Consider the following 72,089-nt stretch of genomic DNA (forward strand, 5'->3'; position numbering starts at 1 on the left):
CCACATCAGAGATCCTCCATATGAGTCTTACGTTGATTACTTCATTATCTTTGTGATCATGTTTCCGCTCTGCTAGGCAAGTAGCTAACAGAAATGGCTAGAACCTGTTTTTCTCTGAGATTGTCACAAGAAGCCTGTAATCTGACAGGATTCCACGCGTCATTAGTACATTCAGGAATACCAAGGTCCAAGCACATGGACATACAGGTCTTGTACTTATTGAACATAAGCACCCTGGGTGTTGAAGCTCAGTCACATAAGTCTCTTTCATCTCTTAAGTATAGACCTGCTCTCCAGTCCAGCCAGTTTTAAGGGCAGTCTCAGAGAACCTTACTAATTAGAGACTATTCTGAACTGCAGCCCAGATACGAAATCCAGGTCATCTTTATACTCCTGTGACAATGGAAGAATCTTGTGTCTCCATCCTCCACTGGGAACTCAGTTGAGGAAGCATAATACGATAATATACTATGGTAAGTACCAACACGTTAACAACAAAAAGAAGTCCTGGTAAGCAGGACCAAACAACTATCCATTTCACTCTTCAATAACATTTTCAGCAACCTGTGGTGACCTGAGACAAGAGCATCGGAGATGGGCAGCCTCAGGCCGACTTTCTATAGAGTCCAAAACAATTGCCCACCAGGGGCAAATGATGACTCAGGCTAACTAGGGCCTGCAACACTCAGCTTGATAAGGACTGTGCCTCAGACCTCAAAGTGATGTTATTTATTCAATAAATAGTCCAACTGAAGAACAGATGCACTGCAAGTTTGTGCAGGTAGGGTAGGCCTACTGCCATACCCTTTGGGAGAATACTGTAGTGATGCCAGTTGAAGAGGCAAAACAAAAATAATCTTGCCATTTCCCAATATTTGGGAAACTACTTTAAAGTACAGCAGAATTCAGACGAGAATTAGTTAAGTATAGATGGCAATATGAATCTAAAGATGATTGATTCTGGGATGATAGAGAAAACAAAAAAAAGCTTGCATATCTGGAACAACAACGACACCCAATCTGCTGCAGAGGAAGAAAAGCTACTTTTGAGTAGAAGGAAGATTTTGTGCACCTTTTCCTGTTGCCTTCCTATCGCTCAGCAGGCATGACAACATCATAATGCTTCCCTGCTCCTGCATCCTATACTATTCCCAGCAACACATATTGAAGGACAAAGGGTTTTTACCTCCATTCTGTGGTAATAGGCAAGTGGGCCCACTTTCGCAGAATTTTGACATGTTGTGAATGCAAGTGTCCAGGACTTATACACTACAGGACTTATGGTCTCTCTGTGGTCAGGTGCCAAGACATCAAAAATACTCCAAGTCACTCAGACACTGACTATGGTGCTGAGGCTGACAGGGTTCAGAGCCATCTGTGTGGAGCCTCAAAATGTTGATGCATCGAACATCAAAATACCAACGTTTTCACCTATAAGATGTCAAGGTTCCAGATGCCAAAACTCTCCACAAGATACAAATGTCTCCAGGCTGAAATGGATTCTAGGATACAGATCCCCACTGTCTGATAGAAGCCTAATATAGCATCGGAGTCTGGAGATCCAGTCTTCAGTGGACACACTTTCTACCAGGAACCCAAATAATTAGACCTGGTCAGAAAACAGGGATTCTTCTCTCCAGAAAATTTTAACTTCCTGGCTAAATGTTTTGGCCAAACCCCAAAATATTTGGATTCAAACTCAAGCTGCAGAGCTTCTTGGGAGTTGTAGTACTAGTGCCTTATGCTCCCATTCTTCTCTGTGGTCCTACCTCTCTGACCAAACCATATTTCCTATGAGGCACCAATTTCTCCACTCTTGGTGAGTAGAGGGGGTGCACCATAGGAGTCCCTGGCCATGGGGCATCATGGGAGCCTTGCCAGAGAGCGCTGTCCATGGAGGAGAATGGGAGCGCTCTTTTGAATCAAAATATTTTCATTGTTGGTCAACATATTTCAGTTTTTCAATGAAATATTGACATTTTCACTGAAAATTTATTTAGATAAAAATTCTTGTTTAGTTGAAAACCCAATGTCCATTAAACAAACAGTTTTGATGGAAAATTTTAATCCAGCTCTGCAAATAATGATACATGAACACAGTCTCCCAATGGGTTTCTGCTGGGAGCTCAAGTTATATCCAGGCAATCTTTGGCTACGGTGATGACACCTCAAGTGGACCTGCAGAGGAAACAGAAGAGAACATAAAAAAGTAAGTGTAGAAAAAAGCCAGGTTACCAGGCTCAGTGAACTAGAACACTGGCTAGAAATTGGAAAGTAAAACCCCAACCCCTTTAGCTGCTAAGGCAGATAGAACCAAAGCTACAAAAGTCAGCATCTGTGGGAAACGCCTGTGCTGACTGCAGTCTGAAAAAAAAGTACCTAGAATTTTCTTGGGATTTAGTAGTGCATACTCAAAAAGGCAGAACCCCTCACACAGGGCTACGGATGTGTCAGAGCCAAAAACCTTACAACCTAGGGGAGATTCCTGCATGATTTGCAGCGGAGACACCCAAGAATGAGAATCCTGCACAGATGGCATCTTTAGAGAATATAAATTACAGCCTCAGAGAAAAGAGCTTGGCTGCGCATAGCTCTTTACTGTACTGCTCATAAGAAGTTTTCATTTTACATTACGTGAAGCACAGCAGGAATTAGTCACTGAACAGCCATTGAGATGTCTTCTGATTCACAATCCTCCTTTCATCTGCCAGAAAGATGTTCTACCGCCATTCTGAGTGCACAATGAATTGATCCCTCTACAGATTTGGGTGATCAGGAAGCATTAACAATGTTAAAAGCAAAATTACAGTGCAAACTGTGACATCATTAATATCAATACTGTTTGGTAGGAAAAGTTCCTCCCTCCCCACACCCACTCATAAAAATGAGCTTTTGAAAATTCTGGTATCATGCACTTTGACTGGCTGTCATATAAAAGTACTGAAGAACCTTCTAGAAAGATTTACTATGCCTGCATCACCACTGATCATACTGCATTGGGTTCAATGTACTTCTTTTTTGAGAGCACAGAACGGACACATGAATAGTTCCTCAAAGATGTTTGTTCTAATTATAGACTAGAAAGTCACATTCTAATGTGCAGTTCTGCTCTGAAAAATGGTTATGTAAATATGGCACCTTCTTACTGAGATCTGTTCCATGTGTGCAATAAGTCATACCCGTTCAATAATTAAAATATATTTTTGTTACAAAGCAAATACAGCTATAGGAGAGAACTGGATTCTGTTCTGACTCAAGCATCAACAGATTAATATTAATTAAGCCCCAACTGCAGAATCTTTATTGCTGTTGAAGTGCAAGGTAGAAAGAATCCAGAATGACCTGTGGATTCCAGGTTGATTTTATAGGCCAACTAAACTAAACTTTTTTACTTGTAAACTAAAACAGATTTGATGTGCAAGGCACAGACAAAGGAACCAAAATGTCATTTTTAAGAACACTTTACAGCATTGAGCTGCAATTCATTCATCTGAGAAAACAGAGACTGTCCCCTGAACTCCCTTAAGGGCAACTCAATTAAACACTTGGGCTGTTCCTGTCACTCACAGCACTTTGGCTTTTGCCCAACTTTACTCCACCAATGCTGCCTTAAAAAGTCACAAATGACCTATTCCTGGCCAAATCAAAGGATTCTTCATGGTCATCCTCTGATTTTTCTGCTACATTTGACACCACCATTCTCTCTCTTGTGCTGAACCCCATCCCCTCTGTTGGATTCCTGGACTCAATACTCTATTACCTTCTCCACTGCCTTTTTCGGTGTCTCTACCACTTAACATCTCCCACTCTCTGTGTGTCTCACTGATCTATCCATCTTTTCTCCTTCTACACTCTCCCCCGGGGGCCCACTCTCACTTCTATGAATCTTTAAGATCAGTATCCCAAATCTATCTTGGCACCCCAACCTCTCCCCAGTCTAGTCATGCACTGCTGATTGAGACATCTTCCTGCATGTCCTGCCACCAACTCTCACAACATAGTTAAAAAACTGCTCTTTCCTATGAGCCCTCCACCTCTTTGGTGTAGCTGAAAACACCATTCTCTCGGTTACCCAGAACTCATAAGCTCAGTATTCTACTGCAACCCCTCTCCCCCGTTCATCAAGGCCATTGTCACATCTTCTTTCCATTGCTGACCCTTCCCTTGCCCAACAGGAATTTCAAGGGTCAACTATATCAGAGCAAGGTCAGCAAAAAAATACAACTATTTTCATTATGAAGTTTGTTGAAAAAAAAAAAACTGGAGCTATTAAACATGTGTTATCACACCCTGTTATGTAGCACATATCACATCTTGTTACGTAGCACAAAGGAATGCAGTAAACGCCAAGTCAAAAGAAAAAAATAGTGTTTTATTAACTACCACACTGTTATAATACACTTTAAACGTACAATAAGGTAGCCTTTAAATTTGAGGTGGTTTTAAGGATAATGAACAGATTTCCACATGTTTGTAAATAGGTGAACTGCTGTAATTATTGTTGTACATTTTTGGAAAATGGTATAGAACTTACAGACTGGCTATGTAACTTTATTTTGTACATTTTTTCTATAATTGAAAATATAAACAGTAATTAAAAATAAAAAGAAAATTCAGCATAATAAAAAACATATATGTTTATCAGTTAAATGTACTGGATACATACAATTTAAGGGAAGAAGCGAAAAAGGAAAGATGGTTGATATTTAAATGCAGATTGACTAACCAAAAGCTAAACAACAAATTTAAAAAAAAAAACCTTGTAAAACCCCTACTTCACTATGACTAATATCCATATGGTTGGGAGTATTGTCACTATGGAAGTGATTTTCTGTTATATTTGCATATGTTATATTTTTACTGGTAAATTACATGATGGCTTTCAAGGCCCTGGCAGACAGATGTTTTTGGAAACAAGATTTGATAAAAATCACTGCTGAGACGCAATACACCTAATTTTTGGTCCTCCAGTGTTCAAGAAAAGGGATATATTTCACTATAACATTTGCCTTACCACCCAAATGCCTCAACCTATACATTTTTTTAAACATTTTAAACTTTTTTTAACATTGGTTATATTGCCGAACTTGGTTATTGAAAGAATATTAACAAGACATCATTTTGGCAAATTAAATCTTAAACATGGCTTTTCAACAGGATTTAAAAGGTGAGTATCCCTAGAGTTCCATGTTAAAATGTAGTTTTCAAAATCTTACAAGAGTAATGCTTAAAATATTGTACATAGTTAACCTAATTAAAATAATTAGCTTCAAAATGACAAGCTGATGAGCTAAGTAAAGCCTACACTATGTAACATTTGCTTGGAAACTTGATTTGTCAGTTATGCATAATAAAAATTCCAGTCATCAAGAAAATTACAAAATTTCTTTTATCATAACATGATTTCTTTTCACCCATCAACTTCTTTTTATCTTACAATAGATAAATACCAACATGTTCTCATTTTTACACTAAACCACACAGGATTGATGCATTTGGTTAGACTACCATTCCCATCATTAAATTCATTTTTTAATATAACTTGGTAAAATTTCATCTCTTCTAGATTCCAAAAGTACCTACAAAACCCATGCAATTTTACCATTTTAATATACTATGGAATATCATACAAAGTAAGGCATTTCAGTGTCATGTATAACCAAGTTACTGTCAATCCAAAAATTTTTGCACATCAATAAAAAGATATCTAAGAACTTAGGAACAATATTTTTCTCACTACTGTATAAAAATAACCACAATTAATAGGTATCTTGTGTAATATTTACTCCATTGTCTCATTTCCAGAAACTGTGACAAGCTGTAAAGGTATTTCAGTGTTGGTGAGAATATCTTGATTGCTGGTGCCAGATGTATTAACAGTCCCTATTCCTGAAACAGAACCTTGTTGAATATTTGCAAGGATAAGTGTTGTTCCTCCTGCAGTAATCAAAGTATCATCAGGTGTTGCTTCTACTGATGCCAACACTGTACTGCTAGAGTGAATACCTTTTTTATTCTGATGTGTTTTAATGTGTTTGGCAAGGTGGTCACTCCTCATAAAGCGTTTTGAACATTCCGGACAGACAAACTTCTTCTCTCCTGTCACACAAGATAATAAAGAGAAATTATCTTCATGTACAATAAACCATATAGCCATAAATCATGTTGATGAGAAAGGCACTGGCGGGACACTGTCAACTTCACATCCTTTTAAAAAAAAAGGTTCTCTCTCTCACTCACACACACACCCCCGTATCCCCCACACACTTTAAAAAGATTTTTAAAGCGTTTTCTGTTCCTTTGGTGAGGTTACAAAGGGTTTTTTTTGGCATCAACCAACATGCTTGGACCCATTTGCTCCCTCTTCAGTTTCATTGCTACTGTAACCTCTTGCCAGGTACGGAGAACAGAGTGCAGATGCATTCCCCCAGAGCAGGGCTTGAGGCTGATGCACATGACTAGTAGGTACATTAATTATACAAAAAAACACTGTCAAAAGCATAAAATATGCTATTTAAAAATTTTATTTTTTTAAATTGCTTTCAGTTATCGTAATCCATGGGTTACTTGTAACAATAGTATGTGCAAAATTTTCAAATGGTACTGTGATTTTCACATTCACAGTGTCCCTTTAAGCTCTAAGAGTTCTGAAGCCCTTATCAGTTCATGATGTACTCGATATTGTAGAAAACAAGTTATTTTTAATAGAAACAGATTTCAAAATTAAATATTTGGTAATTAATGGGGGAGGGGGACATCTAATTATTATTAGAAAATAAACAGATCACATAGCAACTTTGCTCTCAGATACACTAGCACAACTTTCATGAAGTCAGTGGAAGAGTAATCAGTGGCAAAAATTTGGCCGATTTTAAGAGATTTTTATCCTTTACATTCCTCCAATCAAATCTGCCAAAATCAAATATTGATAACCTGTATGTGTTCTTCTGTGTCGCTGTAACTCATCACTGCGAGTGAACCTTTTACCACAGAACATCCAAGTACAAACAAATGGGCGCTCTCCAGAATGCCAGCGGAGATGAGCTCTCAAATGTGAAGTCTTCCCATAAACTTTCCCACACCCTGGGATGTGACAGATGTGTTGTTTCTTTTTTCCCAAATTAGAGCCTCTGTTTAAAAAAAAAAAAAAACATACTAAAATTATTCAGCAAATCTAAGTTATTTCTCCTGAACAATATATATTTTGTATGATTTAGAAAAATGTATCCAAATAGTTCTGTATGTTAATCTGAATGGATTTTCAGAGTAACTCCACATATAATGAAAGCTCTGTGAACTCCACAGGAAGATGGACCTAAATTCTGTAGCACAGTTCCTGGATTCTGCAGCACTTTGATGCAGTAGACTGGAAATTCAGCAGCAACTTCATTGAAATGACAAAGTGCAGGCTTTTAAAGAAACATGAAATTGAAAAATACAATCATTACAGTAGTCCAATATCAAAACAGATAGCAGAAAGTCCATTTAATTTATAATCTCCATATTTTCAGGATTTTAATATTGCAAAGACTTGTGTATTTGCAAAGAACAACTGCACTGCTGAAGTTGTGAAAGGGGAAGCTGGAGATTTTGGCAGCGAGGAAGGGGACAAAAAGGGCTTTTGGCACCTTGGGGAGGCACAGAACGCTATTTCAGATTGTAAAATAAAGAAATTAGCTGAATGTTTCGCTAAAATGAGCAGAAGTGAAATAGTTAATGATTTTGACATTTATATTGTCAGACTTAAAGCCAGATGAGATGAATGGATCAATCTATCTATACCTAAGTTATCATTTCCAGCTGTCCGCTGACTCAGGAGGAAAAAAAAACTGAAATGTTTTATACTTTGTTAGTGTTTTCAAGATTTCCTCACAAAAATGAAGGCGGAATTGCCCCTCCCACCTATCCCCGTTTTTTTAAATGAAAGCTTCAATTCCAGAGAACAATTCTGTAGAAGTGGTTTGACTCCACAAAAAACCGAATAGCCGTAAAACTACGGAATACACAGGGCTCAGAATATAATGCACTGTAGCAATTCAGTCGAAGAGGAAGTGGCATAACTATGTTCCTGAATCAATTCCATAGTCATATGGGCCTATCTGGTTCCCAGTCATATGTCTGCTCCCATCCATCAAATCTCTCTTGCTCTAACCCTTACAGCATCATACAAAGTTCAGTTATCTGCCTTGTACTTTTTTTCTTCCTTGTCCCTCTTAGATCAACTTACTTATTACTTTTATGCTTATGATACCCAGTTGCACATATCTTTAGACAGAACTGACTCTTCCATCTTCACCAGTCTTGACCAAGAACACTTTTCACTTGGGATATTTAACTGAAAAATGAAGATGAAGTGAGATGTACTTTTTCTGGCCGACAGGAACATCTCAAACATCTCTCTCTTCTACTTCAAATCTCAACTGAGTCCTTCCATTTGCCCCTAACTTTAGTTTTAACTTTGGCTGCTAGGATAAGTCTACACAGCAAAAAAGACTGGCAGCAGCAAGTCTCAGGGTGCGGGTCACCTACTTGGGTTCACAATGAGGGGCTAAAAACATCAGGGTAGACGTTCAAGTTCGGGCTGGAGTCCAGGCTCAGACTCCACTGCCTCCTGTGCAGTCTGAGCCGGAACATCTACACTACTATTTTTAGCCCTGCAGCGTGAAGTCCCACGAGCCCAAGTCAGTTAACCCAGGCTCTGAGACTTGCTGCCATGGGGTGATGGTGCTCTGTAGATATATCCTTAGCTCACCACCTTCTCCTGCATCTCTGCTGGTTAAGATTTTTTTAAAAGAGTCTAAAGTTAGGCTTCTAAACCCTATTAAGTCACCCAAATAAACAGACTAATTTAAATAGTGCCGAGTACTCAGCTGATTCCAAAGGGATTTAGAAACCTAACTTTAGGGAAAAAAACATTTTAATTGCTGAGATCCTGAAGATGGCTGGGAACCACAGTCGCTCATAGTGTAAGTAACTTATGCTGCCTGCAACAATTCCATATTGACTCACCCATCAGCTGAGAGTAGCCTGACTCCAAGAAAGAGACCTAATTTATTCCTCATCATCTTTTAATGTGACCATGCTCTCCCAATCCTCAACTCAACGGATTCTGTCTTCATTTCAGAATGCAGTTCAAGACCATCTTTGTTTTGAAAACCACTTATTCTGTACTTGTTCCAGTCTCTCTTTTCTCCCCTAAGTGCTGGTTCGCTGAGTGTCTAGCACTTGCCTTTTGTATATATTCCTCCTCCTTCTCCTCTCCCCACCCAAGTATAGTCATGGCAGGTGGAAGTATTCTCCGAAAGCTCTTGCCATCTCTGATCATTATCCTTATTTCATATAATCAGAAAACATGTTCATCCCTTGCTTATGCCTTCCACACTACTTACTGATTTATAATCCAATAGTTTGATATGTTCTGTATACTTTATCTTTACACCACTGTTCAGCAACATATGCCATATTCCATCTCCCTATCTTGTAATTAACACTAAAACATTTTGGGAGAGTGTCTGTGTAAGACATACAAAATTACATCCAAAAAGATTTCATTAGAAGAATTGTTAGGTTGTTAAGAGAGTTAAGGTTGCAAAGTCAAACACTCAGAAGTATCTGAGGAAGGATGGTCCAGTGGTTAGAGCACTAGCCTGGACTGTGGAAAACATGGGTTCAGTTCCTGCTCTGCCAAACATCGTGTGTGACCCATGGTAAGTCACATAGGCCCAGAGCCTCACAGGTATTTAGGCATGTAACTCCTATTTGATTTCAATGAAATTGATTTGAAATCAAATAGGAGTTAGATGCCTACATACCTGTGAGAATCTGGACCTTTTTCTCTCTGTGCCTCAGTTCCCCAATTGTTAAATGGGGATAACTAGCGTTTAATGGGGATAAACAGATTGTAAGACAATCAGATACTATGTGATGGGGACCAGATAAGTACCTAACGTAGAAAAGTTAGAAAATGCCAGCATCAAAGTTGCCTATATGACCTTAATGAATATGACAAGAATCTGGATGACACAGTCTGTAATTACAGAGTCACATTCTACCTTTTCCACAGTATCCCTGTCTCATTCAGTATACAGGAAGGACAGCACTCACTGAATGGGAAGCTATTCAATACTTTTTCTTCATATTTACCATTCAAGGTATGGTTCCACACCTTATTTAGTGCATAACCATTTAAAACCTATATTAAATATAGAATTATTAATTTCCTAATGGGCTTTGCTCATCATGCACATTCATCACTGTATTATCTGAGCTCTTCAAACAAGTAAATTGATATTAATGTCCCCATTGTACAGACAGGGAGATTAAAGCCAAAACTGTCAAGCATCCAATGATTCTGAATGCCTAGCTTGAGCTACCAAAGACCTTCCTGTTCAGAGTACTTTATAAGTTCAAAGCACAGCTCCAATTGACTTCAGTTGCAAGTTTGAGTGCTCTGCATTTGTGAAAAGTAGGCCTCAGATGTCTCAAACTGGACAGAGACAATCAGTGGCTACCTGTGAAAAGTCTGGTTTTAGTGGCTTGCCCAGCATCACAGAGGAACTTTGTGGCAGAGGCAGGGACAGAATCCAATTCTAAGGCATTCAATTGCCTTAACCATGACACCATCTCTTCTCTTCCTTCAATATCCTGTCTCATTCACTAGATGCTTTCCAACTTCTGCTACAAATGAAGCAGGGGTCCCAGAGACAATAACCTCATTCACTACACAACCCCAATTAATTCCCTGAGCATAGGCCATCCTGTCCTCTGAAAAGTAGGCCTCAGATGTCTCAAACTAGACAGAGACAATCAATGGCTACCTGTGAAAAGTCTGGTTTTAGTGGCTTGCCCAGCATCACAGAGGAACTTTGTTGCAGAGGCAGGGTCTTGAGGCAAAAATAGTATGTGATCATGTATTGAACATTGTATGATAGTGCATGCCCATAAGGAGCCAAATTAAGGTTGCACAGACAACCTTAATTCTGGCATTTCTAACTTTTGAGCACTTGACTTTGCAACCCTAACATTCTTTTAAAAATGTATTTTCTTAAGTTTTTACAAAAGCAAACTCCATAATGTAGAACTAAGCTGGCCCCTCAGGAGTCATTGCCAAGGCTGGGACCTTAGACCAGTGGTCTCCAAAGTGGAGTGTGCGCACCCCAGGGGGTGCGCCAGAGGATCCCAAAGGGGGCGCAGCAGGAGGAGTGCCGCCGGACGGCACTCCGCTGTTTTTTTTCTTTGGCGGCAGGTCTTCCCGCCTTCTTTCTTCGGCGGCACCATAGGGGTGCGTGATCCAAAAACTTTGGAGACCATTGCCTTAGAACATCAGTACAGACTTCAACCACTGGAGCTAACTGAGGAATTGGTAGCAATAGTAGGCAGTTTTAAATGGTCACCAGTCATTAGAGGAGGAAAAGACATACATTTTATCCGTAGGTATACAGTTATTTACTAGACAGCATATGAATACCGAAACTCAAAAATCCTGTGTTCAAATCCAGGCTCTGGAGGAGAATGCACTCTATTGGTTAGACAGTTTCACCCTCAAACCACTCCTCCTCACACCCCTAGTTCCTGTCCCAGTGTCCCTCTTATCTACCCTTTCCTCCCCCTTTCCCTCCCCCACAAACCAGCACCACTTGTTTACTCTCATCTCTTCCCGAGCTCCCATCTCGGGCTCTCCCAACCACCACCCTCTGAAGTCCAGCCAGGCTACTTTTTCCATGCTGACTGGGCACCAGCAGATTGCAGAAGAAACCCTGAAAGCACAGGAGAGATGCTATTCCTGCTCTCAGTTTTGATGCCTGGTGTTATAGCAACCCCTCACTACTGGGAGGAGCATTTGCAGGGAAAGTCCTTCTTAGCCCCTGCAGCCCTCAGATGAAGCAAGTTCAGTCACTCTGTGAGGATGGTGCATGCAATATCTAGCTGGCATACAGGAGCATGACTGTTGCAGAAGAAATCTTCAGAGAATTTAACTCCCAGCCTATAGCAAACCTTTACTGAGCATGTGCTAATTCTGATTTTTCAGAAGTGTATTTGTCCAAATCTGAGATTTTCATGGGGGCGGGGGGACTCAAAAAGGCACGTCACTGGCAACAAGGCAACCCCCTTAGCAAATTTCAAGTCCCAATTCCAAAGCATGGAGATGCTAAAGCTTCTCAATGAAACAGATATAAGTTTAAGGTGGGAAAAATCAACATATTTTAACTTAATTATGTTCTCAGAAACTACTGAACCAGTTTTACTGAAACTTAAAAAAAAAAAAAAAAAAAAAGTCAGCCTGAGGCAGACACCAGGGATAGGAAACTTCAGCCCAAATGGTAAGAGTCCAGTGAAGTTATAAGCACCTGAAAATAGGGTTTTATAATACAAAGAGTTGAAGCTACTTTAACTATAAACACTGCTAACAGCTCTGCCCATAATTAAGTTGTATTGTATCATTTTGCCAGGAAATACTTTGGCTGTCTAATCTAGGTACTTTCCTTGCAAGCACATCAACAAACCAACAGAGAAGATGTGGAAGCAACAGGGCAGCCAGACTTAGCTAGCCTCTCACAATCCTTAGACAGTAACAGGTTTGTAGAACCTTAGGATGTCAATATGTCCTCAAAACAGAACCAAAAAGTTTATATTTGATTTTCAAATAAATTAGGTGCCCATTTAAAATGGTTACCGACATGGTTGCCAAAATGGACATGAAAATTCCAGTACAAAGGCTATTTTCCAATATACAATAGTTTCAAATACAATAATGCTATCCTAGATATTTCCATTTCAGAAAGGCAACAACTTCTTCCCTCCCCCTCCAGTTTCCGACACCCACAACAAGATCCTTTACTGAAAATATGTCAAAACACAATAGGTCTCTAAAGAGTAAAAATGTTGCAAGTAAAAAAAAAAAATCCAGGCTTGTCTCAGCTTTTCATACCATTCCCTTCACTATAGGAGACAAAGCTGTTGAAGCCTTTGTTTAATCAATCAGGAAATACACAAACACAGGACTTAATCAAATGCTTGAAAATTGAGATATGGTAGGAAGCCAATCTCAGATCTGCATATATAGAAAACTCAACACACTTTCGTATTATTCAGGGCCATGTTCTGCCACCCTTACTCATGCTGAGTAGTCCCATTCATTTCAGTGCGACAACTCAACAAGCATGGAGTAAAACTTGACTCACTAGAGTGTAGAATCAGACCCTTCCCCTGTAAACACAAAATAAGAGCTGGAGATGTTTTATTGCATAAACTCAGTGCCCAAAGATCTCCCATAGCTACAGTCAAGAAGTTTATAACTGAGTTTCTTGTCTTTTCTCATTATTTGTTTTCCGCATAACAAGTATTATATGGACCTAAATAGTTGCATACCTCCCACCACCTTCTTTACAGTTGGGACAGGTGCAAGCAACTCGTCGCAATCTTTTTCCTTCTTGATGTGTTTGGTCCCCTTCCTCATCTACTACCTGTACTCTCAAATGCGACAGATCATTGGTATTCAGTGTAGAATCGCCACTGAGCTGCCACTCTTCTGGATCAGGTTCCTCTTCTTTAATCCTAATATCTAAGGGAAAGAACAAAACACAAATCCATAAGTAGCCCATTGAACAGAGAGAAGCAAACCATAATGATGAAATCTCTACTGCAAAGAGCACTGTGTGTCATTCTAAAGTCAACAGTTTTTAGTGTGCTGACATTGCTGCTGTGCCTTTGTAGCCTATTCCATATTTAAAATGTGTATATAACTTTAAATTTCAAAGAGCAAGCCAAAACTAGAATACATCTAAAACTTAAAGTCTGAACTGTTCTTGGTAGAGAAGGCCACCAAGACCATGTCTTTTGGTTGTGGCTCAAAGAGTAGAGTCCTTACAGGGGTTTGCACAGCCTTTAACTAGATCAGTTTAAAAAACAGATTTAAGTTAAACTGGTGCAACTTTCCCATGCAGACAAAACCTAAAGTTAAAAAACGTTAATACTATACTTATTCAGAAACTTAGTGAGTGGTAAAAGGTAAATTAAAATGCTTGAAAAATAAATACAAAACTATTCAAAATGTTACATTATCTGAATGCATGTATTTGTAATTTTAAATACAAACTGAAAGATTCAGTGTTTGTTTTATAAACCTGTGAGACCCAAGTTCAGAGCTTCTGCAAGATAGAACACCACCCTGAACAAGTACATCAGAAAATGGAGTTACATTCCTAGTACTGCTTTAGTTTGTAATTTTGATGTGTGCAAGAAAAAACTGCACAAACCTGAACCTGAGTAGCGGTGGGTGACTGAGGAACAGGGGAAACTTTTTCAGAATAACAATTTTCTGCATTTGAAGACCTTTTCAGTTAGTTTTATTAAAAAACACAGCAAAGTTCTAGTTTCTTTAAATTAACAGCTATATTTAAGCAGTGTCTTGCAATATCTTTTTTATTTGCAGAACTCCCACCAAAGGGCAATTCTGAAACGCTAAGGACGCAGGGAAAAAAAAAGAATTACTATGAACCTTCAGTAATTTACTGTATCATCTTGGGGTTTAAATTTACACAAGCAGCTAAATCAAGCCCCCCTAGAAATTAAAGTCAAAACAAGTATTTCAGTATTGTTTGCATTTTTGTATTGTTTCTAAATTATAACCATTTCTTTAGATATTTTTAAGAATGAGACCATCCTACGTTCTAAGCACATACACAAACACAATAAAAAGTATAATTTACAAATAGGACTACGCAAAAAACTCCACAGCTCAAAATAAACGGGTTTTCAAAAAGAAACTCCCTGCCACATAAACTGATAATCATTCTCCTCCTCAAATGCTTGTGAGAAGAGCCACGGGAAAGGACTAAAACTTAGGAATATAACCCCTCATTCAGTTTTTTGTGCAGGTAATTGTGCTTCAAGGACTAAGGGAAAACCATGCAGGGAACAGTCAGACATATAAAAAATAATCAAAATGCCCTCACTTGCATTTTAGTATGCCACAACACTGAATGTTGGTATTGCATTTCCATAGTTGCCTTTTGGTGCCTCGATGAACTACAGTGCTCTGAGGCCTGACTGATGAACAAGGCCCTCCTCCCTGTACTCTGACACACAATGGACCTAAATTCTGTTGCAAGGTCCCTAGAACCTATGGCAAACTGATGGAAATTCTGTGGCAGCTTCAGATACACTTTTTTTAATATACAGGTTTTTATTAAGTATGAAACAAGTAGTGCCAGCAATCTTATCCACTGCATTTTTATGCTTCTATTTCACACTGTTCCTTGCTTTCAATTTCAACATGCCATATATATTTTATTAAGATGAAATGAACAGTTCACAAACTCAAAAGCTAATTGTTTCCAGTTTCTAAAAGTGCATGAAGACCCACTGCAATGGCTTCCATTCTGTTCACCTTTTCAAATTTTTCTTGGCATCTGTGGGGCTAGATATAGGTGTGGGTTTGTTTGTTAATGGGTTTTTCGTAAGATGAAAGCTGAGCTTCTAGTCTACAATTCTGCAGCAAGGAGTGAATTCTGCAGTTGCAAAATACAAAGAGCCCTGACTAAAACCTGCAATCTGAGTTTACAAATATCTGATGGACAAAACAGTAAGTAAGAAACTGCTTCAGAGAGCTGAGCTTAGGAAAGGAATACCCTAGTAGTAATCATAGAATCCTAGGACTGGAAGGGTCCTTGAGAGTTCATCTAGTCCAATAATGGGGTGAAACTGAGCAGATGTCAATGCCATGTATGAAAACTGTCCTTAAGTATGGTTTGCTATTGCAGCTACCATGACTAGGTAATCTAATATGGAAAGGATTTTTCTAAAGTTTCTGATATATCAGTCTGGTACCGCTCGGCCATTTGCTTCTCATATGACATGACAAAAGCATCAGTCAAACCGGACCAGAATTAAGGCAAAAGGCTCTGGCCCTTCCCTCTTAAATTCCCATTCCTGTTCTGCCTCAACTGGATTTAAAGTAGTATACTCCTGCATTATTTTTTTAATGAGAAATTAAGAGTTTCATTCCACTAATTTTTGGCTTATCTGCCTCTCCTGCCTGCAGGATTGTCAGCTGATACTATCTCAAAGATATCTGTGGTTTTCAAACTCTGTTGAACCTGTACAGCGGTACAGAAAAATATAGAAGTGAAATTCTGCTCACTTACTAATTTCTTGGTAAATCTTTCTAAAAGCAGTTTGTCTCAGAACCAAGGCTTTTATAAAAGCATGGGTACAAGCTAGCTCCTCAAACCAGCCATTGTTAGGATGACCAAACCAGCGATCTACTTTCCAGAGTGCAGCTACATTAGACCTTTTAACTCAACCATCAAGATCCGGTCTTTAAGCTCAACTGAAAGGTTAAAAATGATAATCTGTCTGTAGAACCCTATGAAGAGCTGTTAAACATTTGAATTCTAATCAAACTCTCTATCATTCAGTCCATTAAGAAGACAGTTGCTGTTTCCGATCCTGTCGATATCTGGGACACTGCGACAGGGGCATGCTCCATTCCTGCTTCTTTCCAGACAAAAACTTTTTAGAGACCTTCTTCAGCTAAAGCATCCAGTGATTTATTTAAAAACTTTGCTCCTACCACCTTTACAGATTGTGCAGCACCTTTAACAGTATCCTGGGGCTTTAAGGCTCCTGAGCCCAGCAAGGGAGAGCCTTCTTGTGGGCCTGGCTCTACCAGCCCAAAGTTCTTTCACTTTCTCTCTCCTCCCTTCATTTTCTTCCTATGCCCTTGTACCTTCCGAGTTAAAGAAGTGATAGCTTTTAACTCTCTCCAGCCTATCAAAATTGGCACAGTTCCCATATTTAAGTGTGCATGGGGCATTTACCTGAAATTGCTGTGATCAAAGTGCTGGATCTGCTGCTTTTCCCCAGTACTTTGTCACGGACACAATCTTAAACCCCAGAAAGTACTGAGAGGAAGAACCTGTCTACTTTATGGTTTCTGCTTGAGTACTTCTATTTATGCAGAATTATTATTAAACTACTTAAGAATTAATCTGGTCACTTTAGACCTCACTTCAGGTGAGCTCCCCATTACTGTAGGGAAAGGGGGGTACCCCCACACAGTTGATGCAATTCATCCATCCACAAATGCTTTTAGTAAGCATCACTGGATTTGATGAACTGTATAATTGCAATTAACACAAATGCAGCCTCTTCCCCTGGACACCAAAATCATCCAGTCTGCCTGCTCAGTTAAGCTTTACAAGTCTCCCAACAGAGAGTTAGAATTATTGTTCTCAGACACCACCCCAAGTCAACTTCCTCATGGGTATCACAGTTAAGTCAGAGAAAGGTCTTAAGAGTGCAGACATTCAACTTGCATTTCCAGTTAATTAATTCTATATAGCTGGGTCCCTTTGAAAGTCTGAGAACTTTTTAAATAAACGAGACAAAAGGTCACCACTTTGTCCTCTTATAGGATGTCAGGCCTCTGTGATTCAGTCTCTCTCTTTTCCTTCAATGTAGCAATGTCCTCCACATCTCTGTGTGTAATACAGCTCTCAGCGTCATAGCTTTCCTTGCTTATACTTCTGGATGGGAAGAAACTTTGCTGAATCATATTAGGCAAGAGTCAGATTTCTTGGGTGAGATTTTTGTTTGTGCTAATCTAAACTAACTTCCTCCTCTAAGTCTCCCAATAGCAGTAGTCTTCTGTGTCTCAGACTAAACTCTTCAGAACAGGAACTCCTTATGGGTGTGGCAGTTACATCATTAGTACTTAATATGGGTCATCTTTCAGGAATCCTTGCTGAAAACTACATCAACTTGCTGATGATCAGGAAAGCCTATCATCAGTTTCAAGCAGAATATTTGCCTTTTATAAAAGTTAGGCAAAACCCCTTGTTGGGTAAACCGATCCTTTTGCTTCAACTCCACCCAAATTTGAAGCTGAAGCATCCAGCGAAATAAAGGAGCTCTAGAAGCTCCAAATATAACTGGTGGAACATTCCCCCAACTATGGAACCTGGCTGTCTTCTTAAGACCCTGTTGCAAATACCAGCATAGTCAGTCTTACAGGAGTTGGTGGAACCAAATTCCTGGAAGCACTGCTGCCCACTGGAAGCTGATGCCATACTGCCATAACTCAAAAGGCCTTCTAGAGCTGCTTAAATTACACCATATGCTATGCAGGCCTCTGGAGCAGCCCATCATCAGAAGGGTGCAAAGGTGGCCTAAAATCACCTTAGCACCCCACTTCCTTGACTCAGAGTCACAGCACAGATTCTTTTAAACAAAGCAGGTTTAAGTCATTCCCACGTTGATTTTTCCTGCCAAGACCTCTGTTCAAGGTTCTGTATTTCTCCTACAACACTAAATCCTAAACCAATGGAAGGAATTTCAGGGTATATCACTCCTGCAATACTTTGGGCCCACCGAACTCCATGGAAAGTCTACCATTGTCTTTAACTGGCTTTAAATCAGGTCTTAATTTATTAAAATAATCAGTTGTTGCATGGAGACTAGAAACCCCAAAGGCTAAACTCAGGTCTTGGTAGGCAGTCTTTCATTTCACAATTAAAGTAATGAGTTTTAAAGTACTGTATCAATAATCAAGATCAGCAAAAGTGCATTTAAAACCATTCTTGCAAAGCATGCCACAAAATACCTGTTTTAAAGGACCACATGTATTGCTTCATCAGTCAGTCATTTAAAAATAGTCTTAATAGAGCTTAAGTCAGTATCACAATACATATTATGTGACAAAGAATACTTACCATATAGTAATTATGGTTCTTCGAGATTGGAATCTGCATGGATAACCTCTCTTGGTGTGCATGCGAGATCAGATTTTATTTTTTGAATAGCAGTGTCCACTGAGCCCTACCTGTGCCATGAATGCACACTCAAGCCCCAAAATTGAAGGCATAAAAAGCGGGATGGCCACAACTCTCACTCAGTTTGTTCCCCACAAAAATTCCACAGGAGAAGGGCTCTGATCAGCAGGGACGGAGGACACATCTTAGAATCTGTATGGACAGCGCATCTCCAAGAACCAGTTACTGTAAGGTACGTAGCCACTCTCTCATCCTCAAGTGATTGTCTTGGTGACAATCAAACAGTGCTACCGGTGCTAGGATGTGAGTGAATGGAGGCCTCCTTGAAAAGTATTGTACGACTGCCCTACCAAAACGAACATCCAACCTGGAGGCTTGCACTAAGGAATAAGTGAGTGGTAAAGGTGAGGATCAAGCTCCACATCGCTGTTCTAAATATCTCTGATGTGGGGAAGTTACCCAAGACAACCAGAGGCCCCTGGAACAAGCTCTAACTTGTCAAAGTGGCTCTTAGTAATAGCAGCAGCAAAGCTGAAAGTAAAACTTAATAGGCAGCAAGCAGGAGCATAAACGGAAAGGACTAAGCATGTTTGGCGTTGCTGATCTGAGGCCCATACACAAAACATTTCTAAATAATATGGGAGCAGAAAACTGCTGTTGTGAAATGTGTCAAGTTTAAAAATTCATACTGACAGTTCCTTTATAAACAATGGTTCACAGTGTTCCACCAGAAATACTGAAGTTTTCTGAGAACTAACCTGAGAGCTACAAATGTGTGTATTCTGTTTTTTAGTCATTACCAAGATGTTAAAATTTTTGGTTTTTTTAGAGCTACAAATGTGTGTATTCTGTTTTTTAGTCTTTACCAAGATGTTAAAATTTTTGGTTTTTTTAAAGCCACATTTCATATGTTAGCCCTCAACCTCTTATTTGTTTCAGTCAGCGTACGCAAGAAAGATGCCAGAAAAGTTTTATATTAATAATGTGGTGTAGTTATCTTGGAGGTGAAAGATACCTGGCAAGATATTAAAGTTTGTCACTTGAGCAAGTATTTATCCAGAAAACTATTTGGCCCTTTTAAGGCCAAATTTAAAATTACTAGTTTATGCTACTTTTATGTCAGTGTGATAAGGACCTCAGGCTCTGGCATGGATAGGATTAAATCTCCTTCATGAGCAGACCACCTCTCCTGCTCTCTAATATCCAGCATGAGTTGATTAGCACAGGGGTTCTCAAACTGGGGATTGGGACCCTTCAGGGGATCACGAGGTTATTACATGGGGGTCTTGAGCTGTCAATCTCCATCCCAAACCCTGCTTTGCCTCCAGAATTTATAATGGTGTTAAATATATAAAAAAGTGTTTTTAATTTATAAGGGGGGGGGTCTGCATTCAGAGACTTGCTATGTGAAAGGGGTCACCAGTAAAAAAGTTTGAGAGCCACTGGATTAGCAGGTATGAATGATGATGAGCTTCACTGGCAGCAGGTACCTAATTCTCTGAGTAGCTGTCTTCCTGCAGATCTATATACACACTGTCGGGAGAAAAAGGACTGGGACTGAGAGGACAACTCCTTCCTCAACAGATCTTAAATTAAACAAGCTTTACATTATACCATTTACTTTGGAATTATAGCTGGAATTATATTTGGATAAAGTCAGCAAAATGTTTATAGACCTTCAGGTATAAGTATAAGCCCTTCTGGGGTTTTTTTAAATATAAGGTGAACCTGACGGATGTGCAATATCAGCCCAGCTGTGTACATTCCCTTGGCAAAAGCTACTACTATTCCAACTGCTTTATCAGTTTTCTTCACATTACTTTTGAGAACCAAAAGTACCATCATAAAACTAAATCCAGCTTTTAATGAAGAAATCCTGATCAGAACTGATCAAGTTGTATTTTCTTAAGGGAGTAACCACTCTAAAGTGGGACTCAATAGTTTACAATAACTAATTTGAGAAGCCTTTAAAATTAGATTCCATTCAACTCATCAATTATCTAGAGAAATGTCTTCAGAGGAGCTAACGTACATGGTCTTTTTTTTTTTTTTTTAAGTTTAAGTTTTAAGGGTCTCCAAAAGCAACGCAACAACTTAAAGTCTACATTTGGAGAAGGAGAAATTATATTATGTGACTGAAACGGAATATTTTTGGGGGACAGGTAAGCAGTAATTTGTAGCCTTCAAATACAAATCATGTGCACCTAGCCTCTCGTTTTTACAGCGGGCATGCAATAGGTCATTGATAAGTGCAGGTAAAAGGAGAAAGCTGCGAGAGATCTTTCCTTATGGTTAATTTCTAGTAAGACCATCAGGAACTGAACCAAGAATCTAGGGGAGCAAAATACCTTTTTGACAGTACTTGACATTTTGGAAATTTGCTGTACTTTGTTCTGCACTCCTCAGATCTAGATAGCTTCAGACCCGACTGTCTACTACTTGCTTTTCCCACTCTGGACAATAACAAGCTTAACAGGAGGTAACATGAGCTCTTGTAAACATCCCAAAACAGGATGTTAACTAATTTAAGATGAAGATTTTCCTTCAGAACTGATTCAGTATAATGGAAGGTTCTGTATATATGTAAGGTATTGTACACACTGTTAGAACTCAAAGCAGTAACAACCTATTTTTCAAGTAAAGAGACAAACTGTCCCTTTCTCACTAGACTTAACTTATTTTGCAGTATCTGACTGTTTTTCCTTTTGATTCTCCGCTTTGTTTACTCATGAGGCATTTTGTCTGATGCTGACTAAATCTCTCAGCAGTAAAGATGTCCTCTTCAGAGTCCCTTGAAACCAAGGTAGAGAAGAGCATCTCTTAACAGTAAATCAAGGTTGAAGGGACCAAACTCTAATTGGACCTACATAGTTCACAACTGCATAACAGCTCACATGATTTTATTGAAACTTCACACACACCAATCAGTTCCGGCCTGAGATAAAGCATAAGCAGATGTTATTTTTCCTAGGGCTACAAACCCCAAAAGGAAAACTTTAAAGAGTATAAGCGGAATACAACTTAATTATGCCTTCTGTGAAAGGAGGAGCTTTAGTGCTTCAGTTTGCCTAGTAAAATGAAGAAATGCAATGAAAACCCTTCCCCTCACCTTAAAATTTTGCAATCCTCCTCATATGTGGTAAAGATGGATTCTTTCAACAGCCCAAAATAAAATAACCTGTCACATGTATCTTATTGATTTACCTTCTCTTGTTCTATTACTCACTCCTCATCTCTTCCCCTTTCATTGAAGAGAAAGCAAAAAACCAAACCAAACAAACAAAAAACCAAAAAACAAAACAAAACAAACCTAAGCTTTTTTCGGCCAGAAAAGCATAATTTCTTCTCCAACCCCAGTGATTATTCCCCATACCTATTTTATATGCATATCCTCTAAGATAGAGAAAAATCTATGGTATTGCAAAAGCTACAGAGAGTTATGAATAAAAAGGTAGGAATGGAACACTATACTACAGCAGTAGAAGGTTGTGGTGAATGGAGACTGAGTTTAGCCATTTTAATAGAGAATATCAGATATGTGCAGGAAATCTGAAATACTGGAGGTGAATATTCAATCTGATTCTATTGGTTTGAAGAAACTATGTTGAAAGTTTCTGCGGAGACATGCACCAAATAATATGGATTTAAATTTTTTTATTTGTGATTTTGGGGGAAAGGAGTGGTCTGATATGTGAAGGAAGGACAGATTAAGTTCTCAAAAAGTTTAGGGAAGGGACTTGAAAAACAAAAACTACTAACCCATTTACCATTATCAGAAAGAGAGCAAAAACCTTAACTATAATCTCCACTCAGTCTCAATTATAATCAAATTTTGCTGATCCACTGGTTTACATACAATTTCCTTCTCCTGTAATCCATTATTTCTGTGAACTTTGTCCACATTGCCCCCCTTTACTTACCTTCCTTCCCTAGCCATATCAGAAATACTCCGTCAGGGAAGGCTTGATGGATTGTCCCTGCAGCCATTCAGAAGGCATTCAAACTTTGTGATGTAAGCCATTCCCCTCTTGAAACGGCCCAGAAAGCAAGGGGCCAAACTAACTGACAGTGGCACTATACCATGACAGTCTTCATTTTTCACTCCTTGTGTGCATACTTTTCTCTTTTGGTTTCTGTATGCTTTCCCTTCTCGTCTCTTCTCTCTCACCCTGGATCATGTTTCTAGTACTATATAAGATAATGGATGAGGGCTATATTTTACTTTGTTATTGTTGGTCTAGACAATTTTCCTTAATAACTTAATGGTGCAACAGCACATGGATCTGAGGCCATCTTCACAAGGAAAAGAATTAGAAGAAAGCATTATGGTTTATTATTTTAGAATGAAATTTTGGATTCTGAATGGAAAGCAAAATTGCTGGATACACAATAGTAATAACCATTCAAGCCCAAAACTACCAAGTCTTTGACACTTGGGCCCTGATCCAGCATAGTACTTAAGCACACATTTACCTTTAAGCCCATGAGAAGTCCAATTGATTTAATTGGACCTACTCATGTACTTAAAGTTAAACATGTGTGCTTAAGTACCATGATGAATCAGAGCCTTAATTAACATGATTATCTTAAATCACATAGGCGAAGAGTAAACGGTCTTCAATTTTGGATTTTTAATTCACTGTTGGAAAGACTTTTTCTGAAATAATTACAATTCTTATCTTACCTATGAAGATAAATGTCAAACATTCTAACTTTTGATATCTACAAGCATTATCTTACAAGCGGTTAGCAGTTTATAACTTACAAGCGGTAAGTTATAATAAACTTTAAGCAGTATGTATAATAAACATTGCGCAAACAAGTTGTACTAGACAGTAAAAGTCACTCGTTCTTAAACACAGATACCATGTAGATGTTTGTGCATTTGTTTCACTACTACTTGTAAAAGTTCTGTAACCACAGTTTTGTTCAAATTAAATTGGTAGGAAACAAGATTAACAAAATGCTAGATCAATAATGACAGAGGTTCTCAACCTCTGATACATGACACCTAGGGGTCCATGAACGTTTTCAGAGAAGGGTGGTATCCTGAGAAGCGTTTGGATTTTTCCTATAAAACTTGATAGACTATATGATGAGGGTCCCTGCTAGAAGGGAGGTAAGGTAATGGCACTGCTGCCCTGTAAATCTGATGGTCAGAGTCCCCTCAATTTAGAAGAGAGGTCTCCTGCTTCAGAAAACTTAGAAGCATCTAGAGACACCATTTTAGAAGGTGCTAATGTTGACTACTTCAATTTGAAAAGTCAAAGTAACTTACACTTTAGAGAGTGTATTTGACTACGTTCTGTGAATCAGTTGTTCAAAGTACTAGTATAACTTGATCAGCTAACTGTATTTTGTATGCATCCTCAGCAAATCAATGTAGTTATGATTATCACTGTTCAAACAAAGTACATACAGGAAAAAAAGAAAAAAAAAGAAGCCATTTTTCACAAAGAGTTAGAGTAAGATAAATACCTGCAGGACTGTCAGCATTTTCTCCTGGGTGCAGCTGAATGCCAGCAGAATCTATAGAGTTTACTGTAACTGTCTGTAGATTTGGCAATTGAGCAGTACTCAGACTAACTGGAGTGGAAGTCAAGGCCCCACCTGCTGCAACTTGACCAAGAGTAAGAGTCTGCACAGGTGTTAGAGTTATCTGTTGTCCAGGTGCATTCTGAATCTGCAAGTTTTGCAAGTTTTGCACACCTTGCACTTGAAATGTCTGCCAAGTGATCTGCCCAGAAGGGGTCACTGTTTGTGCCTGAATTAAAAAAGTTCCAGGATTGAGCTGCAGCTGAAGATTTTGTAGAGCCTGTTGTGATATACCTTGACTTGCTTGCACACCATGGATTGTCTGTTGCGCAATACCTTGTACAATTTGGGCTTGACTGGTTGGTTGCTGAGACTCCTGAAGTTGTATGTGTTGTACAATAGGCTGTGCTGTGGAGACCTGAATATTCTGAGCCTGTGTGTCATCAGAGACTGATGTCTGGATGTAATTTCCCTGAAGGTCAGAACTGTGTACTTGCCCACTAGTTGTGGTCAAGCTGTTTGCATTTTGTTCCAATATACTTGTACTGTCTATGGTAACAGGCAGTTGTGATGAAGATGATGTTGGCACAAATAAGTCATTATCATTGGTAGTTTCTGTAATTTCAGGAGAAACTTGTTCACCAGTCCTTTCAGAAGTGTCTGAACTATCCATGGCCTGTCCAGTATTTATCAAATGTCCATCTGCATTAATGCCTGCAGTCATGGTTTGAGAACCACTGTTGAGTCCCAGAGAATCTAGATCAACACTATTGATGGGTACAAAAGTAATATTTCCTGGTAGTCCCAGAGGGACATTAGCAACTACTTGTGCTTGGCCAGGAAAGGAAGAACCACCAATTGCAACTCCCTGAACCTGAACTTGACCAGTCTGTGATAAGAGATTCTGAATATTAGCTGAAGGTGTTCCAGAGGCAATTATGGTTTGATTAGAGCCAGGAATGATCTGAATTTGACCAGTTTCTTGATTTATACCACCATTATCAGAAGAGGTTGCAAAGCCAAGCTGAACCTGCTGACCATCGGCCGTCTGGATCTGGGGTATTACTTGATATTGTACGTTAGACACTGTACCATTTGATGAATCTGATCCTGGTGCAACAGAAAATATTTGTTGATTTTGCAAACTCTGAATGGGAAGGACATACTGTCCACTTGAAGTTACTGTGGCAGCACCTGGAATCTGTACTATATTACCAGCTTCATCCTTTATAGTGGTAGGAGCTGCAGACAGAACCTCCCATCTGTTTGGAGTTCCTGCTAATTGTACAGAAGACAAATCCCCTGTCTGAGCAAAAACAAAAAAGGAAAAACATTTGAAATATAATATACAGATCATATATGCTAAAACAAGCATGCATTACATTCAATATGATATTGTACCAGAGGATGGTATGCTACTGACATACATGCAACGTAACCCACATGAACAGCAGTAGCTGATTCAGAACTTCAAAATATAGCCTTGTAGTCAGCGAGTGCCTAAATATACCACAAAATCAAGTCCCACAAATGAAAAGACTACATAAATTACTCTATCATTAGAAACAAAAAATAGAGCTTTTTCAAAACGCAATATTAAGAATTCAGGTTAACATTCCTAATGCTTACATGTGTGTATTCATTTGAATTCCTGATAGTTAAAACATACCTTATCAGTTTAAAAATCAAATTCCTCCTTACCTGTGCTATTACCACTACAGTACATTAACGTAATTACTTAAATGCTAGTTTACTTTTCATTATTTATGCTATTGATGTTTTCCAGCTTGCTCATCTTGAATAAAGAAACTATTCTGATCTCCTTTAGACAGTTTCACTTTCTGATTCCCATACCAGCAGCAATGACCGACTGTTCGGATGCAAGCACTACAGGGCAATGTTAATCTTTCACATATATGTATGAAAATAGGGCTGTCAAATGATTAAAAAAATTAATTGCACTGTTGAATACCACTTATTTAAATATTTTTTATGTTTTCTACATTTTCAGATACATTGATTTCAATTACAACACAAAATACAAAGTATACAGTGCTCACTTATATTATTTTTATTACAAATATTTACTTTAAAAATATAAACAAAAGAAATAGTATTTTTCAATTCACCTCATACAAGCACTGTAGTGCAATCTCTTTGTCGTGAAAGTGCAAGTTACAAATATAGATTTTTTTTTCATAATTGCACTCAAAAAATAAAACAATGTAAAACTTCAGAGCCTACAAGTCCACTCAGTCCTACTTCTTGTTCAGCAAATCGCCAAGACAAATAAATGTGTTTAAATTTACCGGTGATAATGCCGCCTACTTCTTATTTACAATGTCACCTGAAAGTGAGAACGGCTGTTTGCATGGCACTGTTATACCGGCATTGCAAGGTATTTACATGCCAGATATGCTAAACATTTGTATGCCACTTCATGCTTCGACCACCTTTCCAGAGGACGTGTCCATGCTGAAGATGGATTCCGCTCGATAACATCCAAAGCAGTGCAGGCTGACGTGCTCATTTTCATCATCTGAGTCAGATGCCACCAACAGAAGCTTGATTTTCTTTTTTGGTGGTTCAAGTTCTGTAGTTTCTGAATTGGAGTGTTGCTCTTTTAAAACTTCTGACACATTCCACATTTCATCCCTCTCAGATTTTGGAAAGCACTTCAGATTCTTAAACCTTGGGTTGAGTGCTATAGCTATCTTTAGACATCTCATATTGGTACCTTCTTTGTGTTTTGTCAAATCTGCAATGAAAGTGTTCTTAAATTGAAGAACACAGGCTGGGTCATCTTCCAAGACTGCCTTAATATGAAATATATGGCAGAATGAGGGTAAAACCATAGTGCAGGAGACAAACAATTCTCCCCAAGGAGTTCAGTCACAAATTTAATTAACACATTTTTTAATGAGCATCATTAGCATGGAAGCATGTCCTCTGGAACGGTGGCTGAAACATGAAGAGGTGTATGAATATTTAGCCTATCTGGCACGTAAATACCTTGCAATACCAGCTACAAAAGTGCCATGTGAATGCCTGTTTTCACTTTCAGATGACATTGTTAATAACAAGAGGGCAGCATTATATCCCGTAAATATCTACAAACTTGTTTTTCTTAGCAATTGTCTGAACAAGAAATAGGTCTGAATGGACTTGCAGGCTCTAAAGTTTTACATTGTTTTATTTTTGAGTACAGTTATGTAACAAAAACATTTCTACATTTGTAAGTTTCACTTTCACAATAAAGAGATCGCACTATAGTACTTGTATGAAGCGAATTGAAAAATGTTATTTCTTTTATTTTTTACAGTGCAAATATTTGTAATAAAAATAATATAAAGTGAGCACCGTACATTTTGTATTGCGTTGTAATGGAAATCAACATTTGAAAACATAGAAAAATATCCAAAATATTTATAATAAATTTAATTTGGTATTCTCTTAACAGTGTGATTAAAACTAAGATTAATAGAGATTTTCTAATCGCGTTAATTTGTTTTGAGTTAATCGCTATTAATTGAAAGCCCTAGTAGAAATAGTTTTATTTGATTTTGTAAGCCTCCTTCCCAATAATGAAATCTATATTTTTGACCTAAACTGTCACGCAATGTCAATTTTACAGAATAATTTTTTACATACAAATCAAAACTTGTATTTTTGTCCTTAGTAAAAATAAACTACTTGGAAGTTTCCACGAAAAAGCATATCTACTATTCCCAGAAGCAAACCCTCTGATTTTTTGGCTTTAGGGAGCAGGGAGAAAAAAAGGCAGATCCAATTTGAGGACTCCCCCACCCAGCTTTAACCTTTTACTGTTTTTCCTGCAATAGATACAATCCTTTCTGCAAAAAGGACAAGATTTAAGCTCTTTCAGTCTTTCAGCATCACTACTTAAGAGACGAGAAGAATTTCTGCCAAGCAACACAATGCACGACCCTCCCTTACCAGCCATATCACACGCAGCTTTCCTTTGCTATCTAGTTAGCTCCATAATTTTCAATTACTGTATCATTTTAAGAGAATCCTTGGTTGCTGAAATGCTATGAAAAATATATAGATGATTATCTAAAAACAGACAAAACTATCAAGATGTAGAGACAGTATCTATTCCAAAGTTACTGCCAAAGGTGCAGTAAACAATATAAAAAGAACTGAAAAAAATTGTGGGTAAATATATGGAGCAAGAGAAGCTAACTGATCTCCTGTTCTGCATTAATTAAAAAATAATCATTCTATTATTCACTTTTATTATCTGTTGGAAGAGCAAGGCAAAGAACAACAACAAAAAAATGACTGAGGCTGCAGCAAACCCTAGCTTAGCAGCCTAAATAAGTCAATGAGAAAGTTGCATACGGAATAGCACTACAGTACAACCTCAGAGTTACAAACAGTTCGGGAATGGAGGTTGTTCGTAATTTCTAACTCCGAACAAAACGTTATGGTTGTTCTTTCAAAAGCTAAGAACTGAACAATGACTTACTACAGCTTTGAAACCTTACTATGCAGAAGAAAAAATGCTACTTTTAACCATCTTAATTTAAATGAAACAAACAGAAAGTTTCCTTACCCTGTCAAATCATTTTTTAAAAAACTTTCCCTTTATTTTCTAGCAATTTACGTTTAACACAGTATTGTACTGTATTTGCTTTTGTTGTTGTTGTCTCTGCTACTGCCTGATTACATACTTCCGGTTCCCAAAGAGGTGTGTGGTTGATCGGTCAGTTCATAATTCTGGTGTTCATAACTCTGAGGTTCTACTATACTTGCCAAGGCTACAAACAGGGCTTAGCTTAGTAAGCAGCAGTGTACCTATACACGAAAACCTCCCCTCCGGCACTAATTCAAACCAGACCCACCTCCTATGCAATATAGGAGTGCCATGACCCAAACACCTATCTTTTCTCCTCACCAGGTCCAGTGGCTTTTGTCCTTTTCCTCATGCTGGGAGCTCCCCCCCTTTCTGCAGTCCCCTGAAATCCTTTCCCTCTCTTCAAGTGTTTTGGCTCTCCAACACTCCCCCTCTCCAATAACAAGGTCTACTAGTCACACTACAGAGCAAATGAGGATCTCCAGGCAGGGAGCTTTGAAGCAACCCTGCCATATATGGTATGTGGTTGGCTAGCAGATGCTTCCTGGAAACATCTGCTAGCCAAGCGTGTTGCTCCTGCAGCTGGCTCTTTCACCAACTACAACATGAACCATGAGCAGGGAGGGGCAGAAAAAAGAGCTTCTGGCTACTATCCCAATTTGGTAATATCAGAACAGCAGACTGAGCTACCATGGTGGAGACGGATGTTTGACAGCTTTCCCCACCCTTGACTGGTCCTCTACTATTCCTGTCACAATAAACTTTACTATTTTGCCCTTTTTTTACAGACCACAGAGTTGGTACAGCAGTTCTTGGAACTGTACCTTGCCATCTCTTCTGGAGGTAACAGATCCTATTGTGCTCCCAAGCTGGGCAGGGGCTAAGTTATGTTAATAACTATAAATCCTACCACTAACCTAAAGAAGCAATGTCTAATTTAGACTAAGACTACTATTGAGCTCAAAGGTTCAATCCTAAATAACACACTGTTTGCCTTCAAAGACTTAACGACATCTGGGCTATATTGAACAAGGTGCAGAGAGTGATGGTCCCTTCGCAATCAACAGCGACTCAGCAAGCAGAATGCTTTGAGGGTTGCCCTTTCAGAAGAGAAGGTGCAGAATTTCAGCATCAAAAGATTCCACGCCAGTTGAGAGAGAGGGAGGGACAACGGTCTGAGAAAAGTGCAGTGTCTGCAGCAGAACCCACTTCCGCCAAGAAGGGAACAGGACATGAGGGAAGTTAATAGGAAGCTGGCAAAAGTCTTTAAGTTGAGCATCAGGAAGTGAAGCACAGAAATGAGAGGGAGCAAAATCAGCAGCCAGGGACAAAGTGACGGAGGAGGAAGAACCATATGGTAAATCCACCTGAAAAGGTCAGTGTCCTTTGGGAGTTATCAATGTTTCATGTGCTGCAGGAGGGAGACATGTTATGACTGCTGCCTGCTCTGTCTTTTGATTACTTATTTTATCTACTGGGAATTGCAACAAGCTTGTTACAGAAAGGCGCTCTCCACCAAGGTGAGGTTCTCCTTACTGAAGTCCCTTCTTATAAGAATGATGGTCAGGATGACTAACTTTGTTTTTTTAAAAAAAGAGAGGCTGCAGCAACCCTAAGTCAAATGGTGGGGGAGTGGAGGTGCACAAGTTTAAAGGATGACCTCTATCCCCAAGAGGTAACCTAGAACAATTTGTGGGGGAAGGGTTGATGGACTAACACCCTTCCTCCAATATGAAAGCTACAATAATAGGGGTGCACACATGCATCCACTTCGAGAAACACAGTGGGGCTAGGTAGCAAGCACGGCCCTAAGTACTCTGCTGGTAGCTCTGTCCAGAAGCAGTCCCACTACACCAGGGGTTCTCAAACTGTGGTTTGGGACCCCAAAGTGGTTCATGACCCCATTTTAACAGGGTCACCAAGGCTGGTGTTGACCTGGGCCCCAGCAAGTCTGAAGCTCAAGCCCCACCGCCCAAGGCTGAAGCCCAAATCTCACCACCCAAGACTAAGGTTACATGTCCCCTGCCCAGGGCAGAAGCCCTTGGGCTTCAGCTTTGCCCTGCCCCCTCATCTGGGGTGGCAGGGCTCAGTCTTCATTCCCCCCCTCCTGGGGTCATGTAGTAATTTTTGTTGTCAGAAGGTGGTCACAATGCAATGACGTTTGAGAACCTCTGCACTACACTATCAGTGGCCCTTTGACAGGGCGTGGGGTTTAGCACAGTGGGGCCACTAGCAGATCTCAGCCAAGCGGTGGCAGCAGCAGCAGAGCACTCAGGGCCAATAAACAACACTGTTTTCCCTCCTAATTCCAAGGTTGCTCCAGCTTCCAGTGGAGGAGGGAAACGGGCATCATATACCGACTCTAGACTCACCCAACTGTCTTGGGCAGTTCTGTATGGTGGAGAGGTTGACAAGTTTCATCCTCATCCCCTTAACTGCTCTGAGTTCCTTGGTGGAAATCTCCTCTCCCTACTCTATGTATCTCCCATCCACGCCCTTATGTGGGCTGCCCAGAGGAGCATTCCTCACTAAAGCTATGGAGTCTCTCCTTGGATGGGGGATCCTTTCTCTGCTCTAGCGCCCACCCCAGCCAGGTCAGTCTTCTGCTGCAGCTTCTTCAGACAGCCACATTTTTCCCACACTGGCCCTGCTCCCTGTAGTGTTGTAACTGTCTGGGCAGGAAAATGAGGGAGAGGAAAATCAATCAAGATACCCTAAATGTTTAAGATCATATATAAATGACCAAGAAAGGTCACTTAACTCATCCTAATGCTCATTTTTCCCCACAAAGTGCACTGAAACAAGTGAGCAGTGTATCAAGTTTAAGATTTTAAAAGGAAAAATGCCATCTTGAATTATTGGAAAAAAAAATTTTTTTTAAGAAGGAAATTACAATTTTATACATTATGTTTAAGAATGTGTAATTCAAGTGAACAATCTCCTTTAAAGGTCACCTGTAGAGATAAAAAAGGACACAAATCTGCCTTTTCTATTTCTTTGAGATGTAGGGCAGGCTAGGAAGCTTAACAACTTTTTTTTGGGGGGGTAAAAAACACTAGACATTCAAGTCCATTTAAGCTGAGGCCCGATCTCCACCTAAAACTTACCTAGCTATGTTAGTCAGGGCTGTAAAAAATTTCATCTCCTGTGTGACATAGTTACGTCAACCTAACCCCTACTATAGACAGTGTAAGGTTGACGGAAGAATCCTTTTGAATTAATCTTTTGTTAAAAAGATTCAATAGCATTAGCCCTTCATTTAAGGTATGAAGAACTCACATAGACATCTCATACCTCCCAACTAGTGCTTCAATACTGTGAGAGAAGACCTGTCTTTATGCTCTTGATGTTTATATATTTAATAAAAAACAAACAGAAAACCTTTTAAAACACCAACCATCTTAAAAATCAAAGGAAGCAACAAGACTTAGTCTTTGACAGGTCATCTTTAAAAGAAAGGTAATGAAAGTTACACTAGCAGAAGCTCCAGGACTTCTGTACTTAGTTCTGAGCAAGTACCAAGGAAACACTACCAGAACGGGGAACCAATGAGCATTTTAAGATCTGATTTCCTGTACACCATCTAGGAGAGAAGTGAATTATTTATAAAATTGTAAAAGAGGAACTTTCACCTTTCCAATGGTATAAAACATACATTTCTTGTTAGGTTGCAAAATACAGAACCTTAAAATCCTCTCATTTCAATTACTATCTTGATTTTCTCTCCCACCAGACCTCTTCCCCAAATTCATTCTAACATGATTTTAAACATGTCATCTCAGTTAGAATTTAACGCATCTAGGTTTTCAGATGGCATAAAGCATCGATGGCTAGTTTTATGGATCAACCTATGCCACAGTAACCTTAAACTAGTCAGTCTACTGTTTTTCAGGAAGACACTGTCACCCCACTTTGTCAGAGGAACGTAAAACAAAGGCCTTGTCTACACTACAGAAGTTATACCAACTTTTCACCCTTTAATACATGGAAAAACATTGCTGGGAACCATCAGTGTAACTTACCTCAAAAGTTTGTAGAAGGAAGAAATAGTATAGCTTGAATCAGAGCAGCAGATGCAATTCACAATCACAAATGGGACAGTTAACTCTGACAGCTCCCACCATTGTCAGAACGGACAAATCTCTCAGTCAGCCAGCATTCTTATTTCCACTAGCTGAGTACCCACTCTGCCGCCTATCATATTACCTTAATTCCCCATATTACCAGTGGCTTTCTAAAAATCCTCCTCCAGACATGCGCAGGAGGCATTTGTTGGGCAGGGGCCCAATAGCACATTTTACAGGAGGTAGCAACTGGGAGGAAGGGGTATGGTAGGGAGACAACACAGGGGGGATTTTAAGTTGGCAAACCTGTTTGTCACTTGAGGTGCACAAAAGTAACAGCCTCCCCACTGGAAATCAGTGTAAAGCAGCTCTAATGCAGACACAGGGACAAACCTTATGATAATCATAGTGGGTAGCATGGATACACATTTCATGGGGGAAAGCATACCAATAATTGATTTTCCTAGTGTAGACAAGGCCAAAGAGAGAAAATCTCTATGCCTCAGATTCCCCAACTGTAAAATGGGAATGTTAATGCTCCTCTACCTCACTGGAACGAGGAGAGTTAATTTAAGATGCACAGATACCTCTGAGGAGTAATAGAAATGCCTAAAAATAACCAGAAATTGAAAAGTTTACCCAACAGCTACTAGCTCAAGAATTCAACATACTAGCCCATGCTGCTAGACCCCACTGAAAGGCATGTTTCCCTGCAATTTGACAGAATACATTCAATATGGTTCGTACTGTGTTACCATTGTCAACTTTCTACTGATACTTTTTTTGAAGTGTACCTTAGGATTGAATGAACATACAAACAACTGACCAATATTTGCCAAGTTTAGACACTTTATCAAATAATATTGGTCCAACTATAGATTCAATTTACTGGCCAAATACCATTTACCAGTCCTTCATGCTTTCCTGGCTTCCCTTCCCTCCACTATTAACTAATGCAATGATTCTCAACCACGGTCCCAAGGCCACCTGCAAGTAAGTTTCAGTGGGTCTGCCAAGCATTGACTCACTAGGGCCCAGGGCAGAAAGCTGAAGCCCCACTGAATGGGACTGCAGCTCAGGACCTTGAGCCCACCACCCAGTGCTGAAGCCAAAGCCTGAGCAACTTAGGTTCGCAATGTTTCCTGTGGCATGGGGCCCTGGGCAATTGCCCTCCTTGCTACCCCCAACTCAGAGGTGGGGAAACTACAGCCCACGGGACCCTCCTGCCTAGCCCCGGCGCAATGCTCCGGGCAGCTGGGCAACGCAGTTACAGAGCAGCAGTGCTCTGGCCGAGGGCACTGGATAGAGGGCGGGGGAGTTAGATGGGGGCAGTGGGAGGCAGTCAGGGGACAGGAAGAAGGCGTGGTTGGATGAGGCAGGGGTCCCGGGGGGCAAGTCAGGAATGAGAGGGGAGGTTGGATAGGGCGGCAGGGGGCAATCAGGGGTGGGAGGTCCGGGTGTGGTCAAGGGACAGGGGTTAGTGGATGGGGCCATCAGGGAACAGGGGAGTGGGGGGTGAGGAGCGGGGGTGTCAGATAGGAGGTGGGGTCTGGGCCACGCCTGGCTGTTTGGAGAGACACAGCCTCCCCTAACTGCCCTCCATACAATTTTGGAAACCCGATGTGGCCCTCAGGCCAAAAAGTTTGTCCGTCCCTGCCCTAACGCCAGCCCTGGCTTTTATATGCAGAAAAACAGTTGTGGCACAGCTGGGCCGTTGAGTTTTTATAGCATGTTGGCGGGGCTCAGAAAGAAAAAGGTTGAGACCCCTGATCTAACACACAGTCAACCTGTGAGACTCTTTGCCGGGGATGTTGTGAAGGCCAAAACGACAACAGGGTTCAAAACAGAAGTAGGTATGTTCATGAAGGATAGGTCCATAAATGGCTACTAGCCAGGCTGGGCAGGGATGTGTCCCTAGCTTCTGTTTGCCAAAAGCTGGAAGGATGACAGGGGATGGATCACTTGATGATTGCCTGTTCTGTTCACTCCCTCTGAAGCACCTGACATTGGTCACTGTCAGGAAGACAGGATACTGGGCTAGATAGACCATTGGTCTGACCCAGTATGCCCGTTCTTATGTTCACGATAACAAGAGTTGCACCAGTGCAACCAGACTTAAAATTGACTTATCTACCATATATACTCGTTCATAAGCCGAATATTTTTGGTAAAAAGGTGACGCACCAAAGCGCGGGGGTGGGCTTATGAATGGGTCTACACCAAAATTTGATGATTTTAAACTCTATGAAATCATTTAATTGAATATCTAATACATTGTCGGCTTTGTTTACCTGGAGCATCTGTAGGCATGGAGCCCCTCAGTTCCCTGCGGCTGCAGTTCACCGTTCCCAGGCAATGGGAGCAGCAGGAAGTGGCATGCCACTTCCCGCAGCTCCCATTGGCTGGTAACGGCAAACCACAGCCACTGGGAGCTAAGGGGCTCCGTGCCTGCAGACACTCCAGGTAAACAAAAGGTCCTGATGGGCTGGGAGCCAAAGTTTGCCAACCCCTGAAATATAGGATCGGTTTATGAAAGGGTCACACAGTTTTTACTATTTTTACCTATCCATCTTGGGGGGTCATCTTATAAACGAATTGGCTAATGAACGAGTATATACGGTAGTTAAACCAGTGCAAACTCCTAATGTAGACACACTTAAGCCAGTTAAACCCTTGCCTGAAGGTTAATAGTTAAAGTGTGTCTACATGAGGGGTTTGCATTGGTTTAACTAGCTAGATTAAAAACCGATTTTGTTTCACGTGCAACTCTTCTAGTTGAGACAAGGATTTATTGCATCTCTTTTCGAGTCCAAGGTTATTACATATGGGGTCGCGAGCTGTCAGCCTCCACCCCAAACTCCACTTCACCACCATCATTTGTAACAGTGTTAAATATAAAAAAGTGGTTTTAATTTATAAGGGGGGGGTCACAATCAGAGACTTGCTGTGTGAAAGGGGTCACCAGTACAAAGATCTGAAAACGACTGCCCTGATCTCACTACAGATGTTTATGTAAATCCCAACTAGCAAAACTAAAGAACCTATCCAGGGCTCTATGCACTCTTGCCATCAAATAAAAAATATCAAAACCATTTTAGAACAAAAACAGACCATTAAAATATAAAACTCTAGATTAACAAAAAACTATTGTTAAACCAAGTCAATACCCCTGCCAACACTCAAGCACATGCTCAACTTCAAGCACCACATAGTACAGTGACTTCACTTGGACTACTCAGAAGCCTAAAGTTAAAGAAGTGTGTAAAGTGATGTCAGGAACTACATCAAAGTTTCCCACACCTAAAATTCCCAAAAAAGGGAAGACAGCCTTTACACCGTGCCAGGAAGGCCGAAAAATTTGGCCTGTTTTCCACAGATAGATATGCCTTTAACTCCAAAAAAGAGAGGCCCGCACAGACCTTACAGGCAGCTTTCACATGGAAGGGGTTCCAACTCAAGTGTCTCAGCTAACCGAAGTTGTAGCGGTATGGCATGGGGAGAAAGATTCTCAGGTAACCAAGTCACATACTGCTCAGGACTTTCTGTGTCAAAAACCAAACATAAACCAATCCAGAAACCAACAGGTAGTTCACAAAGCACTGGTGTCATATTCCCATGGTGAAATACTCCACTTAACAAGTGAGCTGCCTCATTCGACATTCGATTCAACTTTTGAATGGATTTATGGTGTAGCCTCATACAGAACCCATTGCAGAGTCCAATCTAGAGGTGAAGGCAGCATAAATGCCAGTAGCAAAACTTATGTAATGATCACAACCTCCTGGCCAGATGCATATTAAGAAAAAGCAACAACTATGGATTTTTTGTTTAAACCAAAGCTTTAGTCCCTCCTAAATTGGTGGATTTTGCCCAGGAAAGCTATCTATTAGAAAAACAAAAATTAAAAAATGCACATAAAAAGGGAAAGAGCTAAAGACTTAAAAAATGAATAATATTGATAATTATATATTGATAATTAAAGGTTATCAGTATTATCTACACTGTGATATCACACCTAAGGTCCCAATGAGGAATCAGGTCTGTTTGTGCTAAGCACTGTACAAATACCACCCCACCTCCCAAAAAGTCCCCTCTCCAAAGAGGTAAAGTAGTGACAGACTTGCTAAAGTATACACATGGAGAAGAGCTGCATTAGCACCATCATATTTCCAATATGTATCTTCATGGCAGTTCTGTTGCAAAGCACTGTGTACATTTGGAACTACCAATCAGATTTTTAAGGATACTTAGCAATCTAAAAACCTTTAAAAACCAAGTCCTGTATTATATATTGTGCTGCAAACTAATTTATAGTTAAAAGAGGTTATTAAAATGGAGACAAGCACACAGTAGTGAACAGGCCAAAGGACTAGGAGAATTTTGATCTACTCCTACTTCAGCCACTGACTTACTGTGTGACCTTGGGAACAGCTGTGACTCAGTTTCTCCTTGTGTAAAGTGGAAATAATGTTTACTGGCTTTTGAAATATATACATGACAACACCAAACTATTAAAAATTAACTCTTTAACGTTTAGATAATTTAATAAAATCTTGATAGCGTTATTGTATTGTTACCAAGTCTTTTTAAAAACAGAGCAAACCCATGTAGTGTGTATTATTCCCTAATGACTGGAAAGATGTACTTAAACACACTATTATTTATTTTACATCAATGCCAGTCCTGAGTAACTCTCCTTACCTATGATAATAGATGTCATATGTCAATTTAGAATGTACAACTTCTGAAGCAGATATTTCTTACTATACATAAAAAAAAATCAAAAAACTTAATAATCAAAAACACAATCACTAATTTGCTTTGACCAATTAAAAAATAAAAATAAAAAAACTATGAAGTCTCCACCAGCATCTTGCTATTTAGATAAACAGCAGAAGGTGTTATAGGGATGCCTTTCTAATCTACAATCTCATCCAGCTCATCAAGACTCTTTTCAGAACAAGCAGCACCAGAGAGATATGGGTACAAACTTGGTCTATAACTGAGTGCATAACTGCACCTAGGAGAAGTGTTCCTATAGGCAGCTAGTTTCCAGTGCTCTGATCATTTCTACACAGCCATTTTAGTCTGAAACTGCATCCTCCCTTTCAGCCAGCCTTCATTTTGTGGTATTGTTCAGTGAAAGGTTCCAGGCTGACAGCTCGAGAAGGGGTTGGCTATGATCAGGTGTAGGGGAGATTCCTCTCTGTTTTGTGGGGAGGAGAGGGCGGAATTGTGCTGGTCTCTTGGGGGGGGGTTGGATTTCCCGCCTCCCCCCGTTTAAAATAGGAGAACGCGCCACTTTCAGAGACGAGGCGGGGTAGTTACCCTCCCGCCTCCCCCAGGGCGCCCAGCTCCTCCGGGAGAGGCAGGGGAGCCTGGGGACCCCTCGCTTGGCAGGTCGGCCCTGCCATCGTCCCTCCCCCGGGCGGGCAGTGCCGTGTGTCCCGTCCCTCCCCCCAGGCGGGCGGGCTGGCTGCGCGCTCTCTCCCCCCGGCAGGCCGTGCGAGCGCGGCGGGGCGGGCACTTACCGCTCCGGCAGAGTGAGCGGCGGCGGCGGCCTCATCCTCCTCCGGCGACGGCGGGCCGATCTTGCTGCAGGTGGCCGCCAACAGAGCGAGCGGTGACGGCTGAGTGTCCTACCCACAGTGGGCGGGTTCAAAGAGAGAAAGTGGGTGGCGGTTAGTGCGGGGCAGCGGCTCGGGCTCCCGTCCTCACACTCGCACACAGGAAGCGGCGGCACCGGCTCCCGCGCTCGCTCCCAACGTGTCACCCGGGGGGAAGGGAGGGGGCCCGGCCGGGCCTGCGCTTACCTGGGGGGTGGCGGCCCCGGCGGAGGCCGAGGCGGCGCCGTTGCCGTGCTGGAGATAGTCGCTGTGGCTGCTGCTGTCCACGTCTAAGGCAGCCATTTCCTCTTGTTTCACGGGCTTCTCGGGAGCTGCGGGCGAGCGGGGAGGGGGAGGGGGAGGGGAGAGTCACTGACGGGAGAGATCACCCCCTCCCTTCCCCCCTAACCCCAGCGCTCCCCCCGCCCTCCCGCACGGAGCCCTCCTCCTCCTCCTCCTCCTCCCCGCGCTGCTGCCCCTGCCCCTCTTCTCCCTCCTCCCCCTGCTCCTCCTGCTGCTCTCAGTGTCGCTCGCGCCTCGCTCACACGCAGACGCGCCAGGGCCGGAGGGGAGCGCAGGGCCGGACCAGGAGCGGCAGGGAGCCCCGCTGGCGGCTCGCTCTGTGCGTACGTACCGGTCATGGTGTGAGTGCGAGCGGCTGGCTGGGCGGGAGGCAGGCTGGCTGGCTGGCTCGCACACAGGCCCCGCCGGCTGGGGCTAGGCGGCTGCCGCCGGGGACATGCTTATTGTGCTCACGGGCTGAAGCGGCGGCGGCGGCCCGAGCCCACTCCGGGTTTTTTTTCTTATTTTGATTGACGGTGCGGGAAAGCCGAAAGGTGGGGCTTGCAGCGGGAGAGGGGGCCCGGCCGACACCACCGCCGCCCGCCCGTCAGTCCGGAACTCCCGCCTTCCCGCTCTCGCAGGCTCCCATTGGCTGCGCTGCGCCAGCACCGCCGCTCTCACTGGCCGCCCTGCCTGTCGCTCTTCCGTTCGGGGCGGGGGGCATGCCGAGGTGGCTTCCTGTTTGCCTGGGTTTGTGTGAGAAACAATGAGCGGGCTCCTCGGAGAGCTTTCGGCGGCTGGGCCCTCAGCCTGCTCTGGCCCCCGGGAGCGCCCAGCGCCGCTCAGGGGATATTTCTGGGTTAGCCTGCGGGCAGCGCTCCCCGAGCCTGGCCCGTGCTCCCTCGGGGCTGGGGGCTCCTGACGGCCTCACCCCCTTGGAGCCCGCGCTCCGGGCAGGCGCCTCCAGCTGCTGCTGCCTCCCCTAAGGCTGCGCGCTCGGTGCGGGGAGTTGACAGGCCCAGGTTCCAGCCGGCTGCCTTCCCCGCGGGGCTGGGGCGGGGGAGCTTTTCGTGGGAGACGTTTCCGCTCTCCCGCAGCAGGGTTTGAAATCTCCCTCGTTCTCGTTGTCACTCACAGCTTGTGACAGCAGCTCCCATGAGGCGGCGCCTTACAAAAAACCCACGAAGAAGTTAGTGCGGTTGAAATGCAGCAGGGACTTTGTTTCCACGGGAGTGGATTCATTTAATAGGGTACAGATTCCTAACGTGGCAGTAATACACGTTTTAAAATGGCTGGGCCTAAGCAGACAAGCCCTGTCTGTACAGTTCCTCTTTGTTGTAGCATTCGAACTCCATGATGGTGGGAAACTCACGTGTGTTATAAATGCTTCACTTGCTCAGGCTTCCCTTAAAAGCCTAAAGATATGATCCCAAATGATTACTGAATCTCTAAAGCAACTGTATTTCATATTTTACCTCAAAGCCAAGACAGATTTCACAGCAGAGTTAGTCACACTAGGCATACCTTACATCCTGAGTTTGCTACTGCAAATTGTGCATCTTTTGACAAATCCACCTCTGGTTGACACCTCAGATCTAAGTCCAGAAGGGTCCATCTGCAGTCCTTGAGGCTTGCTGATCTGTTGCTTCTGTTAAATACAACTCATTCAAAACAACGTCTTCTGAATAAGATTTAATATTTGTATGGAAAGTTGTACGTTAAGCATGATAAAATGTTAAATGTTTAGTGTTCTCTTTGAGGTCACTAAAGCTAGTGCATATAGAAGCACTGGGTTATGTTCTGCTTGTTCTGCCTAAATCCTTTGTCAACATTGCTTACCTAAGAGGAACTCCTGAGGCTGTTCATGTATCATTCCTGATATGTCAGCTGCAATGCAACATAACAGGCTTATTCTTTTTAGAAATCTTAAGATTATAAACTCAGGGAATGTATAAGGATATGCTGGCATATGTGTTGTTGTTAATGCTTAGGTCTTGATTACACATCAGGAGTCATAGGTATTTGATATGGAAGGTGGACACCTCAATGCATCATCTCCCCACCACATATAAATTCTTCCTAGAGGGAACACACTGCCTAGAAGGCTAACAAAACAGTGGTATACACCAGGAGGCCCAAAACTGTTCTTGGGTTCTAGGCTTTGACATAATGTAAACCACAGAGACTTACCCTGAAGATACACTGCTGTGTACACAGCAGTGACCTAGAATCTCTGCATTTAGTTTCTAAAGGTCATACTGAGAATCCCTGAAAAATTGAGGCTAATAGCAAGACCAGAAACCTGGTCAGAATCTTGAGACATGGAGTATATGTACGCTGCAGCAAAACACCCACAGCTGGCCAGTGTCAACTGGCTCAGGCTGTAGGGCTAGAAAAATCGCAGTGTAGACGTTTGGGCTGCAGCAGTGTAGACATATCCTATATCTTTCTTTTAAATGGGCCCCAACCTCATTTCCTTGCAGATCTTAGCCATCTGTCCTACTGGGAGGCTTAACCTCTATAGTAGTTTCTACTCAGAACACAGGAAACCTATGAGATAAACTTAAATCAGAAAATAGCCTGATCTTTTCCCATCTCCACCTTCCCTGTCAATGAACATTTCCAGAAATATTTCCAGTCTTAACTGTCCTCACTTAGTTATCATGCTGAGAATTCCTTCTGTAGTTTTATCCTAAGTGTTTTACCAATAAGCAGTTAAACTCCCAAAACCATTTTTCACAATTCATTTTTCTTAAGTGCTGAAAAAACCTTTTCCATTTTGGAATTTCTGTTTTTGTTTTGATTTTGATTTTTCTGTTGGTATTTCATCCTGGAATCTGTTATTGGGAAGCTAAACAATACATCTAATATATAGTTAGCTGGTTAAGATGATTTGGAGTTTATAATTTTTATAGCTTATGAACACAACATTCTGGAAATGTGAGTTGAAATTGTGAGGAAAATTCACACTAATGCTGACATACGAGACTTGGAGTTGAGCAGTTTGTATGTCTATACTTATAGACAGTGTTCAGCTACAGTTTGTCAGCACATGATGCCCTCTTTCAAACTATAAATATTTTTTGTAGTGTAGACAGTGTACACTCTTATATCCTTGACAGGACCTGAATTTCTAATTTAAGACACAAGCCAAAGGAGGAAAAGTGCCAGACCTATTTAGGTATTCTGTATATCAGTGATTCTCAACCAGAGGTACACGTACCCCTGCGGGTACTCGGAAGCTTTCCAAGGCGGTACATCAACTCATCTAGATATTTTCCTATTTTTACTACAGACTACGTAAAAAACATTAGGAAATTCAGTACAAACTAAAATTTCATACAGACAATATGCTATACAATGAAATGTATGTACAATATTTGTATTCCAATTCATGTATTTTATAATTATAGGGTAAAAATAAGTAAGCAACTTTTCAAAAATAGTGTGCTTTGACACTTTTGTATTTTTATGTCTGATTTGGTAAGCAAGTAGTTTTTAAGTGAGATGAAACTTGGGGGTATGCAAGACAAATCAGACTCCTGAAAGGGGTACAGTAGTCTGGAAAGGTTGAGAACCACTGCTATATATCATAAGGCATTTTAAAAAAAGGAGAACAAGTCCAACTTTTCTCCCTTTACAGGTCACCTCTAATTTATATAATGTTCCAGTTATGACTTGTTACATAGTACTTGAATAATTTCTGCTGTTTAGAATAGTCTTGTGTTGTTTTACCTGTCCTTAGCTTATACTTACTGTATTTGTTGATATTGAATTGTTACCCACCTTCTGCATATGGTGCTAGTTTACTCAAGTCATTTAATTCTTCCTTTATATTGACTGTTCCTCCCTCCAGTTTTGTATTATCAGTTTATTGTATGCTCTTTCATTCATGATCCCAATGCTGATGGTCTAATCTTTCCATCCCAAAGTGTGTTTCATTCTAGTTCTGATATTTAGGATCCTGGCCCTGCAATCAGATCCATGCAGGTGAACCTCTGAAGTTAGGGTCCACCCACATACCGTAGATCCAATTGCAGGATCAGGGGGCCAAACTTAGTATTTGGTTAACACACTGTAAATTAGTTGTTCGCATCAAAATATTTGCTTAAATCCAAAATAAATGACGACTATATCTTCTGCTGATCAACGGTGTCATTTGGTCAAGGAATTCTTTTGCACTTGAAGATAGGAATGATCACCCTCTTGTGAATCCATGTCAGCTTTCTTTAGGTAACCAAATTATTCCTCATAGTCTATTTCCGGTTAACATTCCTAGTATCTTCCCTAACCCAGAAGTCCAACTTCCTTTGGGATTACAGCAAGTGAGTGATGCAGTATACATAATTTACTATGTTTACCTAATAGAGTAAGGATTGGAGTCCATTAGATAAAAACTGGCTTCATAACACTGGTTAGAAAGTGGCTACAGACTGTAATTTAACATGCATATCATAGTTCTCAGAGACTCCGATCCTGATTGAGCCCTCATTATACGAAATGCTATACAAATGAAAGATCAGCACAGAGCTGGCTAGGGCTTGTCACAGGAAACAGTATTCGGTCCAGTTTTTTGACAAACAAACAAAAAAGTCTGCAAACTAAATCCTGGTCAGGTAAAAGTGTTATTAATGGCAGGCTTTTTGCTGCCATTTTGCTGATGGGACTATTGATTCTAGGCAAGTTACTTGTCCTACTCATTATGAAAATTGTATATTTGTTCATGCTGTTTTTCATGCTTGATTTAGTACTAGTCAAACTTATTTGTAAGCTACTTTTTATTTTACCTATCTTAAAACTACTTTTCTAGACCTTCTTCTTTCCCCACTACCACAGTGCTTATTTTCCTGCTTCTTTTACAAGAGACTTCTTTTCCCTTTGTTCTTTCAAATTATTTTGTTTTCTCACAGTATCAGTCTTCACATCCTCTCCTTACTTGAGCCCAAATGCCAGACTATCATCAACTATCCAAACTCTAATTGGAATATTCCCTTATCAATCATGTTCAGTCCTAGGGTGGAGCTCCCTCAGCTTCTCTTCTGACCATTTAAAGAGTGGAAGTAGCTTTTTCTATTAGAGAAAGTAAAACTACTGGGACACTGCAGAGGTATACAAAAAAAAAAAATCAGGTAAAAAGGAGGACTGGTAATATTAAAGGATAAATAAGTGTTAAAAGGAGGGTTAGTTGAGAAATGAAAGGAAAGTTGCAAAGAAATGTGTGAAGTGTCTTTAAAAAAGGCCTGAAAGGAAAGAAATTGCAAGGGTGGGCGGGGGAGAATCTATTGATAATAAACAACTATTATTAAAATTCTAAGTATTTTCTATAATGGTCACATCAGGAGATGACAAATTTCAAGGCAAAAAAAAAAAAAAGAGAGAAAGAAACAAGGAAACCAGGATCACAAAAGAAAGTTCTCTAGCTAATTCTAATATCTTAAACAAATTTACATAGCCAGAACAGTCCAGGAAGTGGCAATGAGATATGCAACATAATTTATAGACTGACTTTCCCCTAAAGAGTCAAATGCATTACATGCTATGAGCCTGATTCATTGAAGACATAGGGAGTGCAAATTGCACCCCCAGGACTGAAGGGGCTGCTGTGGTCTAATAGGGGGATTCACTGTCAGAGAAGGGTAGGTAGAGTTTCCACCCCAGCTTCCCGAGGGCAGCTATGAATTGTAATCTGGATTCCACAGGAATCAAGCCAGCAGTGGTTACCCGGCAGATGCAGTGAGTCAGCATGTACTCCAGACAACTTGGCCATAACCAGTTAAGCTAGTGCCTCTATTTTCGGGCTGTTTATGGCCAAATGCAGGCCCCCTACAATAGGCTGGGTAGATTTTCTGCAAATGGGTTACACCAACACAGGAGAAAGCAGATGTAACTGAGGGCTGAATAAAGTCCTATATCTATGTAATCTCATTCCATACCTTGGAAATACATGCATTTCTAGGGTGAATGTAGCAGCTCTTTTAGCAAGAGTTCAGGACAGGAAGTGAAGAATATACATTGTTGAACTAAAGAGGAAGTTTAGAAAGGTCAAATTTAATTACATAAGATGGAATATGGGCAGAACACTAAAATACCTCCACTTTTGCAGAAGTGTCACTTCAAAGGAATGTCCTGCCCCCTTGTAATTTAAGCTTCATCAAATCTATAGCTCCTACAGCAGCACAGTGAGCATGCTAGATCAGCTCAGTATGAACTCAAATGGAAGAGTACCACTTAACATGACTTCCAATACGAAGCCATACAACTCTTCTGTCTAAAAGTACTTTCTGTTTAAAAAAATACCTGCTCAATTCAAAGTTTTGGGACATCCATGTTATGTTATACCTCATTGAAGGTGTGTGCATGGCATGCAGTATCCTAGAATACAACTAGGTAAGATGAGAAAGAAAAAAATTTGAAGATGGCATGTGTTCTTTGTCACTAGGGAAGCGGACATCCAGGGTCTCTTACTTTTGAAGGCTAGGAGTTAAGATGAAGTTGAAGAATCAGTAGGGGTTCAATTCAATAAGTCATCTTAAATCACACAGCTTTGACGAAAGGGTGAAAAGGCAGAAATAAGTCTTGTGCCTGAAGAAGTTACTCAGAGCAGGAAGGTCCAGATACCACACAGAGACACTTTTTTTAAAATCCTGTCATTTTCTATCGTGTATTTCAGTCCGTTGTTTAATATTATAATAAAATTTGGAGGACCATGCGTTCTTTTGTGTTTAAGTGCCAAGCACATTGTCAGCATAACTAAAAACAAAGCAGTAACATAGGTCAGAGGCAAACTTATTAAACTTGTTAGAGCCCAACTCCATCCTGATTTTCAGTCCTTCCTCCTACCAGCAATTTTCTTTTGGTTGTAGTAAATGAGAAAGAGCCTTTAGCTGCTATTTTCTAAATATTCTCCCCTTTCCTTCTACATTAGATGGGGGGGTTATTTGCATAACAAAGTTGGAGTACCAGTTTCAAAGAGATGGTGGGGTGACTGTAGAGGCCTCCTGAAGCCAGCAAGTAGTAGTTTGAGCCAGCTGCATGACCAACAGTTTGGCGACCTGATCCAAAGCCCATTGAAAATGGATAGGTTTCAGAGTAGCAGCTGTGTTAGTCTGTATCCGTAAAAAGAAAAGGATTACTTGTGACACCTTAGAGACTAACAAATTTATTAGAGCATAATTGTAGCTCACAAAAGCTTATGCTCTAATAAATTTGTTAGTCTCTAAGGTGCCACAAGTACTCCTTTTCTTTTTATGAAAATGGATAGGAATCCTTCAATTGACTTCAGTAACCTTGAGATCTGGTTCTGGCTGAGGAAGTCACAAAAAGGATCCCTCTGCTGGTTTGAGTCAACAGGGAGGGCTGTTAGTCAGGAACATAACATTGGTACCCAGAAGACAACCACGGATCCAGTGATAAGTTGCTGTTTGAGCAGGAAATTTGCAACCAGTGAGCAGAGTTGAGTTTCAGGCAGTACTTTGGGTCAGGGACTATCTTTCTGTTGTGTTTCTACAGCATCTAGCACACTGGGGTCCTGGGTGCCACAGTAATTCAGATAATAATCATAATATTGAAAGGTCAGAAAAGCACTACCTTAGTATTCAGGCTGCCATGAGTCTCTAGGTACTTGGACACCCCCCCATCCTAGAATTATCTGAGAGTCAGAAGGCAGTCCAGGGAAGTGGCCTGGTAAATACAGCTCATGAAGGAGCTCTGTCTGTAAGGAAAATCCCAGTCAAGGTAATGGAACTTGAGAGGCTCTTTTGCTTTTTAGAAGGGTAGATTGCTGTTCTGAATGGAGAAGGCAGTTGTGAAAGTACTAACCTCTATCTCTTGCTAGCCAACAAGGGCCATGGCTAACTATTAGCAAGTAGGTCAAGGAGAACTCTAGCATTTGGAGGAAGCCACTGGCAAGATTGGCCCATGTCTCAAGTGGGTAGCCCTACAGTTGATTAAGAACACCATTTTTTCCATTTGATCCATTCAGACTCAATGAGGGGCTGGCCAGGAGGAAGGAAAAAATTAAAGTCCACTAAGCCCCAGGAAATTAGCAAACCAGAATGAGAAGATGGAATTGCATCAGTTCCTGAGATACTATCTGCATTTGGCTGGAGGTCAGTGTGGGGTATCCCATGTGGAAATAACATGAAAGTCATCAGGAGAATAGCTGTCTAAGACATGTATCCAGACACTAGTGCACAGAGTACTACATTGTTTCACAAAGGAGATTTTGACCCTTAGCCAGCATAAGTGACAGATCTTCAAAGAGCAGGACCTTCAGAGACTCTGTGATTCAGACTCTATATATTGTAAATAAAGGGACTGTCTATCATCTGGGACGTTGTTTCAGCCCCTGGCAGTTCACTATTCCTTAGTGTTTTAAAACAGTTGAGTCAGGGCAAGTTTTGTTCCTTTTTACTTAGTAGTTTCTTTTTTACCAAGGAGAAGTAACTATTCAAAGTTGAGTTTGCAATTTACATTTTCATTTTTTATTCATCCTGTTGCCTGGCTTTTGATTCTGTATTCATACATGTAAATAAAGAGTACATTAGCTATTTTCCTCTACAATTTGAACAGCTTTATTATTTAATTAGTAGACAGAATAAGTTACCAAAGTAACATTATCAGGTAATGCAAAGCAGCAATTTGTTTTCTACAAAGAGAAAGTAGTCTTATACTCCTTTCACTTTCTGGACAAAGCAAGAACATTTTTATTGGTGGTAGGGAGAAAAAAAACCTGTACTTTTCACAGGTGAGATCACGGAAGTCAGGATATTACCCATTCATTTCACCTTGTAATCTCCATTTTACTAAATTAACAAATCTAATTTTTCTAACTTCCTAGAAGTTAACCTCTGGGCCCCTTATTATCCACGTTGCTTTCTCTGTACTTCTTCAATTTGTACCCTCCAATATTATCAGAATGGATTGTATTCTTAATAGGACCTGATCCTACAAACTACCAGGCACAACATGTACTGTTGCAAATGAATATACACCAGGTAAAGTGTTTGCTGGAAAAGGTCCGTAATAGTGGCTCCCATTGTCAACAGTGTACATCAGACGATCCTTCTATCCTCCACATAAGAACAGCCTATGGGATAATAGGAATAAAAAAATAGTGGAGACTTACCTGCTGGAAAAATGCATCTCTTGTTATTTTACATGGAGTCTGGCAAATCTCTTGTTTCCTCTCCATTTCTTCACTTTCTAATTAGAAAAGTTTTTTATGTTAAGTGATATTGATTCCATGAAAAGAATTTAAACCCTCTCAATCATGAAAGCAGACGAGCCCTTCCTCTGCTAGAAAATACCAGTGAAATGGTCCCACATGATAAAAGGAAACACATTAAAAGGAGAATTCAATAAGTAGGTGCCAGGAAGGGGTGAAATCTGAAAGTAAAACAAGCCTAACATTTCTAGCAGGAAAAGATTAAACAGTAAGTTTCTAGGAGTTTTAAATACTTTGCAATGGAATTTAGTATGCAATAGGTACTGTAAGAAAAAAAGTTAGGGTTTTTTTGTTATACACATGTATATTGCTACACTGGAGTGAAACACTCAAATGAGGGCCAGCCACGCACATGACATGGCCTCCATTTTAAAAGTCCAGCTTTTCAAATCCACAACATGGTGCTGGAAGAGACTGGGTTGTGGGGGCAAAGGTAAAAACCTGAGTTTACCAATCAACTGGAGACTTTTCTTTGATTATTTGAATAAACTAGTTAACTCTCAAACTGATGTCTCTTGTAGAATCATTGGATTACCTCATTTCTCCTCCCAAACACTAATAATACTGAAAGTTGTGCATGATGCCCTAGGTGTGAGCTTAGTAGACATTTTTACAGCTGCTTCTGTTATGTGTTTTTTCCCTGCCATTTATAAATTCCATTGTTCTGTGAATTTTCCTATCTGTATGGAACAGTGAACTGAGGGTCTCAGTTTCTATCCAATATCAACTACAGTTCCTTTTCTTGAACAGTTCCTTGGAGCTTGTGACCCTTTAGGCCCTGATCTTGCAAATTGATCTGTACAGGTGCAGAGATCCACCCATGTGGAGCAGCTTGCAGGTTTAGGGCCTTAATGTATAAACCGTTTGCTATTTTCACTACTACTTTCTTCATTACTTTTCTTTTTAAAGTGATCAGGAAAGGGGATGGGTTTTGTGCCTTTTTGTGCTTCTTTGTGATCTATAAAGTAGGCTGAAAGGGTTGGGGAGGTTGAGTTGGGGGAGAAGATAAGGATTTTTTTAAAAAAACAATGGAAGACACATGGTAATTCATATGTCTACCATGTTTTTCCTGCAAAATAGTGACAGCCAGGTTTACGATCACCACAAATACCAAGAAATACCTGACAGAGGTTGGCAAGTTCAGTTGACTGTGTAAAACACTGGGGTCTGTCAAAGTTAAATATGTGGTAATAAAAACAGTTCTCTTACTTAGAAACAACTAGGAGGAAAATACAACATCCTTCTACTCCCTCACTTCAGGACTGAAAATATCACATCTGAGAGACTTAAACCAACAACAAAACTTCACACTGACCTCGGTAAAGTAAAACTCTAATGGAATTTAAAAAACCTAGCCAACCTCAGGTCTTCCGTGTGCATTGTTTATTAAAATAATACAATAAAAACACAACCTCTCCACTATCACTTCTGAAGATCACCATTGACTGTTGCTCATGCTACTTCTCAGACCATGCGCCAGTTTACTCCCAGTCATTTTAAACTGGTCCTATTCCAGCATTATTTGCCAGCCTTCGCAGTATAATATCACTCTCAAATGTCTATACTTTGCACATGTCCTTCTATTCCTGAAAATTAATAGGAGTTAGAATAATTCTGTATTATTTTCTAAAAATATTTTTCAATGTCTTGAGGGCCAGGTAATATCTAGATTATTGAAGTGCTACCAAAACAACAACACTCTTCCTAGGACTATGATGTCCGTTAATTGCAAATTAAGGGTGAAATCCTGGTCCAATTGACTTCTATGGTAGAACTCCCAGAGACTTCAATGGGGACAGGATTTCATCTCAGAACCCAGATCCCACAAACACTTTTGCACATGCTGAACTCTGTTCATGCAAGTAATCAAAGTCAATGGGACTACTTGAGTGTTTAAAGTTAAGCATTGGCATGAATGTTTGCAGGATCAGGACACATTTTCAATATAGCCTTTATTCCATAATTCTAAAGGCTGATTTTCAATAGCATAAATTGCACTTAAGAAGATTGGGAATCCTGCACATAAACTGCCTTGTACAAAATTTGACCTTTAACATTGGGTATGTTTCCCTAGAATGGTTTAATCTATCTATGGGTATAGTTGGGGAGGGGCAGGGCTGGTGTTGCACCCCAAACTGCAAGAATTTGCCCTTCCCCAATGAGCCCCATTAGCCTGAATGGAACTGCCCCTCCAAATATTGAAATCAAACTGAAACTATCCTTTCCTCCGCCCCCTTACCCTCCCCCTCAAAGAAGTTAGTGCTCTTTATTTTTTGTGCACATGCCACAAGTTTTTTTTCTGTCAGATTTTTAGTCTTTAAAACTGTCTGATTCAGAATATGGCAGGAGGTTTGTTTGTGTTTTTTAAAGGGAAAAGAAAAATCTTTGAAATCAGCCATCTTTTCAAAGTAGCCTTATCCTACAATATGCTAAGAATGGGTGAAGCTTGGCCAGACTTTTGAGATCCTGGTCTTAAATAATTCCTGATTTCATATACCCGATAAGATGAAACCAAGATGGCAGGAATGACAAAAGTTCTATCAAAATCAGCCACAGTTGCAGGAAATTTAGAGGTCTGGGATGTTCTCATCATATCCTAACTGATGATTCCTAGCCAGTGGTCTAGAGGAAGGGGGGGGGGGGAATTCCAAGATCCCTGTTTCCCAGGGAATGCGGACAATTCTTTCTTGCTCTCAAGTCTCACAATTAGTTTAATATTGTTTATGTTAGCAAGACTCACTGTAGTTAAACATCTAATCCCATTTGTAATCTGGCATACTATTCACATCCAAGGACCCTATCATCCTCTGCAAGAGAGATTCCTACACAGCAATGTACAACTGTGCCCATCGTAGTTTCCTATGATTTTTTCCATGCAGAGTTGGGTTTGCCCATAATGAAGATGTAGCAGAAGCGGAACAGCTCAGACTCTCTGGGATGGACTCAGCCCTTAGAATGCAGCGGTTGTTACAGCATGGTGGAGTGGGTAACCCAGCCTTCCCGCTCCTGGGCTCCATCAGGAAGTCCTCCATAAGGTCATCATACACAGTGACCTCCCCTTTAACTCCCAGCCCTGGGAACAGACAGAAGCAGCTCAGACTCCCAGAACTGCTACAGCAAGGTATGGGCAGGGATAAAACACCCAGAACATCACCATGCTGGACTTCTACTCCTGTAGGGTGCTGTTTGAAGGCTTCTCTGGCCCCTCCCATGCTTTAAACTCTAGGATTTAGAGGCTGTCCCATTCTTCACGGGGCAGCATGTGTCCCTTGGAACCAGTGCTCTGCTGAGCTATCAGAAGTGACTCCTAGAGAGATGTGGTAGTCATGCACTTTTGAAACCTGGGAGTGAGGCAGTCTCCTGTCTTGGATGGCAGCTCCAAAGGTACCAATGCTATCAAGGGATGGAAATTCTTTGAGGAGATGGGCATTTAGGAGTGGGAGTGTGGGACTTTAAGGATGGGAGTGTTTGAGTAATTTCAGTTATAGCACATTATCACTGTGTATTTGAGTTGCTGTCTGGGAACTGACAGGTCTGTTTATTTTAGTGCATTTTCTGAAAGTTTTCAAGGGTTCCCAGGATGGCTGCTCTTTTATTACAGCTTGTGTTAACCTAAATAAAAGACACTAGCCTGCTTCTTTGTCATCAGGTTCCAACACAGGTCAGAACTAACAGGTGCTTTTCAACTCCAATTAGGAGTGTGTCCCTCTATGATGTTCTCCGTTCTACATGGGATTCCAGAACGGAAACTGTGAGAAATGCACAATCAAGACTGCATGCTGAAAGCTTAGATTATGTACTTTAATGCTTGCTTTTTGTTATATCCATTTCTTTCCTCTTCTTGAGTCAGGGCATGTTTGATGGGGTGACTGATTTTGTTTAGTTAATTTCTGCAGGCTTGCTTTGCCTTCAAGTGCTTACACGGAGGAACTGTCTTAACTATTGCACTTCAGTATTCACAGTCTCTTCTGGATGGCTCTGCCTTTTTTTCCCCTTTGTTATCCACAGTAACTTATCTTTCATCTACAACTATCTTCTACACTGTACACTTCAGACCCTCCTGTGCTTGGCATGCTCACCTCTCTAAAAATATCATCCATGAACTTTTTATTCTTCTTAACGTTGTGTAGCAAGGAAAGTTGGCTCTCAAGATCAGCAATCTTGCTTCTAGCTGCTCAGGAAATAAATGCACATACATACATTCCCTTGGATGCCAGCCCCATATCTACCACTCCTCTGATTCACAGTCCTTCATACCCTACACAAAAGAAAGAAATAATGAAAGAAATTGGCAGCCAAATCCCATTATTTCTCCCTACTTCTGAAAAGATTAATTATAAGAAAAAGAGAAGTGTCCATTTTTGACAGTGCAACAGAAGTTAGGTATTGTGTGGCGTTATTGCCCCTCTTGCTGTGATACATGTATGATGTTAGTCTGAGATGCTTTTATGAATTTTGATTGTTTTTCTTTAATCTTTTGTTGCGGAGAGAAGAAGAATAATGATCTGGCATGAACAGGAATCTCCATGCCTCTAAGCAATGACATTAAGTTACAATCTTCTAAACCAGCTACATTTTGTAATTTTATGGAAAAATAAATATCCATCCTTTTCCACGTATTGCAGCTGTCTTTCCCTGGTTTTTAAAACCAGTCTAAAATAAGTTAGAAGAATAGGCCTCTATTTCTACTCTGTCATTCAACAGTTAAGGGTATAAGAAATTATAGTCAATGCTCTTGTTGAATAGTAGATATATAATTTAACAAATGAACTTTCATTTTAACCCATTTTATGTTAAATACTACGATAAAACCGTAGATATTTAGCAGTATTACATTTTTTTAGTGACACTAAGGTTAGTCACTGGAGCTATTATATTCTCAGATAAATGATAATCACTCTAGTATTATTACTAGAAAGACAAACACACATAATAAAATTAGTCAATTAAATCTGCAAGTTAATTTTATGCAGGAGGGAACAATGCATTTTCTGAAGTGCTTCTTTCTTCCAAGGAACTAAGGCCCCAGGTCAGTGGTACCTCAGCATGGACTTAAAAGTTAAACACATGCTTAAGTGCTCTCCTGAATTGATTCTCTAGTCTCCAATAATGTTGTCAATAGTGAAGCAGGCATTGCTAGATCACTTCATTCACTTATTTGCAAGAAATGAAAAAGCACCGCTCAGAAGTGGCTTTCAAAAAGTCAGATATAAAACCATTTCTTGGGTTTCTAAGTGTGCCACAAAACCTTGTCAGCTGCCTTTTTTGTTGCTTTTGAGGAAAAGTAACTTACCATTAAGAAGAATTAATGGTACTAGCTGACTTCTGAAAAATCAACTCAGCCAGATATTGCTCTGGACAAATAGAAATCAATAAGAATTAAAAATGTTAATAGAGTATTTCTCACAGGCAGGCCAATGGAGCTGATTGTAGCACTTTGTTTAGCACGCATCAAAAAATTGGAAGCCAGGATGATAATGAGCTGAGCCCTATTCATTTCTTCCATTTTCTCATTGAATCAACCATCATTTGTCCAAATTCAGTTTGGTCATCAGTATAAATACTCAGCCAAGAAACACAGAAAACATTTCAATAGACACCCAAAACTGAGTCTAGGCCAGTGTTTCCTAGGGAAAGGTGATTAAACTTGTAGAGCATCTCACATCTCCTGTTGTAATCTTATATAAAATTTCAGATGTATTGTATGGAGGTACAAATCTGAGCGCTTCCAACTGCTGAAAACACAGACATCTTCACTGCTGCAACTAACCCTGTTTGAAGACAATTACAGCTTGCAAGATGAAGTATTCTCATCTCTCATGACATATTACTATTGAACAAGACCAACGCTTCAGATCTCCAGCAGTGTTTATTATCAAAGCAATGACCTAAGATTTCAAACTACCATAGTATCTGAGCACCTGACACCCATAATGGATTTTATCCTCCAAACACTCATGTGAGGTAGGGAGGGTATTATCCCCATTTCACAGATGGGAAACTGAAGCACAGGGGAGGATGAAGGGGCTTGTCCCAGGTCACACAGGAAGTTTTGTGACAACCCAAGTCTCTCAAGTCCCAGTCCAGAACTCACTAGATCATCCTTCCTGATCCACTGAGAAACACCATAGTTAACACACGTTAATAGAGGAGTTGTACTTCCATTGTTATTTGGTTATTTATGTTTAATAAAATACATTTCAAAATAAACTTAATACTCTGTTTCACCTGTCAGTGAATGTTTCTGCTACATCCCTGGTTAGAGGGCCTACACCAAATAAAGAAATAAAAAATGGTAAGGCATGGAATTAACTCAGAATTAACTCCCTGCAAATTCATTCAGAACACACATGCCTATTTCAACCTACCTCTGTCCCTTTACAGTTTTAGGGAAACATTTTCCCTTCTTGTTGAAGATTTTTTACATTAACACACTTTCACCATTTGAAATGTAATGTAACCGTGAGGGCAATATAAAATGCATTTTGCTTTCTCTGCAAAGAAAAAATGAAGAGGGCCAGGTCAATGATGGGATTCCCTATGTTAGCATTGACAGAACCTAAACAGATTTAAGAGCAATTTCATGTATTTGCATTCTGGGTTACTCAGAAAAAGAGCTAAAAGGAAAAGTTGATTGAGAAGCCCATGCCCACCAATAGTCAGAGTGGTTTTGAGATTCTACTGGGGACTGAACATCAGTGGTTGAGGGCTGATGAAGTTTGCAAAATCCACCATAAACCCCTCCACCATCCCAATTTTTTTTCTTTTGTAGCCTAATGTCATTATCTACTGTATTTATAGAGTGCTTATCACTTTAGTGGCTAGATGCTGTGATACTCTATAACATGGAGTATTAAATAGTAGCCTTTTGGGGCTATTTTGATAATTAATGGTGGTGCCTTGGAAGTAGCTGCAGATTATTTTGAGGTTCTTTTTCCTCTTTTTTTTTGGCGGGGGGGGTGTTGCACAGTACTTTAAAAAACTTGTTTAAACCCCACCTTTACAATATTAGTAATTGTTTCCTTGTGGGATAGCGCTTTGCTCTCAATCATCTCCTGATGGTTTTCAATTCTAGCCACCCGCCCATCTAAGTTGTTAATTCTCTCTGACATTTTCCTGCATCTTTCTTCAAGAGAAGAAAGAGGACATTGAAGCATATCGTGCCGAGTCTCAAGCAGTTCCCGAATTGATCCATCATGGCTTAGGCTGGCAAGAGGGCAACACGCCTCAGAGACAGAACATGACAGAATTTGTTGAGGAATCTTTGAGCCAGCAGCATGCTGCTTGAAAAGTCTTTTTCTTTCAGACATGTTCTTGCCTTCATTACCAAATATAGAACCTATTCTTTCAACTGATACTACTTTCTCCACATGCGGTATCAAATGGTGGGAAAAGGTAATGCTGAAAAAATACCTAAGATACGCTGTCAAGTATGGTACATGAGTAGATCATAAGCTCCGCTAGAGCCTGATCCTGCAACCACATGAACAGTAACTTACTCATCCGAGTAGTCCCACCGACTTCAATGGCATTCCTCAAATGAACAGAGTTACTCACATATGTACATGGTTACTGGATTGGGCCCTTAGAATAAAGGCTTTTCATGGCAAGGACTCTTTTTACACATTCAGTGTAGCAGCACCAAGCACAGCAGACATTTAAAGATGTACAAGCATTTATATATAAAATTCGTGAAAGTACATTAGATGGAATTATTTGTAACAACAAAGTATAATTAATAACAAAGATTTAAAAATCCCCATCACCTACGGCGCATTTGGTCCTCCCATAAACTACACACACAACTGCCAGTAGCTGTCATGGAACCTCCTTGTTCCTATACTGTAGGGCGGTGGCTCTCAACCTTTCCAGACTACTGTACCCCTTTCAGGAGTCTGATTTGTCTTGCGTACCCCCAAGTTTCACCTCACTTAAAAACCACTTGCTTACAAAATCAGATATAAAAATACAAAAGTATCACTGCACACTATTGCAGAAAAATTGCTTTCTCATTTATATCGTATAATTATAAAATAAAATCAATTGGAATATAAATATTGTACTTACATTTCAGTGCATAGTATATAGAACAGTATAAATAAGTCGTATGAAATTTTAGTTTGTACTGACTTCGCTAGTGCTTTTTATGTAGCTTGTTGTAAAACTAGGCAAATATCTAGATGAGTGGATGTACCCCCTGGAATACTTCTGCACACCTCCAGGAATACACATACCCTTGGTTGAGAACCACTGCTGTAGGGAAACAGAATCACAGTCTCTTCTCCCATGTGAGCACCAAACACTCTGCACTGTCACACAGCAGCCTCTCTTTCTATTTCCTTTCTGTGTTGTTTGTCTTTAGCTTAGAGGTGGGCAAACTGATATGGCCCACGGGACCGTCCTGCCTGGCCCTTGAGCTCCCAGCCAGGGAGGCTAGCCCCCGGCCCCTCCCCTGCCTCCCCCGCCCACACGGGCGGCTCCGGCCTGGCGGCAGAGCTGCTCCTGCTGCTCTGAGCTGCATGGTAAGGGGGTGGGGGAGTTGGATAAGAGGTAGGGGGTGGTTGGGGACAGGGAGTGGTTGAATAGGTGTGGGAGGCCTGTCGGGGGCGGGGGTGTGGATAGGGGGTTGGGGCAGTCAGGGGGGGGGGTGGGCAGATGGGGGTGGGGTCCCGGGAGGGCAGTTTGGAGCGTGGGGTCCCGGGTGGCAGTGGTCAGGGGACAAGGAGCAGGGGGGATTGGATGGGTTGGGGGTTCTGAGGGAGGCAGTTAGGGGGCAGGAGCCAGGCTGTTTGCGGAGGCACTGCCTTCCCTACCTGGGCCTCCATACACTTTTGCACCCTGATGTGGTTCTCGGCCCAAAGAGTTTGCCCACCCCTGCTCTACACCAAGCCACTTTAGTAGTGTTAGTAGGTTATCGGTACATGCCTTGGGCAAGTTCACTCCCCCAAGAAGTGCACAAATAGCCTGGTGCTGTACATTGTGGCATAGCTTAGTGCTTTCAGAGGATGGCATATTAGCTTTTAAATTTAAGATGAAACTATTGTATAAAAACAAGGCAGGGGAGGGGCCGGGGGCTAGCCTCCCTGGCTGAGTGTTCATGCAATGTATCCTTCCACCATGAAAAATATTTCCTAGGAAAAGGATCAGAAGAGTAGGGAAAAAGTGAAAGTCTCACTCACTCATATAAGATTTCTTGAATTGTTAAGATCCCTTTTCTCTCTTTCTGTGCCCCGGAAACCAGGCTGCCATTTTAGCAGTATTTTGTACCCCCAAAGCCATGTCAATATCATTTTTTATTATAAAAAGAAATCAACAGTTCCCAGTTTAATCCTTACCCTAGGCACTCAGTTTAGAGTGCTGAAGGCCCACAGACTGCCACTGAAAGAGACAGAGAGCTTAAAATTGTCATTTTCTCTTTTGGCCCTTCCCTGTCAGTTTCCCTGCTTCTCTTCACATCTTTCCCCCAGACTCCCTTTAAAATAGGAACAAACAGCAAATCCTCTCCCCACTCCCCTCCCCAGCCATTTGACGTAATGGCCATACGGCTTCACGTCCATTTCAGCGATGATGTCCCAGTTGTGTACCATTAGGAATCGGGAGCACAGCAATGACACCATCAAAAAGGCTCAATAAAGTAGTGGCTTTAGGCAACTGGCACCCACAACCACATTCAACTGTGTTCTCTACCCTCCCGACATAGGACTTTTCTCCCCTTATATTCTCTACTCTCCCCTTCCATTCTGTACAGTTTCCCTTTCTCCCAGCTCTTCCTCCTATTCTTGTGCAGTCTCCACCTGTTATTTTTCTTTTCATTTGTTTCTTTGTGCAGGCAGGAGAGCAGCAAAGCGAAACTTCTTAGAATTTTGCTGTTGGTGCTCAGGCCAGATAATGCTTCAAAATCCACAATTCCAGTCCGTTTCACCTTGCTGCTTCCAGTACATGATGCATTCATGTTAAGGCTCTCCATTCCATAAGAAACAAAGATCTTTGAAAAAAATATACTATTGGTCATAACGTACAAAATGTATGCTTGCATAAACCCATGCATAGTAAAGTCCATATTTATCCTTGTTCACTTGAATATTAAAAAAGAGTTACTAAGAGAGCCAATCAGCCCATCTCAAAATTTCTCAGATATACATAGAACGATATGCAACATTATGGTTTTCACCATACCGAAAGAGTAGCTATTTATGATGAGTCATTCAGGCTAAAAGTAAACAATGAAACAAGAATGTATAAGAGCGAAGTCTACATAAGTGAGCAGTGGGTCACAGAGATCCATTGCCAAAGGGTCCCCTGTTCTTTGCAAACAACTTTCACCTCAGCCCTGACACTCACTACACCAAACATGTGTCTTACAGGCTATTTATACATAAAGAGTAACATATCTACAGAAAGCTCATAACTTATCAAGATTCAGAGTCATTGTGAAATATATGTATGGGTAATTTTTAAGGAATTACATGTTTATATTGAAAATATGCTTTAAGGCAGCGATACTCAGACCTCTGTGGTTCAGGAGCCAAATTAGTGATCAACATTATCTAAAAGAGACATAGTAGTGTGAATTCATTGTTTCCTTTACTTATATATATATATAATTAATTCTCACAGCAAAATGACTAACCAAGTATTATTTTATCAATTACAATTGGTTAATAACATAGTAAAAGCATCCTGATTAATAATTAAATCACACTATTTTAATATGTGCTGCAAAGAGCCATAGGGGACACATTAAAGAGCCACTTCTGGCTCACAAGCCTCAGTCTGAGTATCACTGCTTTAAGGACTTGGTCCCCAGGAGGTAATATGTCTCTGTGATGACCCATTCAAGCAAGAGGAAGTTGTCAACCCTCCCTAGTAGCTAGCAACGTAATGCAAGGTTCTATTGTCTACCCTTGCCTCTTCCCAGAACAGTCAATGGAAAACCATGAGACACAATTGCAAACTACTGAAACAATGTGGAGGTGAAAAGGAATGTTACGGCAGGCAGGAGATCACCCTGGTTAGGAATAAAGACAGTTTCAGTATAACACAGCGTAGGGAAAGGCACTTTGGATCCATTCACTGAGGAAACCCCTTGAGGAGCAGAGGGCTTTCAAGTACTTTTGGATCCTAGCTCTTATGAAACCAACCAGCTCTGCAACAGATTGAACTTTAGGAGGAAAAACCTGCTATATTAGAGTGGAAAGATAGCGATTGGTAAATGTAGACCCAGGTTTGCATTTTATTATTTTGTTTTGAGTTGTAACCATCTGGTTCCATCGCTTTCTCTCACTTCTAGTTAAATCTTTATTCTTTCTTAAATAAACTTACTTTCATTTTATCAAAGTGCTCACAAGTGCTGTGGGCTTTACAGGAGCAGTGGCTTACAAGAAAACTGGCAACCTGAGGTACGCTGCACCTTTGGGTGCAGAGTATCTACAATTTCTGTGAGACACTAGTATCATGGACTAGATATCACAGAGGAACAAGCTAAGGGAACTATTATTAATATACAAGGGAAAGTTAGGGCTGGCTTAGCCCAGAGGAGAGTGCTTGAGTGGCTGAAGGGCTGGCAGCAACAGGGAGCTGACACCCAGCTGTCACAAGCAAGACTCCCTCTCACCAGAGGCAGAGGTAACAAAGGGACTCCCAGTCCACAGATACCCCAAGAACCATCACAGTGTGCGTCTCCTGTGTAACATATGAATGCTGTATGAACTGTGCCTAACAAAATGGCCACTGTACCTAGAGGGAGGCAGGCTCCTTAGAAATAGAAAGGTAAAGATAAAGAAAAGGAGTCGTCATAATCACATAGCAATACATACATAGACCAATACCTGCTGGTGTTTTGGGCCATGTGTATTTTTTCAAGCCAGCACTTAAAATCTGCAGGGAGAGGTGGCTATGCTGCTCAGCTGAATAGAGGAAAAAGCGAAGGAAAGGAAGACAAGCAAACCATCACTCTCTTTACAGCTTGAGCACTGAAGATCTGGCCACACTTGTATGAGAAACAGCACTTGAAGCATTACTGTGCTAGTGTTTTTCAGACACAGATCCAAGATGCATTCACACACCAAGCTATCTTTGCTGAAACAGCATTTTGCACACATTCATTCTATTATTCCTCTGCTGACACTTTGGTCACATAACTTGAAGGCTGATGAATTAAAAAGAAAAACACTGACACTATAATCCTAGAAGTAGAGATGCTAGATCTAGTTAAGGTGACTATCACACCCTTGCATGAACCAAAAATCCAACATATCTTCATTTTACATCCTTGACCCACTAATATTACAGCATGCCTCTCTCAAAGCTTCGCTACGAACCATTTCTTCGCCTAGTTCTCTGATTCAGATGCCTAGAGGCACAACATATGTTTGTTACAACCAGAGAACAATAGTAGGTCAAAATATCACAGAGATAAAAAAGGAGAATCAAAAATATTTTGACTCATGAAAGTCAAAATAAAAAAAATATTTAAATGGCTTGATTTTAGGCATTAACAGTTATAAAGATATTATATTTTACTCAATTGTAAATCACTCCAAAAATAAAACAGCACATCTTTATAAGTAGCTATTAGAAAGAGTACATAGTTTGCACTGACAACAATAAAACCACAAGATCTTTAGAATCTTCCCTTTTACCCAGCTAGCAAGCCAAAGTCTCTTCTACCCATTGAAGAATGGTCTTTATCCCCACCCCCTTCAAACAGGTTTACAAACAAACACAAAAATGCATTTGAATACCTGCAGGTATATCTGCTTCAGTAACATATAGTAGTTTGGCAGCAAACGTACCTATTTTAAACACTATAGGTCAATCTTAGGCCCCACTCACGTGGCACAAGAGGGATCTTCCCAGCTAGGAATTCTCTTTGCATAGAACAGTGGTTAATTTTTCCATACCATGACCCTGTACAACAGAAAATAGCTTCAAGACCCCTATCTAGCCACAAAGAAAAGGAGGGTGGTGGTCAAAGATCCCTCCCTGGACCTATTTGCAACCCTGTAGGTTGAGAACCCACACCACCCCCAGCACAGAGATAGTGTCAGGGGCAGGAGGAAGAGTGGCCAGCTCTCAGTCTATCCTTACAGACACACTGATTCCTTGGGCTCAGAGCTAGCCAGATGAGCCCTGAGGCCCCTCCCCTTCAGATGGACCCAGCACATACCAGGCACAGCTGAGGACTAAGGTCTAGTCTCCTTTGTTTTTTGTTCCCTTCCTTCACTCCACATTGTTCCATGGTTATATGCTTGGCTGGCTCTTTTCTTAGGTCTCTTATGTCAAAAAATAAGTTATTCAAATCCTTCCTCTCACAAGCACCTTCATTTCCTCCTTCCGCTCAGCTCAAGTTCCCTCCTCTCTCTTCCTTCTCAAATCCCTCCCCACACACAATTATTTCCCCAGTCTCCCCACTCTCTTACTAGCTTCTCTTTGCCTCCCCAGGGGAGATGAAAGGGACCTATTTCCCCCCTTACATGATTAGAAATGGGTGAATCATCTTAATCTCTTAGGTCTCTTCCTCCAGGGGGAGGCTGACTGGGGTGGGAACCTGTTTCTGCTCAATGGAGACTCTGCGATCTGCATGAAGAATTGTGCTGCTTCTGCTGTAACATACCCATGGTCTGCAAATGTCTAGTGCTTCCCCTCCTTCACAATCATTGTGACCTCTTAGTTCTTTCTCCAATCCCATCACTGAGAAGGGTTCACCAGAATCCCAGTCTTGATCTGTGCCTCACAGCTACTGCAGCCACTCAGCGGCTTCATTCCTACTTGCTCTAAACAGCTGTTCATTGGGATGGGTGGAGCTGTCAAATTACAGTTCCAGCTAATTATCAGGGACCCTGGAAGAAACTACTAAAGAACTGCAGTATCTGGCCCAGATCAGATCTGCCAACCAGCTTTCTGTATGAGGAAAGATCAAGCCTATTCCCCCACACTCAATAATGTAGCTTCTGCCCACCTACCCCTACCCTGGTGTAGGCTAAGCCCAGACCACATGCCTGGCTTAGCCTACATTGGGTGGGGGCTGTCTGGGCAGAAGCTACACTATGCCTGGCTGGAACATACTTAGAGTCCAGTTCCACAGATTGTATGTTCAATGGGCAAAGACTGGATCTTCCTCTCCACTTGGAAAGTACTGTACTTAGCACAGTTTGGGGCACAGCCAGAATAGAAGTAATTAATAAACACAGCTGGTCTCTGAACACAAACTGGGTTTCCCTGGCCAGAGTACATAGGGATCTTTTTCCTCCCTGGGAAACAGGCTAACTAAACTGCTATGCATTCCCCTATCTCTACTAGTCTAGAGCATGTTTCTACAATGCTGTTAGAACAGGAGTAATAAAGAACCCTCGCACACCTGCCAGGGGCACACAGCAATACCCATCTTAAACTGTGTGGTTGCTAGCACAGTTACCACCATAATGTTATGAGAGCAAAAACAGGGGGTGCACTTAGCCTGTCCTTGGTGGTGTGCCCTGCTGGCACGTCTTTGCTCCATCCAAACACTTAGGCTTTCATTAATGAACAAGTTTCTAGCCCCTACAGTTATGATGAAAAGATTCTGAATTTGAACTAACGCACTACTGTCTTCCAGAGTCTACACTGATACAAACAAAACCCTCTCTTAGGGTAGGGATCTGCCCAGACCCCCTGCTACATACTCAGGCAGCTAGCCTAAGCCACCACCCGTGCTACCCACCTACCCTGCTATTTTTAACACAGTAGCTCCAGCAGACCTAATGTGGTCTGTCTATGCAAGTTGGGAATCACACCTCCCAGCTCAAATGTAGACATATCCTTAGGGTGTCAAATGCCCCCCTCTTCACTCAATGGTGTATTATTGCTATACTAGATCACTAACTCGAGTCTACAAGAGAAAGTATCTTGTGTTTAAATAAAATGAGATAACACAGTCCCATAAATAGAAGAGTTATGCCTAATTGGACCTGTGTGGGATGACTGATCACAGAGATTTATCAGACAACCATATCAGTAGGTCACAAAGCTGTCAGAACAATAGTTGATTCTTTTTTATGCCTTCCTATTTATCAAATTCTTTTCCAAAGTTCTTTCATTGTTTTCCCATTCTGTGTTTTTTCCTCCTCCCCAGCTCTGGCTGGTATTTACAGAAGTTTTACTGCTCCTTTGTCTAACTTTCTTTATTCTGTATTTTGTTGCTGTCACTCCTAACAGCCTTTCCACTGAAAAGCCTTTTCTTTCATTTTGATATATTATATTAGTGAGATAGGCAGGAAAGGATAGACTGTTTGTGTGGGCCTGTAGGGGAGATATTCTCACAGACTAACACAGGACAAAGGAGAAGGAAGCTGCAGGACAGAAGACAGAGGGAAATGGGGGAGGGACGTGATTTTTAATTGATTTAGGGGGGCTGATTTTGTTAACATTAATATTTCTGGTCATTGCTTTTTTATATGAAGGTATGGGAGAATGAGTAAAATATTGTACGGCACAAAGCCAGGCAAGATCAGGTATACCAGAGCAGATTCTGGGGTGAGGTTTATCCATATAGAACACATGTGGGGGAGCATGTGCACACTTAAACCTCACCTTTGCCTCCCTCACACTCCTGGTGCTGCCTCTCTGCTGGCTTTGGTACCCCACGTGGAGCTAGACACCCTGAGCACTGTTCTAACTTAGCTACAGACAAAGTCAACAGGTCAAAACCACAGCTGAGGATTGTGTGGATTCATGCCCTCTTTCCTCTAGTCACACTTCCCCTCACCCCCCAATATACAGACAGCAGTGAGGGGGAGTGGCATAAAGGTCTCTAAACCACCAGAATATCCCCTTACACTGGCCTGATCCTCTATGGGCCTGTTGAAATGGAAAGTAGTTGCACTGTGTAAGAAATCTGACCCTGAAATGACACTTTTCCTTGAACTAAGTCACACTCCTCCTCTCTTACTCAAGTGGCATGGACTGTCACTTAAACCTGGTCAGTAGAGCATCCAGCACAACAGGGTCCTAATCTAACTGAACCCTATGGGTGCTGCTATCAGAAAAAAAATGTAATTCTTCCCCTAGACAAGAATAAATAATCCTTAAAAATGACCCCAGTTATTAATTTATCAAGTGGCTATCCCTGGTGCACAAGTCCCAGGAGTCTGAGAAAGGTAAGCACCTGGCACAACTTTCCACTGTTGTAGTGTGCTGCTACTTACAACAATGCAAAGAAAATGTGAAATGCAGATAGTGATACAGTCAGAGATGACAGTGAAGTACATTTTATGTACAGCCTGCCTAGTTAGGGTCAATAGACAGAATGGTTATATAGGCTTTCCTAGTAAGTTTTCGGATTGGCTCACAGTTGGAGGGCACCCTCTTTGCTCCCTACTAAAATGGAGTTCTGCTTTAAAAATCATTGGAAAGCACTGCTTTTAGTTCTGTCTTTACAAATACATACACATAGAGACAAAGTGGAGATAGGCCCAAACTAGAAGATTCAGATCCCAGCTTCCCCATATATTTCCTTTGACCCAGGAGGTCCTGCAACATGACATTCTCTGACCTCCTTCCATCACCCATAACTACAGTTGCCTTCTTGTGGAAAAAGACGAGTGGTGGTGGTCTGCTCTGCCCTCTAGTGGGACATCAGACAGGCCATTGGTCCCCTGTAGAGGTGAGGAGGACCAAATCCTCCCTACACACACATACTGTATCTAGGAGCAATACACAGAATCATTCTATTGTCCCCACCAGCTTTTTTAAATTACTGGTTAAGCAAGAACTCACAAAATACATCCACTTCCTCAGATAATATGACTCAAAATGGCTTCTACTAATCCTGACCACGTAGGGTAAACTCAGCCAGTAAGGAAACCAAAACCAATACAATCTGACCTGAGACCAGAGATAACCAAGCAACCCATATTAAAATTAGAAAAATCAATGTGAATGGTGTCCATTTTTGCAGCAAAAAATGTTAATGCAAAAAATGTTGTTGAAAGATGTAATAAAACTGCTCCAATTTTGTGACCTCAAAAATAAATAAAGCTAATTTCAATTTAAAAATATTTTGCTCTGAATATTTTGCTCAGCTTTAGCTTACAGATGGGAAAAGCTACTTCAGAAGTATGAGAAAATTCCCTAATTTTCGTGAACAAATATATCACTAGAGTGGAGCACATAACATTTGCATTAGTTGACTCAAGTTCTTTTAAAAAATTTTAATATAAAAATGATTTTAATACTAATCAAATGTAAGAGTGAAATGTGATCTCTTTGCATATCTGTAGATATAATAAATTCCCTGCTAGTTTATTGTCACCTAAAACTGCATGCTCCTTTTTTCAGAATATTTTCTTTACTTTGTTGCTGTTTGGAAAACAAGACCCTGATTCAAGAAAACGCTTAATACATGCTTAACTTTAAGCATGTGCATAAACTGAAGTCACTTTGACTTCAGTAGAACTTAAGCCCCTACTTACAAAATTAAGCACTTTCTTAAAGTTAAGTAGGGTGTTGTGCAGAGTAGGAATAAGGTATAAGGCTTGGCTTTTAAACCAAATGAAATCATTATTAAAATTCCCATTGATTAAAGCTCCAGTCCTGCAAAGATGTATGTATATGTTTAACTTTGCATACTGGGAGCTGACCCACTGAAGTCCATGGGTTGGAATCGTACAGGAGAAGGTCTTAACTAAAACCCTAATCTTGCAACTTTATTTGCTCAGGCAGATTGCTCTGCAGGCAGGATCAGCGCTTAATTGAGGACTAGGTTCCCACTCTAGCAGTCAAATCTACACACCTTATGCAGAGCCCCAATGAGATGATTGGGTCATATGGATTTGACTGTACACCTGCCTTAATGCAAATGTAGGACAAGGCCTACCTAACTGTACAGGGAAAACAAAAGAGCTGTCAAATGTTCACAGACAAACTGAAGAGACAGAGGAATGGATTTCTTTTCTCTAATCTCTTTTAGTCATAGTAATCTTAGGTGTGCCTTTTAACAATGAGTGATTTTTGTCGACAATGTCCCTATAGTATAGAGAGATTCCACCCAGAATCAGAGATTTGCCATCCATAAATATGTGGCTAGACAGACAAAATTTTAAAAAACCTTAATTTTCTGAAGCATGGGATGTCAAAATCCTAACCTACGAGTCCCTTCTGTGCAACAAAGCTCTCCTTGTTAAAATTCTGCACAGGCATGTTTCCTCTCTTCTCTCTCAGGTACCATTCTTTCTATGTACCATACAATAACAACTGTTCCTTTACTCAGACTGAACACAATAACCAGATCTTTGTAGAGGATAATTAACAGCCAGCAGTGAGTCTTAGCATTTATTCAATGGACTATGAATGAGTTATGAAAATTCTTTTTACTGGAGAAATAATAGGATCTTATACTGTTCACATGTGTTTTGCTTCTTGTGTGATATTGTATTTATAGTTTTCATAATTTAAAATGAGAAATATGCACATAAATATGATTGTACATTTATATTGACATAATGATTGCTATATAGATTTGTCTCCTTTTCTGTCACTAATGAAATCCCCAATACATTTGTGTCTGTTTCCGATTCATAGTGTCCACTCTGAGCTGCATATTGCTGTATTGGTCAATACTAATGGGACAGAGCCTCAACAGCTGTTTCAGGATATTTGATGTTTGGTCTTTGATTCTGCAATTGGATCTACGATGCTTTCACAGATCTACCCATGGGATTAGAGCCCTGGAGTCTTCAGAACCACAATAAATGTGGAAATTATGTAGCCAACATTATGGTCACCATTAAAAAAAATCCCAGTGGTTTTCACACAGTGGCCTGTGCATTAGTGATGTTATTTCCTGTTCTAAGTACAGAGGAAGTGAGGTCCAATTGTTAAACATGGTAGCCTGAGATCCCAGAGACCTGAGTTCAATTCCATACTTAGCTGTCACTGTCTTGTGGAACCTTGGGCAAGACATTTAGTCTTTCAACATCTCAAACTTCTATACAGATACTGTGGTAATTGGGGCCATAAAAGAATCTTACATATATAGGAGAATGTTGTAGTATCTCAGTGTACAGCTACACAGCAATAAAAAATGCCCTGCAATAATGAGTCTCAGAGCCTGGGTCAACTCATTTGGGCTTGCAGGGCTAAAATTAGCAATGTAGATGCTCAGGCTGGAACCCAGGCTCCAAGGCCCTTGCCGAGCCTGAGCCCAAACATCCACACGTCTATTTTCAGCCCCACAACCCCAAATCAGTTGACTCAGGCTCTGAGATTTGTTGCCACAAGGTTGGGGTGGGGAGGACTTTTTGCTATGTAGATGTACACATAGAGATCACCCTGTAGCAATTGCTGCCAAGTGCTGATTTTGTTTAACATTGGCCACTATGGGTGGTGGCATTACATACACTATGATTCTATTTATGACAGGCTACTGCCTGTCTGTGAGCCTCCATTTCCCAACATTGCTTCCTTCCTCACTCACCCATTCCTGTAGAGCTTTAAACTTCTTCTCCCTTCATCCCCATTTCTCTGCTCAGGACCCATCCAGCCTGTCTAGACACAGCTGCAGATTTCTCTAGCTCTCTCTCTCTGTGCTGTAGCAATGACAGCACAGGATGTCTGGATGTGACTATAAATAAAATGGAATTGTTCTGAAATATATTTCATTCCTAAGCATTGAAAGATGTGCTTGTGCTTTTGGTTTCATTATAGAAAATTATCCTATTGCCCTTTCTACTGTTTATTGGCTACATATGTGTAAAAGAGAACAACTCACGGTCACAGGTTGGGACCATTTTACAGAGGATCCTAATGGGAAACAATATCTTTTTGCTATGAAGCTGATAAGCCAGTTAGAGAGCAATTTGACATGAAAAGAAACACTACTCTCTTCCTGTTGAAACACTGATGACCATTAATAAAAATGTGAGAGAGGGGAAAACTTTCTGGATAAGTAAGAAAATACTAAGAAGAAATAAAACTTCTTCTCAGTATATCACCTCCTTCCCCCAACATCTCACCCATGTACTAAATCAGTATAGAAAGTCATAGGATCCAGCTTGAGGAAGTGCATGCTGTTATTGCACAACATAAAATCAACAGACCCTTCTTCCTGATTTTCAAATAAAGCTTGGTACTCTGGTAAGACAGGCTATAGGAATACATGCATCTTGCAGATTTCCACAGAAAATGTATCTAGACATAATGGTTTTTATGATAAAAATGCCTGTGTAGAAACCCTCATGAACAGTTTGCATAAGACCTTGAAACTACACAAATTGCCAGAATCAAAGCCAAGTCAAAAAGGAAGGAGACACTGTTCCACTCAGTGTATTGGTGGGATCATCTCAACTGAGTGAGTAATTGCTACACAGAAAGAGACTTTCACAGACTGTGCTTATAAAAGCTTAAAGAATTCATTTGTGAAGAGAGAAGTGAGTGAGCCTACTGAGTATGAGCCCTCCTGACAAGGGATCAGGATAGTGCAAGCAACTCATGCTGTGACACGGGCCAATCCCACCTAGAACCAAGTTCCTATAGCAAGCAGGAAGACACTTTAAGACCATGTGAGATTACTTGAAGCATCACAGGAACCTGCCACTGGTAGAAAATGAGATAAATAACAGAATCCAGAAATGTCTGATCCCTGCAAATGCCTAGTCAGTGCTGGAATGCTGAAACAATATTGCTATTTTTGGGACAGTGCAATCAATGGGGCATGGCATTCACCTGAGTAATTAGGATGTATTGTGATGTGATTGATTACATCTAAGTTACATTTCTAAGTGGCTAGTGCTGTCTCTGCTGCTATTTAATTTTATGTTATTTGCTAAAGCTCAGAAAGAGAACACACAACAGGAAAAAGCCTTTGAATTGGTCTTGGAGTTGTGAAATAACTGGAAAAGCATCCTGGTTATTACTGACATGCAAATGAGCACACCATGAAAACCATCTTGTTTCAGGAGAACCGTGAACAGATGGCTTTTATACTAGTGCAGGTTTTACCCAGGCCAGGATGCATCCAAGGGTATGTTGTTAACCCCAACAAACGTAATGCTATTACTCAAGAGACTGAGCTTCATGGCAGTTCTATAGTTGTTTCTATATTATTAGATTGTTTTGAGCTTGCAGTGCAACTAAGCAGTATCATTCTCAGGGAAAGATCTCTTTCAAAAGCAGCGATCTTAACAGAGGATGGGGAATAAAACCATGCCATTAATAACAGAGTGACATTCAAGCTCCTTGGAAGTTGTCCTGCAGTACAGGCAGGCAAAGTTCACTGCAGCAGAGAGTCCAATAGTCTGCTGCAGCACAGCAACACTTAAAGGGGACCTACAAAGGAAGTAAAGTTGAGCTTGTGGCCATGTTTGCCTCTTTATGATCTTTAAGAGAGGCCTGACATTTGTCTTTTAAAAATAGTGGTGGTAGGTGGGAGGGTTCTGCTTGTATTTTACGTTTGAAATTTGTGTCCTGTCTAGCCTAGAAGGATTATTATTATTACTATTTATTATTTGTATTATAATCTAGCATCTATTTGTGTAACATCTAGGAGCCCCAATCATGGACCAAGACCCCATTTGTTTAGGTGCTGTATAACCACAGACTCTTGATGCTGGATAACTAGTGAAATAATGGTATGGTACGAGTCCAGGGAGTGAAAGTTGAGCAGGGAAGGTATGTTTAGTCTGACTGAGTAAAATCTTCTGTTTCTTGTTAACATCCTTTTAAATTCAACTGCCATTTTGGAGAAAAAGACATCTTTGTTAAAGTTCAACAACACTGCTCCCTCAACTAAGCCTGTTGACCTGAATTTATGGGCTAGTTTATTACGGCTCGCCAATGATCTGACCAGAAGACAGTTAGGTTCTTGTCCCAATTCAGGCTTCAGGGTTTGAGAACACAGAGAGTTCAACATCGTGAGAGGATTCTCAGGTTGTGTGTTAAGGACAGTTGTACTGAGAACAATACCAAATAGTTAAGATCTTTATTAAAATGAATGAAGGAATAATCAAAGATCTAAAACACAGAGTCACAAAATAAAGGAGTACTTGTGGCACCTTAGAGACTAACCAATTTATTTGAGCATGAGCTTTCGTGAGCTACAGAAATTCTTGACATCTGATTTGTGTCCATTTATTCTTTTACGTAGAGACTGTCCAGTTTGACCAATGTAAATGGCAGAGGGGCATTGCTGGCACATGATGGCATATATCACATTGGTGGATGTGCAGGTGAACGAGCCTCTGATAGTGTGGCTGATGTGAGTAGGCCCTGTGATGGTGTCCCCTGAATAGATATGTGGGCACAGTTGGCAACGGGCTTTGTTGCAAGGATAGGTTCCTGGGTTAGTGGTTCTGTTGTGTGGTGTGTGGTTGTTGGTGAGTATTTGCTTCAGGTTGCGGGGCTGTCTGTAGGCAAGGACTGGCCTGTCTCCCAAGATTTGTGAGAGTGTTGGGTCATCCTTCAGGATAGGTTGTAGATCCTTAATAATGTGTTGGAGGGGTTTTAGTTGGGGGCTGAAGGTGACGGCTAGTGGCGTTCTGTTATTTTCTTTGTTAGGCCTGTCCTGTAGTAGGTGACTTCTGGGAACTCTTCTGGCTCTATCAATCTGTTTCTTCACTTCTGCAGGTGGGTATTGTAGTTGTAAGAAAGCTTGATAGAGATCTTGTAGGTGTTTGTCTCTGTCTGAGGGGTTGGAGCAAATGCGGTTGTATCGCAGAGCTTGGCTGTAGACGATGGATCGTGTGGTGTGGTCAGGGTGAAAGCTGGAGGCATGTAGGTAGGAATAGCGGGGTGGGGGGCTGAGAAAACCTGGATTTACGCTGGAAATGGCCCACCTTGATTATCATGCACATTGTAGGGAGAGTGGTCACTTTGGATAAGCTATTACCAGCAGGAGATTGAGTTTGTGTGTGTGGCTTTTGGAGGGGGGTGAGAGAACCTGGATTTGTGCAGGAAATGGCCCACCTTGATTATCATACACATTGTGAAGAGAGTGGTCACTTTGGATGGGCTATTACCAGCAGGAGAGTGAGTCTGTGTGTGTGGGGGGGGGGGGCAGAGGGTGAGAAAACCTGGATTTGTGCTGGAAATGGCCCAACTTGATGATCACTTTAGATAAGCTATTACCAGCAGGACAGTGGGGTGGGAGGGGGTATTGTTTCATGGTCTCTGTGTGTATATAATGTCTACTGCAGTTTCCACGGTATGCATCGATGAAGTGAGCTGTAGCTCACGAAAGCTCATGCTCAAATAAATTGGTTAGTCTCTAAGGTGCCACAAGTACTCCTTTTCTTTTTGCAAAGACAGACTAACACGGCTGTTACTCTGAAACCAGTCACAAAGAAGTAATACAATTTTATGGCCCCTTGTGGTAAATTGCTATTCTAAAAGACTACTTAAACTAGCATACTCACACCCTTTCTTGAAGACCTGGTAGTGGGAGACAGAGGACCAGCCCAATGAATTTGATGGTCCAGGCTTCCCAGGTTGGTAGGGATCAGGTTCGAGTGTTGAGTAGCTAAGCTATATTGCAAAGCTGAGCCGATAGCTTGATAGAAGATAGGAAAGAGCGACCATGCTGCATGGTTGTTTGCCCTCTTATAGGGTCCTGGTACTGCCTTAATCAAAGCCCAACCTACCATGCCCAAATCTTATTTCCTCACCCAGATAAATCTCTGGGTAGACTTACTCTATAGGTTAACATATTATGACATATATTATATGTATTAATATCAATTATCTCATCCCCAAAACTGTTACCCTTGACCTGACTTATGACTTCCATGTTCTGTGGAGTACCCTGCGGTTACCAGCCTGTTTCAGACCTATGGTAACCATATTCGGTTCTTTGTTCGGTTTCCCATTCAGCTTCCCAGTCAAAAGGGGTAACCAGTAGGCCATTTATATACATCAAAGATTACAAACACTCATACTAACTTACTCTAGCTAATCATACACGATAAAGATCTGTAGATTCCTTGCATTACAGCAAGCAACTATTATAAATAACTATTGTGAATAACATATACT

At 40.9% G+C, this 72,089-nt stretch overlaps 1 protein-coding gene and 1 long non-coding RNA gene across 2 annotated transcripts; one reads left to right on the forward strand and one right to left on the reverse strand.

The window, feature by feature from the left end:
* Positions 1-3,852: 3,852 nt before the first annotated feature.
* SP3 (Sp3 transcription factor) lies at positions 3,853-39,825 on the reverse strand. Its single transcript, XM_073305883.2, has 7 exons — positions 39,213-39,825; positions 38,786-38,910; positions 38,504-38,611; positions 24,252-25,614; positions 13,369-13,561; positions 6,934-7,130; positions 3,853-6,099 (listed from the first exon to the last, which is right to left on the reverse strand). Exons 1-7 carry the CDS (start codon positions 39,217-39,219, stop codon positions 5,783-5,785), a joined length of 2,310 nt encoding a protein of 769 aa, XP_073161984.1. The 5' UTR covers positions 39,220-39,825; the 3' UTR covers positions 3,853-5,782.
* Positions 39,826-46,074: 6,249 nt separating this feature from the next.
* Positions 46,075-54,301, forward strand: LOC140895654 (uncharacterized). The gene is made up of 2 exons (XR_012154297.2): positions 46,075-49,405; positions 50,966-54,301. It is a non-coding gene; the product is annotated as an uncharacterized LOC140895654 (long non-coding RNA).
* Positions 54,302-72,089: the final 17,788 nt, after the last annotated feature.

This window comes from Lepidochelys kempii, chromosome 11, assembly GCF_965140285.1.
Source record: "Lepidochelys kempii isolate rLepKem1 chromosome 11, rLepKem1.hap1, whole genome shotgun sequence".
NCBI classification, from domain to species: domain Eukaryota; kingdom Metazoa; phylum Chordata; order Testudines; family Cheloniidae; genus Lepidochelys; species Lepidochelys kempii.

Excerpts from the sequence above, each read along its gene's own strand:
- SP3 (XM_073305883.2), bottom strand. Across the intron at positions 13,562-24,251 it reads AAATGCTGACAGTCCTGCAG|ATATTAGGATTAAAGAAGAG; the intron begins GTATTTATCTTA and ends TCTTTCCCTTAG. Across the intron at positions 7,131-13,368 it reads TGTAAAGAAGGTGGTGGGAG|AGGCTCTAATTTGGGAAAAA; the intron begins GTATGCAACTAT and ends TTTTTTAAACAG.